The sequence below is a fragment of the Panthera leo genome, chromosome D4, assembly GCF_018350215.1.
Source record: "Panthera leo isolate Ple1 chromosome D4, P.leo_Ple1_pat1.1, whole genome shotgun sequence".
In the NCBI taxonomy this organism is placed as follows: domain Eukaryota; kingdom Metazoa; phylum Chordata; class Mammalia; order Carnivora; family Felidae; genus Panthera; species Panthera leo.
Genome location: NC_056691.1, coordinates 75,033,620 through 75,105,708, shown reverse-complemented (window position 1 = coordinate 75,105,708; position 72,089 = coordinate 75,033,620).

Here is a 72,089-nt window from a genome sequence, read left to right as displayed (position 1 = left end):
AACAATCTAAGTGTATATGGATGGATGAATGGATAAGGAAAATGTGATATATTACATATATAATATAGTATATATATAGTTATATATTTATATAACGTAATAATATAATATCATAAAATACATCATATCTATTATATATAATAGAATATAATTCAGCCATGAGAAAGGATGAAATCTTCCCATTTGTGACCACATGGACAAACCTGAGAAGACATTATGCTCAGTGAAATAAACCAGAGAGAAAAAGACAAATACTGTATGATCTCACTTACATGTGGGATCTAAAAAACAAATACAAAACAGTTGAACTCAAAGAAATAGAGAGGGATGCCTGGCTGGCTCAGTCTGTGGAGCATGCAACTCTTGATCTCAGCGTTGTGAGTTTAAGACCCGCATTGAGTGTTGAACCTACTTAAAATTAAAAAATAAAAATAAAAGAGGGGTGCCTGGGTGGCTCAGTTGGTTGAACATCTGACTCCAGCTCAGGTCATGATTTCACAGTTTGTGAGTTTGAGCCCTGCGTTGGGCTCTGTGCTGACAGCTTGGATCCTGGAGCCTGCTTCGGATTCTGTGTCTCCTTCCCTCTCTGCCCATTCCCTGCTTGTGCTCTGTCTCTGTTTCTCAAAAATAAATAAATAAATGTAAGAAAAAATTTAAAAAAATAAATAAATAAAAGAAATAGTAGATTGGTGGTTGCCAGGGGTGGGAGGTGGGGGAAATGGGGCGATTTTGGTCACAGAGTACACACTTCCAGTTATCAGATGATTAAGTTCTGGGCATCTAATGTACAACATGGTGACTATAGTTAATACTATATTGTATACTTGAAATTAGTTAAGAGAGTAGCTTTACCTGTTCTTACCACACACACACAAAAAGAATAACTATACAAAGTAATAGATGTGTTAGTTAACTTGATTGTTGTAATCATTTAACCATGTATATGTATATCAAATCATCACTCTTTACACTTTAAATATGTAGAGTTTTATTTATAAAATAAATAGTTATAAAATAGTTATACCTCACTAAAGCTGAAATGTGTGTTAGGAAAAAAAAAAGTTACTGTCCTCTTAAGAATTGGCATTGTTACTCACAAATAGAGGTTAAACTGTACTGGATATTTTTTCCTGCATCTATTGAGATTACTTTTATCCTTAAATATGACAATATGATAAAATATCTTAATAGATTTTATAATGTTGAATCAACTTTTCCATCTAGATTACAGTGATAATGGAATAACGCTGGGTTTAGATTATGACTCTATCACACTATATGGTTGAATGTTTACCTACTAATTTTTTAAGTTTATTGTTTTACCTCCCAAATCCCCTTGTATTCCACTAGTAGTACACATACTTCACTTTATGAAGTGTTGGGCTAGATGATCTTCCAAACCAATCTAGAATTCAAGGGTCCAGGGAGTGGTACAGATGAATGCTGAGCTCAAAAATTAGAGGGCTTCCTGGTAGCATTGGGAATTCTTAAGGAAGTCTTGTGTGGGAATAGTAAAGAGGTGAGATTTAGATTTTCTGGGACTTTCTAGCTGAATTCTAGCACATGGGCTGGCATGACACTAACTTAATAACTATTTATATGATGGTTAAGTTTGCCAGGAGGCTTGATCTGAGTTAGGTACACCCGAGGTTCACTCTATAAATGATAGGCTACTAGATACAACCAAGTAATCAGTTTCTACATTCATAGCATTAGTTGGCATCTGATAAGAAACTCAACATGAACTTACCGTGTGCCTGCAGTTACCATCTCACTAGTATCAATGTTGTTTATGAGAATGCAGTCTGGGTTTTATGGTAGAGTCATTAGGACAAGGGCATTTCTCCAAATAGTGGAGTACCTAAAAAGCACACTAAATATATCCTAAACATCCCCAGTGCTTGCTTACCTAATAGACAAAATATGCAGAAATCCAATGGGCCACTCTTTATGTGGACCTATACAGTCTCTTGTGGGTGGGTAGCTGTTTGCATGGCTAGCTTTGCTCAGGAACAGGGGATAGCTTGCTTTTTGCAGTTCGTGTTTATTTTGCAGCAATTGAAGTCCTTCCAAATAGCAGTTAATGAGAATTACAGAGATATTGCGCTGTCTTGAGAAAGTTGTACAATTCCACAGGCTATCTGAGTCAAGATTTCAAGCAAGCAAGTGCACATTACAGTTTTTGAAGGGTACCTACCCCACCTGAGCTCACCCAGGCAGCATCTTTCCACGTCGCGGAGTAAGAGACATACAACGGGAGACCTGGTCTTCTTACAGTCTTGGCTATTAGGTGCAGTAGAAGTTTTTAAAGTGGTTATTTGTTAATCCAAAAAATCTGACCCTTGAAGAATCTGTTTTACTAATCAAAGAAGAGTTGTTCTAGATATTGACTGTTCACTTTTTACAAGTCTCATGTTTCTAGTTTAAGATATTTGAATTAGATTTGCCAGTAATTTACTGTATGGCTTTGGCTACTTATTTATTCACCTGGATCTCAACATACCTATGATAAAACATTATTAAAATGAAATAAAACAAAACTACAAAACAAAATTTGGATTGAGTAATCACCAGAATTACTTCTGTTTAAAAGATGTGTAGTTCTAGAGTGTGACTGACATCCAGCAAGGATTTTATCAGCTGTAACTACCTGAGAGTCTACTCCCAGGAGTGTCTTCTGTAGGTATTGATTCTCAAAGACAATCTGATTCATGCTTAAGACACAAGAGGGACTGGTTGACATGAATAGATACCTTGGGAAATCAGTGAGCAAGGTGAAAATAGGATATTGAGATATTACCCAACTCAGCCATCAATGCAGTTCCAAAGCCTTTACCAATAAGTTACAGAGAGGGAGGGAGGGAAAATATAAGAGACTCTTAAATACTGAGAACAAACTGAGAGTTGATGGGGGGTGAGGGAGAAGGGAAAGTGGGTGATGGGCATTGAGGAAGGCACCTGTTGGGATGAGCACTGGGTGTTGTATGGAAACCAATTTGACAATATATTATATTTAATTTTTAAAAAGTCAAATTTAGAATACTCAAAAAGCCTTTAGTCAAAACAAGGACAGTCTTTATGGCTAAATAAATGGGGTGGCAAGGGCCATTTCAGAGTTGGGAATTTTAGAGAAGCAGAAATCGTGGCTTTTATTTTAGATGGCTGAATACTAACATTTGACTCTATTAGTTACTGGTTTTGTGACACTGGGTGAGTTGCTTAACCAGAGCCAGCTTCTTAAGCATGTGACCTGTGCAGTCACATAAGACCCTACACTTAAAAGGGTCTCATGATTGGCTTAATATTTTGCTGCTGCCATCTTGAAATTCCCAGTAACTTTTGAACAAGGAGCCATGCATTTTTACATTTCACTGGGTCCTGCAATTATTTAACTAGTCTTGAGCTTAACCTTTCTGAAACTTGGCTTTTCTGTCTGTGAAATGACAATAGTAATGCTTGTTCAGAATCACGGTGAGGACTGAGTGAGATAATTATGAAAGTTTCCAACAAGCTCAATGTATGTGTTTGCTAAATAAATGATAAGTCTTGGTCCATTTCTAAACCCAAATCTAACTGTTCTTTAAAAGGAGACACAAGACTCAGTTTTGTTCATTTGTTTTTGTTTTGTTTTTTAATTTTCTCCTTACTTTACATTCACAGACTGGTGCAGTTTTAAAGTGGAAGCATAAAACCATCTTGAATAAAAGCTATTTTTGGCCAGCTTAGAGATATTAAATATAATAAAATTTCTTATGTGTTTATAGTTGGTTCTGGGGCTTCCCATGGATTGATAGTTCTGATAAGGCTTTTGAGAATGTCAACAGTATACTGCATTTCAAACAGTACAGTGTGTCCATATCAACAATTAACATGGAGTTTGACCCCTTACATGTCTTCTCTGGACAAATACGCCCTTAAATGGCCAATATCTTACTTCAGTAGATCTTAAGTTGTGGGGACAATGTGAGTTGTTACTATGGAGAAGTTATGTCATTTATCTCCCTTGAACTCTCCGTTCTGAACACATTATTAGTTTTTAAAGAATATGAATTCTTCAGTTTCAAAAGAGGTCTTCTCCTTTCACCTCTTGCTGAAGAGATTTTGATGAATATCTTTTGTTGTTTGATTTTGTTTCCATTTACACATTTTTTCTGTATTTTAAAAGAATTTGATGTGGTAGTCATAGACTTGCAATTTTACCTAGAATGGAATGGAACAGAGAGTCAAGGGATTTCTAACAAAATAAATAATAAAATTGTAATGATAGCTCACATTTAATGAACTACGTACCGGTAGTCTCAAGAACTTATCACATCTGTTATTTTATCTTCATAACAGCCTTATGAGATATGTATTTCCCCATATGTAAATACAGAAAGTGGGGTTTAACACAATGAAGTAATTTGATGAGTCACATTAGTTGTAACCCTAGACTCAGATCCATGTCTACTGAATTCCAAAACCTGCATATTTAACCTTTATGGTATCCAAAGCAAAAATATCAGATAAGTAAAGAACTTACCATAAGGGAGGAGAAAGTCAGTTGGTATTCATTCATTCATTCATTCATTCAGAGGGAGGCAAACCATAAGAGAGTCTTAAATACAGAGAACAAACTGAAGGTTGATCGTCGGGGGTGGGGCGAAGGGGAAAATGGGAGATGGGCATTGAGGGGGCATTTGTTAGGATGAGAACTGGGTGTTATATGTAAGCGATGAATCACAGGAATCTACCCCCAAAACCAAGAGCACACTGTATGTTAGCCAACTTGACAATAAATTATATTAAAAATAAAATAATTAAAAAAAACAGAAATCCAATATATATTCATTGACCATATGATGAGTCAAACACTACTCTAGGCAATGGGGATATAATGCCTACAACAAATATAAGGGGCTTAAAAAATGAAAGGCAGAGCCATCCAAGTAAATTCATTATTTGAATTGTGCTAAATGGTACAAAGGAGAAGTGTAGGATATTTGGTGAGTGTGTAATAAGAGAATGGATCCCAATCTTGTATGGCCAAAAAAAAAAAAATAAGTCTGCTTGAGGAAGTGATAATATGATAACATATATTATCATTGGATTATATAAATATTGTACATAAGTAAACAGTCCAGAGGAGAAAAGTAACCTGCTTAAGATCACACAAAGTCAATGGAACATTTGGTAACCCTAGTTTGTATTCTACGGTTCTTTCCTATGTAGGGGGCTCTGCACAATCATAATGGATTCCAGTTTCTCTTAGTAGGATCACAGGACTATATGCAGGTGCAAAATATCCTTTTCACTGATGAGAACTCACATCTAGAGAAGCACTCTCTTGAATGTCTGAATCTTCTTTCATAATCTCTGGATACTTCAAAGAATACCGCTACCTTGACCGAAGCACATACACTCACATCTCCTTCCCTAAATGTTCACATGTCTCTGGACATTCCTATCCTGTTTATCATAAAACCAAACAACTTTCAAGATCTAAATATGTGTAACTTCTTTAAAGGTTAAACATGTTTCTTCCTCTTGAGATTTATGTGTGTGTACACTCAGGGTTTCCAAGCCTTGCCATTGCCTCAGGGAATAAGACAGCTTGTTTTGGCTATAGTTTGGGAAGAGCTCAACTGAAATGTTGCTCAGATAAATGACACAACCCCCATCCCTGATGTCATGGCTTTGCTATGGAGCTGGTGCAAAGAAGTCCACTGAGGTTATTGAAAAGGAATAAAGAGTCACTCGTTATCTTGGGTTTTTGAGAATTGAACCTTTATTATATAATCTCATTATTTTAGATAACTTGACTATGACTGTAGTTCAGATCACTTTCAGAAATACACAGTGTCTACCAGGCATGGTGTTTGGTGCTAATAATTTCGGAATGAATAAAACATTACCTGTGATATCCCTCCTTTCTCTCCTTCTCTTGTTATTTGCTTCGCTACTTCATCCTTAATTTTTTTGCTGCTTTTAGTCACTGAAAGACAGTATATAATTTGGAGGAAATATCCCTTAATTACTAGATTTCATGAACTCCAAGAAAGTTCCATTTCAGTTCTAAACTTTTATGAAGATAGTAAGTGGAAAGCTGGGTGCAAAAGGTAATTACAAGATAATATTTTTAAGATCTTGTGACAAAAATAGATTTAAAGTATATTTTAATTGGGTGGTAATTAATTGGATGACTATTGTCTCAATGCCTTTTTTATTTTTTATTTTTATTTATTTATTTATTTTTTTAATTTTTTTTTCAACGTTTTTTATTTATTTTTGGGACAGAGAGAGACAGAGCATGAACGGGGGAGGGGCAGAGAGAGAGGGAGACTCAGAATCGGAAACAGGCTCCAGGCTCCGAGCCATCAGCCCAGAGCCTGACGCGGGGCTCGAACTCACGGACCGCGAGATCGTGACCTGGCTGAAGTCGGACGCTTAACCGACTGCGCCACCCAGGCGCCCCTCAATGCCTTTTTTAATGTCTAGAGTACTTTATAGTGTTGTGATAAAGGTAATAGTAACAAAGCAGTATGAGGGCCTAAAGAAGAGTTCTTGATTCAGGATGGAGCAGAGAGTGTAGGTGAGGATGTCTGAAAGGGAAGTGTTCCTTAAGAAGGCAATGCCTGAACAATCAGAAAGACGACTTTAAAGAGGAATGAAGAAGAGTAACATTCCAGGCAGAGAGAATCCTTTGGATAAATGCATGATGGTGTAAAACAACAGAGTGTTTTTAAGTTTCTCCAAGGCCAACCCTACCATTTTATAGAATTCATAGCCTCTGGAAAGACAAGGTTTGTGTGGAGCACTTGTCTGATGTGTTAGTGTCAGAGCAGGTACCAGAACACCAGCTTCCTGACTCCAAATCACTGGTTTCTATGCCAGTGTGAGATCTTTGTTCTGTATGTTTAGACTACATTCCAAGACCTCACTGTTGGTCAAAGTTCCTATAAACATTCTGGTTATCCCAAGCAAAATTCCTCAGCACAGGTTGCATGAGAGTGAGTCCAAGACCACCCTCTTTGCTAGATGAAAGATTATTGGAGTTTGTTATGAGATGAACAAATTGTGGAATGTCTCTAACTTTCTAACAGGGATGGGTCTTACTTAATGTTACTTTGAAAAATTCTCTCAAGCGACTTTGTTTTGACCCAAGTGGGAATTCGAATGCACCTACTCTCCTCCTCCTCCTCTCTTTCCTTTTCTTTTTTCCTCCTCCACTACCTCATTCTCAAAATTTTGTTTCTCTAGTCACTGAAAGACAATTTATGTTTTGAGGGAATCATATAATTTAATTAGCATATTTCAAGAAGCTCAGGAGAGTTTGAATTCTAACCATTTGAATTCTAACCTTTGAGACCAGGTTAGGAATGCAGAAGATAAGCTGTTTGACCTTGAGCAAACCACTTCTTCTGTTTCCTTCTTCTTATCTGTCCACTGAGAGGGATTGGACTGGCTGGCTTTTCACATTCCTCTCAGCCCTAAAGTTTAACATTTTGTTTTTCTATGTTGCTGGCAGAAATACTGAGTTTCTTGCAACTTGTTTTCAAAAATTGTTTTCCAGGAGTTTGATGAAAAGGAGAGCTAATTTCCCAAGCATGAGCCTGCTAATGGCTTGCACAATCTCCCCCTAGTTCTTTTAGCCAAAAATCATCACTGACTTTTCCTACCTCTTGAAGCTCTTTCCGTTTTTCTAGCATGGCTTCCTATTATGATTCTTGGATGATTTTCCATGTTTCTCCTGTGGCCAAACAAAAATAAAACAAAACCAAAAACAGCATTTCTACAAACTTGTGGAAAGAAGCCATCTGAAACACAACTATTAATGTTTCGGTGATCTAAAACAATTAAATTCTCCAAGAACAGTTTGCCATGTCCCCCCATGCCCTGCCTTTTCTAGCATCTGAGGAAAAGTGTCCCAAGTAAATGCAAGGCTAAGATGTAAGGGTGGAATTAATTTCCTCTTCCGGGATTGCTATAAAATGGGATTTTTTTTTTCTTCTCTCATCTATAAATGTGGAAATAATGTTCTAACAAAGCTAGGTGGAAAAAATGTTGACATCTCTTCATTCCTTAGTTATAAGATCACCAACACCCTTTGGAGAACTGATAACACACATAAATTAGTTCCCTCACACTAAAAGAGAGCCTGGTTTCCCAGTGGAACAGTGAAGAAGGTCTGGGAAAATGCTTACAGAAAGCTGTTATACATGCATGCTATAGTATAGTTGTGACTGGTTTCCTCATCTCATTGCCTTTGAGTTCTTACCTTTTCCTTATGTTCCTATAACATTCTGCTTGGGGTTTCCCAAAGACCTACAATATGCCATGGCTTGTCCAAATTTTTCCGTCTATGAGAGATGCCCCTTTTACCACCTATTCATTCTGGCACACCCTGGAAGAGCTCCTCAGATCACTCTTCCTGAGAATCCTGTCCTAACATCCATGAGTTGGATTCTCATCCTACAATTACACTTCCATCATGACAGTTTTTTTTTTTTATTTTTTAAAAAATTTTTTTTTTTTTCAACGTTTTTTTTTTATTTATTTTTGGGACAGAGAGAGACGGAGCATGAACGGGGGAGGGGCAGAGAGAGAGGGAGACACAGAATCGGAAACAGGCTCCAGGCTCCGAGCCATCAGCCCAGAGCCTGACGCGGGGCTCGAACTCACGGACCGCGAGATCGTGACCTGGCTGAAGTCGGACGCTTAACTGACTGCGCCACCCAGGCGCCCCCATGACAGTTCTTATATTACACTCTAATTGCTTTTAAGCATCTACCATGCCTGGAGGATAGGGTCTCCATTTGATTTACCTCAAAATACTCAGCACATGGGCAGCTAGGTTCTGAAGAGTACTGGATAGCACTGAACTAAGCTAGTGAAGTAAACTCTGATAAATATATCTTCCAAACACAGAGATAAACACACGGTGGGCTTCAAACATGTGTTGAAATGATTAATAAACTAATTTTAAGTAGAAGAAGAGAAAATCCATTGTTTTGTAAGGGTGTGACATTTTTGTTGGGTACTTTAAGAAAATGTTGACTTACTTCCATTCAAGATTGTCAGGGTTTTTATTTCAGAGCCATTTGGAGTCTCTCTAATTAAGGATGGTTTTTTCAATGGATGTAAAGTTTCTGTTATACATGATGATTAAGTTCTAAAGATCTGCTGTTCAACAGCAGTGTGTGTTCTCACCAAGAAACACATACATATACGCAGACACCAGAATACAAGTAAAGTTTTGGAAGTGATGGGTATATTTAGTACCTTGGTTGTGGTGATGGTATCATAGGTGTATGCGTATGTCCAAACCCATAGATATATGCATTAAATGTGTGCATTTGGGGGGATATCAATTATACCTCAGTAAAGCTAATTTAAGATTTCAGGGTAAAGAAGGAAGCATAATTTCCTCTTGATTTTTCCAAGATTTGATTTCCTATACTGAATGGGAGAAAGAGCTCTGGAGCAAGGGTCGGCCACCTGAATTCAAATCCTAGCTCTACCACTTAATACTGTATGCGACTTAACTTCCTCACTAGTAGAAAGGAAATAAATCACCTGAGACTGTTCTGACAACTGAGCAAGGTAACACTTATGAAAATATTTTGTAAATATTAAAGCAATTTACAAATATTAAGTCAAAGTGGCACTCCCCTTTTCCTACTGAGCTGCCTAATCTATTAGTATTTTTCTTAACCAAAGGAAAATTGAAGGATGTGACCAGCAGAGAAGTACCACTTTCCTCTGTCCCTTTCATTCCAAAGCTCTGCCTATGGCTAACTTTTCTTTAGCTTTATTGAGATATAATTGACAAATAAAACTGTATATATTTAAAGTGTACAATGTGATGATTTGACATCCATATATTTTGTGAAACAGTTACTTTACTCAGGTTAATTAACACATTCATCACTGTACAAAGTTAACTTTTTTTTTTAATGTGGTGAGAACACTAACGTCTACACTCCTAACACATTTTTCTATGCCTAAATTTTTAGATGTAAAAGATGGTTATAATGAGCAGTTGGCTCACCATTGCATTGCAAGGCTTTGGCACATTGTTGGGTGTTTTGGAAATTATTAATTAGAATTTGATTTAAACCAATTATTAATTGGGATTCCAAGCATTAACTGTAATTGATAGATTTGCTCTCTAGTTACATGAATTCCATTTATTAATTGCAATAAGCAGATTTGCTTTGTAGTTACCCAGGAACATTTGATCTTGTTTCTTTCTTTGTGACATGGATGAAATACCATCTTACACATCCCTCCCTGTATATTTCCTCATGATTCACAGTTCTCAATACCCTGTATATTGAAAATGGATTGTTAAATTGCAGCTATTTCCCAAATTGTTTATATGCCTGCATGTGTTAGTGTTTTTATGTTAGCATTGAATAGTGGAAGGCAGAGGACCTAAGTATGAGTCCTGGCTCCCTGACTTTCTGGCTGTGTGACAGTAGTGAAGAAGTTTCAACTCCTTAGATGAAAATAATACTTGCGCTGATCCAAATATTGAGGCAAAGGAGAAAAATAATACTCTACAACATCTTCAAGTCAGCCTATTAATCACTTATTGACATATTCTTTCATTAAGCAAATATTTATTAAGGGGTCAAGTCCTATATTGGATATACTGTCATGAGCAAAGCAGATATGGTCCCTGGAATATACTTAAGGCCCACGTTATATCTTGGTCACTGGACAGGGTCCCGGATTAAAAGTAGTGTGTGACTTGATGGGGGGTGGGGGAGAGGGGAAAGTGGGCGATGGGCATTGAGGAGGGCACCTGTTGGGATGAACACTGGGTGTTGTATGGAAACCAATATGACAATAAATTATATTTAATATAAAAAAAACAAAGTAGCCCTTCCAATGGTGGAGCACGATCTGCCTAAATTCTTTCAGTGATGAGTAACGCTATCCTTCATATTTCTCAAGGAACCAGAGTGTTTTAGATAGCCCTTTCATTTTGTGAAATCAGTCTCCTAGGGACTATCTTCATTTTGTGGAAATGTTAGCGCCTGGTGTCCCACAGAACAGTTTCCGCCTGGCCATATACCATGTATCTTTTAATTTTTAGGAAAATTTGAGACAAAGGAAACACGATCCTGGAAGTCAGTCAAGATTCTGACACAAAACAGGTTTGTTTTCAAAAATATCCTGTGATGGTTAATTTTATATGTCAACTTGACTGGACCACAGGAAGTCCAGAAATTTGGTCAAACGTTATTCTGGGTATGTTTGTGAGTGTATGTCTGGATGACATTAACATTTGAATTGGCCCAGTAAAGCACATTGCCCTCTTTAATGTGGATGAGCCTCATCCAATCAGTTGAAAGCCTGAATGGAACCAAAAGGCTGAGTAAGAAGGAACTCCTTGTGCTAACATCATTGAGCTGGGACGTCATTCTTTCTTGCCTGAACATCAGCTCTTCTTGGGTCTCAAGCTTGCTGACTTTCGGACTGAAGCTTGCAACATCTGCTCTCTTGGTTCTCAGACCTTCAGACTCAAACTGAAACTATACCACCTGCTTATCTGCTTCCCTCAATCTCCAGCTTGCCCACCGTAGATCTCGAGTCTTCTTAGCCTCCATAGTTGTGTGACTCAATTCCTTATAATAAATATCTTTGTGTATATAAATATTTTCATATATATATGCAAGACAAGATTGGGAGTGAACCAGTGCCCTGGTATTTATGAGGAGTGTGACAATGCAGCAATGTCCATACTGGGCAGGGGAAGGTCTGTTTGGATAGGAAAGTTATGGGCTTGATATTAGGCTAAGACATCTGGACTGTCTTCTCAGGAGCATGGAAGCCTTTGAAAGGTTTTAATCAAGGAATAGACGTGTCTGCTTTGCATTTAGAGACATCATTCTGGCAATTATGTGGGTTATGGATTGGAGGGGACCAGACCAGAGGCATTGGATATTCTACCTTAAATACACTGATTGATTGGATACATCCTGAACACCGGTTATGTGACTGGCATGTTGCTGAGTGCTAAGGTTAGGCCAAGGACAAAGAATGCGGACACAAGAATAAATCAAATGATTTTCGTATTTCCCATGGATCTCACAGTCCAATGTGGTATCATAATGGTGATGTTTTCAGGAAAGATTTTGATGTTCTTTCCAGGCTTAATTCCAGACTCTATAGCAGTTCTTCAATAACATGTGTGAACTAAGTGATTAAGCAAATGACTGAGTAAATGAACGTGTAGCTACCAGTCACAGTCCAAACTGTTAAGTGAATCAAAATTTTAACTGACAATCTTAAAACCTCGTTCTATTTACAAAGAATTTTCTCATCCTCTACCTTATATAATTCTCACAAAGCACTGCAAAATAAGTGATCTTTTTGATCATACACATATATTACATGAGGTAATTGAGGCTTTAAAGAAGTTCTATTATTTATTCATTACATAGCCAAGAAGTGTAGACTTGAAATCACATCCTCTAATTTCGAATCCGTTTTTATTTTCATTAGTCTCTCTGTAACAGTTAGTAATACACATCCTCAGAAGGTAATTTGTAGAGAGATTCGAGCCCTGTGATAGTCTCCCAAGGAGACACAAAGCAAAAATTAGTAGAAAAATTCACTAGTCAGTGAGATAACCCACATGCAAGTTGCTGAATCACCCTGGCACCAAGTGGGGAGGTAAGTGATGCATCTTGCAGGAGTGTATATGGCTTCTTGACATAGACTCTGTTCATGGATTCCCATGGAGTCATTCACTTGTTCGTTTATGTGTTCCTACATTCAGGATGTCTTCCAGCATATTAAAGCAGGCCAGGTCTGAAAGGATGATCTCACCCTGTCTGGGGAGCTCAGACCCTGGAATGGGATCTGGCAGGGATTTTCTCTCCTGTAAATGTGGGTCAGGAGGCCTGGGAGGCAGCAAATCAGAGGGCTACAGGCCAAATAGCCCCTCCTGGGGGCAGGATGGCTCTTTCTGAGGCAAACATCTGCATCATGTGTCTGTCTGTCCCAAGCCTCCTCTGGCCCAGGGAACTGTGCCTGTCTGTTTTAAATTCTAGAAATAGGAAAATCAGCTCAGATTCCACCTTCCCTGCACTGAACAGAGAAATTTCACATAATATATAAATTCAATCCAATCTCCAAAAAGATCCACTGCTTTCCAATCCAGTTATGTGAGCCCAAAAGTGACATGTTAATAATGAAGGAAATTGGGCTTTCAAGTAAGAGAAAACAGGCTTCAAATCCCATACTAAACTTGCTGTGTGAACTTAACAAATGAATTAGCTTCTCCAAACTTCAGTTTTCCCATTTGAAAGATGGAGAAAATATTAACCTCACAGGATAGCTGGTAATATTAAGTGGAAAAAATTAAAAGGATATTAAGAACAGAGTCATTTGTTGCGTATGAGGCCCTGTCCTACTTAGAATTTCTGACTCATCACAGAAATCCTGTAACTGATGAACCAGAGCCTGAAGGCTGATACATGTCTTTCCTGAAGGTGGAAATACCACATAAGTGGTAGAATCCAGAGTTCAGAGTCAAGCCCAGTGTGTCTGACTCTGCATTCCTGCCTATCAGCTTGATGATATATCATCTCTGTGATCTTCTCTTTTGACATTTGGGTATCCTTCTCCCAGATCCCTTTCTCAACCTTTGCTTTCTTCATCAGTGAAAATAATCAATTTGGCTTATTTACAAATAAAGACACCTAGACTTGTCATCTGAACCCAGTACAGCCTGACACCAGTGTTCTGTGGTCCTTCTACTCATGAGTCACCTAACTCAAGTCCTGTCACATATTCAGTGCACAGTAAGTGTTCATTTTTATTTCTTTACAATTGGCTCCAAAGTAAAAGCACCTCCGTGACTTTCCGTGGGATACCAGTAGCTATGACTTGGTGCAGATGGGAAGACCTTCTCTCCCTGCGATGGAGCACGTGGCTGCAGGTTAAGTGGTATCTGAATGCTCACTGCAGGTTGCATGTGTGTTTCTGGGGGTGGTATTTTCCACCTGCTCTCTCGTCTCCAGGTTTGGTTCACAGCCAGCAGAGGTCTGGGCAGGTACCAATACCAGTCTCTCCTCTCACGCACTATAAACTAAAAGAGAATGGAGACCCAGCCTCCACCCCCACCCACACTTAAGGAAGCAATTAGAGACCTGCTGGAGAAGGTGAACTCTTTGGGTAGTTTCTTCAGCAAAGAGATTGGGATGACACTTCACATCTGTTGTAACTCTGCTGCCAAACCCCGAGAACTGCACTCCCTAATCCTTTATCAACGTCCCTGGCTCTCCAGGGAAGACTTTTTCAGAGTGTGAACAACCGGTCTTCAGCACGTTCTCTTCCCATCTGGTAGACGGGTCTTAACCGATTTTATCATTGTTCCCTGCGTCCAGACTTACAGTGTCATTGGAGAGTGAGACTGAAGAATGAATATGGGTGCCCTAGCAATAGGCAATGGCCTGCCAGGGACTGAGTGTGGAGTCAATTAGAACCAGGCTGCCTGGGGTTGACAGTTCCATCCTATAGGCCTATATGATGCTTCCAATGTCTGGAATGCTATTTATTTCCTTTTCGTTGACTAATTGTATGGATCCATCTGCCTTTTGCATTTAGGGTGTTTGGATGAAATGTAATTACAATCTAATCATTGCTAGGTTAGTTTCCAACATAAGCTGAAGGGCCGTCCCTTACACAGCTGTATGCTGGGAGTTCTGTGTCATTCACTATGTGTCATATGATGGTACTACCTGCCACAAGGTTAAAATGCCAAAATTCAAGATAGCAGAACTGTGATTGTTGCTTATGTGGCCCAAGTCCATTTAAAATTCTACTTTGAAGTGGAAACTGTATAAGAGGTGTGAAACTTTAGGGACAGAAATTTTAGCCTGGGCCAGCAATTTCAGTTTTAGAATCCTCAGGAGGCACTGTGGATAACTCTCTCCCCTTTTTAGAGGGCAAGTGTGTATCAATTTATCTCCCTTGGAAATATTTTGTAATATTCACAGTAAATAAATATGGGAGCTAGTGAAAATATGTATATTATAGAAAGGGTAAAATAACTAATTGCTTTGTAAAATACTGAGTCAGGTGTTTGTAAGCACAATCTAATTTTACTTTCATGATGATGCATGAGAAAGATGTTTCCTCCATCAATGTAGAAACAGTCTCAAGAAAACTAATTTATTTGCTTGATTTACCGCTAGTCTGGAATGTCTCTGAAAACCTATGCTCCTGCCATTTCATAATATTCCGTATCGATGGTGGCTTTTCTCAAGGCCCTGTGCCTTTTCAAGACCCTTGAATTTGTAGCTCCTTTTACAGAACGGTAGGGAGGCAGAGAATTGGGCTGCTTTCCAGATGAATACTCTCAAACAAAGAAGTTGCCAGCCAGTTTGGAAGTAGATATCTCCTTGTATCAAGTGGCCCCACCTCCTGGACAGAATCCAGAAGGCTGGTCCGTTCTCTTCTGTGATGGTTTCCACCCCCTTGATGACTGGGTATGTCCTACCTTGTCAAAAAGACATCTGGGCACAATGAGTGCTAGACGTGCTTGTCTCTAGAGCCTGAAATTAGTAGCCATCCGGTGAACAGCACGCCTCAGTGGCTACTCTGAAAGGAGCTCCAGAGGCAGGGGAAGTGGGGTAGGTCTTCCTGGACTGCAAAGAAGACAATGCATCTCACGTCATCCTGTCACACTGCGCCTCCATGTTAGCCAGCATGCTCGTGTACCCGCTCGCCCTTGGCTTTAGTGGGACCCTGAATGGTAGCCTTCTGAGGTGCTTGGCAGGTCTCTCCCCCTGTGCTTGGTTGCTAGGAAGTTGAATCCTGTCCCTCCACAACCATGTGGTCTCTCTCTCCCTGGATTTTGGAAACAACACTATTAACCTTAAACTGTTTTTGTTTTGTTTTGTTTTGTTTTTGCCTTCCCAAAGATTCATTAGCTTGAGCAGTTTGTTGGATAATGCTTGTAGCCCTGTTCAGAGCCAAATGACTCCAGAGGTTTTATGTGTAGCCCAGATTTTTAATTTGGGTTTTGAAAGCTGTTCTTGTCTGGACCCTGTATACTAGAGGGAAAGTAGAGAGAATTGTAAATATGATTTTCTGTTGGAAGAGACCTACTATAGGCAGACAAGGTGGGGGGGGGGCAGAAGGCAGTACTATGTGTTGTTATGTGACAGAAGAACAGGGTCAGAAGACACCCTTACTCAGGACAGCTGGCATCATGCCTGTTTCTGACTCTAGCAGCGGAACCAGTTTTTGCTGGCATCAGGAGCTCACTGTCTTACTAGGGAGAAGAACAAGATCAAGTTCACATGTGTATTAGCTGTGGAAGCAAAGGGTCAGGAGTATTGTGAGAACTCTCTCTGGGGACCTAGGGACAAAGCAGATTCAGTATCCGTAGTTTACAGGTGAAACAACTAAGGATCTACACCAAGAAACAAACAAACAAAAAAATGGTCTTTAAAAGCTGTGCACTCATATATGAGGATTGAATAAGCCTCTCCCATATTTAACTTATTCATTCACCCAACTTATTAGATACCAGTGCCCCAATACTAATACAGGTAGTGCTGAGATCCAACAGTGAGCAAGACAGATGCATTTCTTAGAGTCCAGTATGGGAAACGGGCAAATAAAAATGAACAAATGAATAGTAATCTCTTATTATAGTAATTATTATGAAGGAACAATAAAAAACAGGGTTTGAGAGAGAATATTGGCGATGAAGGAAATATTCCAGACTGAAGTTTTAATGGAAAGTCTCTTTGAGGTTTAAAAGATGAGAAAAAAAGACCCATGTGAATCTCAGAGCAATAAACATGCCTGAAAGAGGAAACATTTTGTACAAAAGCCCCAAGGGAGAAAGAACTAGGAAAGTTCTAGGATCTTGGCGGAAAAATACCATCTGGCTGGTGTGGTTGGAGTGTGCTGCATCATAAGGCAGTTGGGGGGAAATGAGATAGTGGAACCAGAGGTGTGATCAATCGTGGCCTTGAAGATGATGCATGCTAGTTAGGATTGTATACTAAGGGTTGTAAGTCTTTGGATGTTTACCTTATCTTTGAGTAATATGTACATTCATGTGGCTCACACATTTAGAAATTTAAGAAAGTATACAATGTAAAGATTCTCTTCCATTTCTACCTCATCTGCAATGTTCCTATCCCCCAACTGGCCCTTCGTAGATAACTGTTGTCATTAATTTTTTAGGGATCTTGGGCATAAAGAAAACAGGCACACATGCTTCCTAGGTATGCTTCTAATTTACACACGAAGTAGAATACCCTATACCCTACACCCTATACTGCTGCTTGCTTTTATCAGTTAGCATATCTTGGAAATCTTTCACTATAAGTGTAAAGAGATCTTGATTTTTTTTTGTATAGGTAGAAAGCACTTTATCTTGTAGATATGCCATAATGTGTTTAACCAGTGGTTTGGGGGTTATTTTTAATCACTAACTGTTACAAACAATGCCAAAATTAATAACTGTGGGAGGACATCATTTTGCCATGTACACAGTACATTGGTGGTATAGACTCTTAAAAGAGAAATTTGTGAATCAAGAGGTATATGTTTTTGAGAATATCATGAGAAATGGCAGAATAAGGAGTTGCAAGAATTGATCCTTGTACTGAGTGAACATAAGCTGGTGAAAACTGACAGAAAAAAATTTTTTTCAGAACTTGGAAATTTAATAAAAATCTTACAGCAACCAGGGGTGTGCTTAATGAAGGAAAAGGCTGCTAAGTTTTGGTAAGAAAGTCTTGTGGTACATTTGCTTACCTGTCTACCATCCCCCATCCCCCAACTTGGTGGCAGCCATGGAGGGTGGCCCACATTTCTGGTGCAGCTGCTAATGCTAGGACAATGGGAAACAAGCAATACAGACTTTCTCCCTCCACAAACTGTGTATTTTGACTTATATAGCATTTCTCTGAAGGACCATTTCAGAAGCTTGCCCTTATTTCACCCCCTTGAGTCTTGTTGGCATCTGTTGAAAGCATTAAAGATATATTACCCATGGCTGCCTGGGGCAAGGGATGACATAATGGGGTAAGCTGCAGACCGACCCAAAAGCCTGAGAAAGAGGAAACTGAGAAGGAAGATTCTTGGTGTGTGTAATGATTTGAAAGTCTGCTGTATAGGTCAGGGAATTGAGAGCACAATGTGCACACTTGGGACTGGATACATACTCTGAAATGTCCTGAGAGGACTGTGAGTGTGCATCTCTGGCTGACATTTCGGCTCTCCACAAGCAAAAGGTGAAGGCTGAGGCAGAGTTGTAGGCACACTGGCAAAGCATTGAAGGAATGTTCCAGTTTAGAGCCAGTCTGCAAAGGAAGACCAAAACAGTATTTTTGACTGTTGGCTTTTGGTTCCAATCATTTTAGGAAATCTCTGACCACTAAGGCAATGAAACAGGGACTTTAGAGACCACACATAACAAGGAAAATAGTCTTTACAAAAATAGTTTAGAATAGTCACTAAACAGATGGATGACTGCAGCCCTCACCAGGTAACAACAGCAAACCCTAGGGAGGGGGAGAAAGATTGGATTTCCAGAGTGACCACATTATAATACCCAGAATGTTGAGTTTGTAACAACAACAACAACAACAATTACAAGGTATACAAAGAAACAAGAAACTGTAGCTCCTTTACAGAATTGAAAATAGAAACTGACCAACTCTGGGGGCACCTTGTTGACTCAGTTGGAAGGGGATGTAATTCTTGATCTTGGGGCCATGAGTTTGAGCCCCACATTGGGTGTAGAGATTACTTAAATAAATAAACTTAAAAAAAGAAAAGAAATTGAGCAAAAAAACTCTGAAGAAACCCTCATATTGGACTTGACTATGCTGTGTATTTAGCCATGTAATTATTTTTACCAGCTCTTTCTATGTTTGAGTTACTGTCTAGTGCTTTCTTATTTTTGCCTGAAGAACTCCACTTAGCATTTCTTGTAGGGAGAACCTCTTAGTGAAAGACTCATTCAGCTTTTCTTTATCTGGAAATGGCTTCATTTCTCCTTTCATTTTGAAGGATAGTTTCGTCAGATATAGAATTCCTGGTTAACAGGATTTTCTGTTTTGTTTTATTTTGTTTACTTTCAATGCCTTAACTATCTCTTCTGGTCTCTGCAGCTTCTGCTGAGATATTGTCTGTTAATCATATTGAGGATCCCTTGTACACAATGATTCACTTTTCTCTCTGCTTTCAAGATTCTCTCTTTGTCTTTTGATAGTTTTATTATAATGTGCTTCTCTTTGGATTTACCCTTTTTGGAGTTTGTTGAACTTCTTAAGTGTGTGAATTTGAGAGGTCTTAGGCTCTTATTTCCTCAAATATCTTTCTGTTCCTTTGTCTCCTCTCCTAGAGCTCCCATTTGCATGGTTGTACATTTGATGGTGTCCCACAGGTGTCTCCAAAACTTCAAACATTCTCCAATCTTTACAAATACATTGTGTGGAAGACCCTTCCCTGCAACTGACAAAATGACTAAGATCTGTAGCTAGAATGAGGTGTGCATCAGAGTGCCGCATATGGGGATATAGGAGTGCCACGTGGGAGACTAGTCCCCTAGAAGTTAACAAACTGGGACAAGAGCTCTGGGCCTCAAAAGCTATGGTGCTATCAGGGTGTTCTTCTGAAGTCCTCTGGTACTCTGAACGACGGAGGGCTCTTTCTAATAACTGAGTGACAGCTGTATCAAAAATGCCTGCACCTTGGTGGATGCTCCAAATAAAGTTGTGAATGAATGAGAACCACGTAAAAAGTCTCAATAAAGTAGACAGCAGATGAGTTCAAAAAGGAGGAGGAGTCTCAGGTCTGCTGAAATCTAGTACTAAAATGACTTATTGAAAATGGCCAAGGGGCGCCTGGGTGGCTCAGTCGGTTGAGCGTCCGACTTCAGCTCAGGTCATGATCTCACAGTCTCTGAGTTCGAGCCCCGCGTCAGGCTCTGTGCTGACAGCTCAGAGCCCGGGGCCTGTTTCAGATTCTGTGTCTCCCTCTCTCTCTCTAACCCTCCCCCATTCATGCTCTGTCTCTCTCTGTCTCAGAAATAAATAAACGTTAAAAAAAAAAAAAAAAAGAAAATGGCCGAAGCCCACGCGTAATTTCCAAAGCCCTGGAATAAGCCTGGGGGAGAAGAACTAGACCACTTTAGGTGATTTTGGTCACCCCAGTGCCTTTTCATTATCTTGTCTGTTTCTGTGTGTTCTCCTCTGTCTTCCTTACCACAGTACTGCCTGTCTGTTCACTGACAGCTTAAGTCTCTCTGCCTGTATTCCCAGATGTGCCAGAAAGATGGATACTCTCATTAGCAAACATGAACTGACTGAAGTTACTCTAGGCTAGGCTCCATGCTGGGTACTGAAGATGCAGAAATGACTGGGGTATAGTCCTCACCATGATGAAACTGAATTATAGTGAGAAAAATCTCATAAGGATACACAGAATGTATACAAATTTAAGGCTTCCTTGAGGAATTCGAAAATGTTATTCACTCTTCAAAGCTTTATTGGACACCTAAAGGGGAACAGGCTCTGTTCTAGGACAAGAAATTCACTGAAGGACAAAACAAGCAAAATCCTTGCATTTAGGGAGCTTTCTTGTTTTGTATGTTTTAGGAGGTGAAGGAGCATACACAAATCAAGTAAGTGGGTAAATAAAGCAATGTTAGGTTATGTGAGGATTATGAAGGGGATGTATTATGTGTTTTTTTTTATTTTTATTTTTTTAACGTTTATTTATTTTTGAGAAAGACACAGAGCATGAACAGGGGAGGGGCAGAGAGAGAGGGAGACACAGAATCTGAAACAGGCTCCAGGCTCTGAGCTGTCAGCACAGAGCCCAACGCGGGGCTCAAACTCATGGACTGTGAGATCATGACCCGAGCTGAAGTCGGAGGCTCAACCGACTGAGCCACCCAGGTGCCCCGGATGTATTATGTTTTAATATAGCAAGAGAATAGCATTAGTCTGATGGAAAAAGAGCTACTTAATGTAAGAGGGTTAAGTCAAGTTTCAAATGGAGTCTTAGCAGGAGGTGGCTGTAGATAAGTCCTTATGCTTGTGTTTACAAAATAATTCAGAGCTATCATTTACTGTTTGTAAAACAATATAGTCCCTTTTCCAAACCATGTCAGCTCCATTATTTCCATTTGATCCCCACAGCTAACACATTGTAGTAGTTACATTATGGAACTTTGATTATTTACCTGAGTAATTTGGATTTTTTAAAATAATCATCACTTCCCCTTCTGGAAATGAAAAAGGTCAGTGACTTCTCACCTCACAAAATTGTTTGAGGATTCAAATTAGTAGGATCCAACATACAAGTGCTTACCATTGGAATATAATTTATTTCAATAAGTGAGGGTTTACTCTTAAGCAGAAGAAGGTTACTGAGGGTCAACTGTGTGTTGGAAGTTATGGTAAGTGTTGGACCTTAGTTTCCAGAAATACCCAAATGGATGTAGGATATCCCCATATCAGAAATACTACAAAAGAGATTCCTATGTTGGGTTGAGTCACTAGATTGAAAGTTCTAAGGCAAGTATCCACCTGACTTTTCTCTTACATCATTTTCAGGACCCAAGTTAGATGCCTAACTATGGATATTTATAGTAGATAATCAATCATGATGGATAGAATGAGTGGGTGTGTTCAATAACTTTGAACTTATTTGATGCCTCTGACTTCCCTACCACTATTACTCTAAAATATGATTGCTAGATTCTTCAACATTTTTCTCGAGCCTAACATTTGGCAAAATCAGTGATTCTTCACTTTTGAAATCAGGTAGTACCTATGCTAAGGTTTACTCCGAGGGAAGTGCTCTGGGACACCAACTGCCTCTCAACACACTGAAGTATAGAGAATGTATATGTCTCAATCAAGATACTTCTAGCTTCTGAAGGCCTCTAGAAGATTAGATACTGATTAAAATGTACCCAAAGAGTTTTTAAGAGCTCTTGCCAAGCACGCCTAGGAGCATATGAAAATAATTAATAGAATATATACCAAATCTGACCTACTCTAGGGATTAGGTGTTCTCCAAGAAAGAATTCCAGGATAGTTGGTTTGGGATAGTTTTTGTTCACTTTCTGTAGAGGAGCACTGTTTGTAGTGTTATTTGTTCTGTGAGAGGCAAGGGCTTGCCAAGCAGGACTCAGAGAGGAGAATTATGCACACTTAAAGCACCAAAACTGCAAAATAATCTTCAGTCACCATATATTTCAGTCTCCTGATGCTCACAGCTTTCTTGTATATTTTCTTAACCAAAAAAAAAAAAATTAAGTAGTAGTCTTTGAGCAAAAATAGAATCATTTTCTTACCATAAACTTCACACTGCTTTTCATAAAGTTCACATCAGAATAGCAGGGCCATTCCAAAAATTCAGGTGGCCTTCTGGAAGGACTTGCTGGAGGCTGAATTTATTTATTCCTACTTTTATCATCCCTACAGAAGCAATGTTGTGTGGATAGAGAAGCTCTAGGCATATTTTGCCAGGATCTCTCCCTGGGGCACAATGTCGGGTTTTTTGTTTCTTTGTTTTTTCAAAGTCTTTGTTTACATTGAGAGTGTATTGGATGATTGAAACCAGAACTTGCGATGGCTACTTGCTGTTTGAAGAGGCCAGACACCTGGAAACTGAAGGCTTGGGCTCTTGCCCTGGGCTCACCACTCCCAGCTGTTAGATCCTGGATACAACTCATCTCTCACAGCTGTTGTGCCCCCTTAACCATTAGCATGATACTACCCACCTCACAGAAATAACTGATTAATAATCATGGAAGAGCTTTAATAAAGCTGAAACAAAAGTCAAAGCTACTCATTCTGTTATTTAAGAATTTTGAATTAATGGCTCACACCTAGTTTGTTTAATGCTCAGGATTCAAGATTTTAATCCAATCAGTCTGCATGCCATTGTTCTCTCTCTCTTCCATACTTTGCACATAAATGAGACTCATCCTAATCTTTGAACCTGCTGTTTCTTCTATCCTGAACCTGCCTCTACACAAGCCCTACATGTGCTTTGAATCTTAGTTTAAATCCCAGATTTTCATGACAACTTGGGATTTAAATCTAGAATAGAGAAATAATTTGCCCAGTCTAAACAAGTGATTTAGCCACATGTGTTGTTGCATATACTTGCGATTTTCTTTGAATTTTCTGAATGCAATGGCTCCATATGACATTTTGAAAATTAGAAATCCAGTGGCAATGAAAATCTTTGGAAGTTTACAGATTTTGCTTGTCAGTGACCCTCTGTAAAACAGTTAAACACTGATATTCCTCAAAATACTAACTAATCTTCAATATGGGATGATGTTTTAGGGAATTATATACGAGTTCTTTTGAAAAACATTTTGCTACAGATATCCATCAGTATAATTTCTCTTAATATTTAGGAGTCATTTTTAGTCTATACTTCAAAAGTGAACCCTCAGCCTTGGGATGAGGATGTGTCCCCAAAGAACAACTGAAACACAAAATTCATTTTGCATAAGTATCATAAAATGATGCTATCAGGGATTGTCTCTGCAAGCAACTCAACTAGGGCTGATGTGAGGACAGTGACAACACTCTCCACAAGAGGACAGCCAGTGTAGAGCTGGCTCTCTGGGCCTGGTTAATCCAAATGCAAGGTGACTTGTAGCACTTCAGACATTGCTTTTTGTCCTGATGCCTGGCAAGATTCCAGGTGGAGAAGAAGGGAGTCACTTACTTCTGCATTGTCCTGACCACTACAGAGACTATATCCTGTGTTGATTTTGTCCTAAAAAGAGCCAAAGTCCAAAACTTCTCATTTCAGACTAAAGTCTGCAGAGGGGAAGTGAGGAAGTGACCTGGCTAAGGACCCACCATTTGTTAAAGTAACAGGACTGAAATCTACATTTTTAAAATATCCATTTTAAGACTGGAGATATGAAATGTATTTCTTTTTTCCCCTAAAATGTAATATGAATTATATGTGTTCAAAAATTCCCAGAGGTTTCCTTTTCCTCATCACATTCCTGCCTCCACAAAATCTTAAGTTCTTAATGAGTACCGTCACAACAATGACATCCTACCTCCAGATCACAACTTCCCCCAAAGTTTCTAACTATGTCCATGCCTCTGTTCTTTTGATTTTGTCCTTCTCTTGGCCTGAATGACCCTACTGGACAATATCCTTTAATTATCAGCTCTGTTACCTTACCGAGTTTTTCATAGCTCCTTTAGTTGATTGGGTTATTATCCTTCAATAATGGTTTATATTTTGCTTCTGGCGATAATCCTATTTCTCTTTTCCTTCCCCCTAAAATAGGATCATCCAGAATCTGAGAACGCTGTTTTCTTCATCTTAAAAACTCCTGGCACCAATAAGCATCCTATAAATGTGTGTTTAATTTGAATCTGCCATTGCCCAAAGTCATAGATAAACTAGTAAAAAAAAGAAGTAGAGCCCAGATCTTCTGAGCCCCAGTTCCTGTTCTCTTTCCATTCTAGCTTGAAAGGTGACTTTGACTTTAATTTTGACCTTGAATGAGGACATCTCTCCTGTCCCTCGCTTCACACTGGATACTCCAAGCCAGCAGTGTATGCTGGATGTATAGTAAAGGGTGAAATCATCCTGTGCTCGTCCTGGAATCTTGGGAGGTCTCACATCCGGCAGTCCCAACTATGAAGTCCAGACGCTCCATCTGCGAGTCCGTCTGGTGTTCTGAAATCCGTAAATGTCTTTGTCAGCCCAAACTTCTGCTGGACTAAACATAGTTTCTGCGCCAAGTTGCCCCTGTAATCCCACCCATCAAGTTCTCAGAATAGTCGTGGAGCAATAATGGTTTCACCCACTGCGTCAGCATCTGAGATTTAATCATGCCCAGGTGGCAGGAGCATGCAGAGCAAGATGCAGGGGCAAGAAGAAGACATGAGGACCTGCCCCAAGGTCCGGTCCCTGCAACTCCAATGCCTAAACGTCAGAAACTCTAATCAGTTTCTGCCTTCCCTTCCAGGGGGTCATGAGGTATTGACATGAATCACTTGCATTTTGAAATCCAAAGTTCTGCAGTTTCCAGTGGGAACCGTTTCACTTGCCTGAGAGCAACAGGAGCGTCATAGACCTCATGCTGGAGCTTCCTGGACTTTGCTGGCTGGCTAAAAGACAGGTTTGAAAAGATTTGTGTAGGGTCCTTAGAATTTTCTACCTAGACTGGGGCTTCTTGGCAAACCTGGAGGAAGCTTTTCCACTCTCTAATACCCGGCTCCCCAGAAGGACCTGTGGAGAATACTACTCTGTGGAATAATAATAGGTGTTTTGAAGAGAAAGCTAATACTGCTAAATAAGTTTGGGAAACACTAGATTAAACCAGATAACTCTCTCTGTTGCTACTTTTTAACTGAGGAAAACCTTCATGTTCATAATCTACTTCCTAATTGCCCCAGAAGACAGACTGTGTGGCTCATTTGACCATTGAAACACTTTTTCCACCAACACTGTGGTAGAACTAATGGTAACTGGAATTCATTTAAAAATAAGCAAAACAAAATAAAACAAACAAAAAACCCCTAAAGAGACCAAAAAAGTCTGATCTAGTCCTGCTATTCTTTTCTTTTCATACCAGCCGTGTGTAGCCACCTCTTTTACATTTTCTTCTCTGTTTTACTTCCCTTTAGTTTATTTATTAATTTTATTAGTTTATTTATAGAAACTATCTGCCAGTTTCTTCTTTTAAAAAAAAAAAATCTATTTTTAACATTGCCTCCATGTGTTTGGAGTGGAAAGAGCAAGGGGCTTGAATTTAACCAAATATGATTTTGAGTCTTTGCTCTGAGTCTTAATTGTGTGACCTGGAACAGATCTCTTTATTTTTAGTGCCTTTAACTTACTCCTCTGTAAAATGAAGAAGAGAATATACTCAGCTCCCAGGATTATTTCAAGACTGAGATAGATAGATAGATAGATAGATAGACAGATTGATAGATAATAGATGAAGCACAACAGATGCTTATAAGTATAGGTGAGGCACCATATATTATTGCTATCGTATTGACATCAATATTTGCAATAGAAACAGAACTCAGATGTCTTTGAAACACCTTACCGCATACATGTAATAAGATTTATCAGTGCTACTTTAAGTCACAAGACAGAATCAGAAGGTTTTATACTCTCCACCTGTCCTCCCAAAAAGTTATTCTAATTGTTGTTGATTATTTAATGCCAAATTCCCCATCTGGGGGGCTGTAGTTACAAGTCATGTGGGGGTACTCTTGAACCCCTAAATTTTTTGTGCTGGCCAGAGCCCTGGACTTGTCACTTCTGTCCTCAAGGCAGCCTCTCAGTTAACTTTGTGTTTTGCATAAATATGACACTTATTAACTCAAGGCACCAAGATATAAAGCCATGTTATGAAATGTACTGGTTGTTGTCATGATGTCACAAACACAGTCATGATGGTACAACCAATTCTTGACAAGTGATCAATTTAAATACTTACATTTTATTCACAATCAACCAAGGTTCAAGCCAGGACAGGGACACTGCTTGTTTGGGGTGTGCTATATTAGGGAAGAAGGTTAGAATAGTCGTAAAGACCCTTTGGACAATGAGATAACTGGATTTTGTAAATTGACTCCAACACCTGGCTAACTGCTTGACCCTGAATTTTGCAGTCTCTCCTTGTTCTACTTTATTACTTAGAAACAAAGGCTAGAGCCTCTTCCACTAGCATCAATTTCCCCCTCAGAGGGAGTTGGAGGTCCAGCAGGCAAACTATGAAGAAAGTTAACGTTTCAAGGGCACAGGGAAGTGGCTGAAGGGCTCTCTAGTTCCTGTGACTCTGTTTCAAGGGTTTTAGAACCAGAAAGGTTTAAATTAAAATCCCAACTCTGGGTCTGTCCCTGAGCCCTGGTGATCCATTCACTAAATTGAGACAGTGAAAGGAAGGAGTCTGATGATAAATGCGGAAAAACATTTTACAAATGGTAAAGTGCTGTGAACATGTGAATTGTTGTATTCTACTGGTCTGGATCTGGAGGGCTGGTTTGGGCAAATGGAGACTGAGCCAAAAAGGCAGCATTTCCAACTCAGGCCTTACTTCTGGCCCCCTGCCTTTCCCATTTTCACATTCGCACGTCGGGGCTCAGACTGAGGGGAACGTGCCCTAGAGACTGGTGGTTTCCATTAGAATACAAGCTCTACGTTCCACGGCAGGATTTCCAGCCTCAGCACATGTTGGCCCAGACTCTGCAACCCCCCTGCCCCACTCCCCCACATTGCTATCAGTCCCCCTGGGGACAGCTTCTTGCAACGTGTTGTTTTGTCTGTCCCCTGTTGCTACAGCAATCCAAAAAAGATTTGTGTTTCCAATTCCCTGAAATGGAGACATCTGCATGCAATTTTGAAAATCCTTGTCAGGGTCCTCGTTTACTGTTTTGATCAGCTCTCTCTGACATGTGGGCAGAGTCTCCAGAGAAGTTCAAAGGGAAAAGACCCTCCAGGCAAACAAGTGCTTCCCATAAGGGGAGCCTTCCTATGGATTCCTTTCCCCTGTGGAATAAAAGCATGAGGCAAAACCATGAACGCTCAGAAGCTAACTCCAACCCCCACTCTCCCTGCCCAGGCCATAAGGAATAGGGGTCAAATTAAAAGGCCCAGATTAGAACCCATTTGAAGTTCGTTTTTGTGAAGCAGGTTGTGTCCTGAATTTCCACGTAAACCCATAGAGTCCTAAAATTCTGCCGTCTACACATGCCCTAGTTTGAGAGGTACAGACGTGATGTTTACTACTGGACAACAGAAATCCTGGGTTTTGCTCCTCATTCCAATTAACCATGTCATCTAAAGTGTCAGAATTTCATCTGGGCTTCAGTTCTCTTGTAAGTTGAGTTGGTTGGATGTTCATGGCCTTTTTCAAGTCTAAAATAGGTCAAGATGGGCCATGAGAGGGGCTCCTATATACCTGTTGAGTCTGGGCAGAAATAATTTATCATTTTAATCACTGGACTATCTCTGGGATAAGGTGGGGAAGGAATATTATTTTTAGCTCCACAATGGAGTGGAAGATTCATCTAGATCTGAGAGTCAAATAGACCTAAATTTGAGCCCTGGTATGCCACTTTTGGGGAGTGGGAGCTGGGCTAATTTATGTAAGGCCTCTAGGATATTGGCAGCAACTTCATAGATATCGTGGCAAATAGGTAAAGTAATGTATGCAAAGTATAATGCATGGTACATAGAACAAGCAACATTTATATAATTTCCCATTCCTCTACTTTTTGCAATCTATCAGCTTTCTTCCCTCAAAGCTATTCCAAATCCAAGTATAAACAGTCATTTAAAGCCCTTAATGCATATCTACACACAAGCATATATGCATATTGCATCTGGAAAGTCACCCATAGCATACCCATACTATGACTTCTTAGTTAATTAGTGTTAAAACTTGTGAGAAACAAGGTAGGTTTGTTTTTTAAATGTAATTTAACCTCCCCCCACTGCCACCCCGGGGACCTTATGAAATATATTCAGTTCTTTCTTGAGTACCTGAGCATTCCAAATTCCTGTTTTCTTCTTGGATCTTCAGAAACAGCATTTATAGTATTTTATTACTTTTAATATGTGTAACATATGGATGCTCTTGTCCATCCTCTATGGAATATTCCATATGAATGAGCTCTGGGAGATGTTCTTCCATATCCCTCCACTTCACCCAACTGAGGCAGAGGGCTGTTATGCCTTTCACTGCTGTCAAATATTTTTCCATGAGAAGCCCTTCCCCCTATTCCTAACATGATGCCTCATGTTTATGGCAGTCCAGGTTGGTGGAATTTTTGTTAAGACAGCAGTTCATGGACTGTGGCACCAGATAAGTTTGGGGGCTTTAGTTTAGTTTATAAATACCATTTGCTTGAATGGCTCTGAAGCCTTTTGTTTCTTTTCTCCTTTGCCATATCCCAGATTTGTGAGATTACTAGAGAACAGAGTCCTGGGTGGGTTCATTTTCACCATATTTATGGCTCAAAGCCCATGAGTTTTAAGGGCTACCGTGTTTCCCATTGCTGCTGTGACAAATGACCACAAACTAAGTAGCTTGAAATAACACACATTTATTATACTATAGTTCCAGAGCTCAGAAGTTTAGAATGGGTCTCAGTGGGCTAAAATCAAGATGTCAGCAGGACTGGGTTCCTTTAGGAAGGTCTAGAAGAATCTGTGTCCTTGCCTTTCCCAGCTTCTGGAGGCTGCTGCCCTCCTTGGCTCAAGACATCCTCCTCTATATTTGAAGCTAGCCACATGTGTATTCAAACCTCTTACTTTCTGCTTGTCACCGCAGCTTCTGTCTTCATATCGGGTTCTGTGACTGTGACTCTAGCCTCCTTTGTATAATGGCCCTTGTGATTAAACTGGGCCTGCCAGCATGAACAACCTTCCCATTTTGACCCTTAACTTAATCACATCTGCAAAGTTCTTTTTGCCAATTAGATACCGTAGTCATAGATTTTGAGGATGAGGGCATGGACATCATTAGACAGCCTTTATTCCCCACCAATGCAGTTATGAAGGTAGGATTGTCCTGAGTGATCTCTATTCCAGTGCACTCCCTCTTGTCCACCCAACCAACTTAGCATCCTGGGGACTGACCTTTGGGAGACTTACCTAACTAGACTGGTGTTTCTACTGGGCCAGCCAAGAAGACACTTCTGCCTCTCCAGCCATAACAGTGTGGGTGCCTGACTTCTTTGGCTCAGCCTCCTAAATTTGAATCCTTCCAGTTCTTGTAGAAAACTAAGCAGGTTTTCCCATTGACATCCATACCAGGCATGTCTAGATATGGCATCTAGATATGGTACCTGGCTCTGTGGCTGGCCCAGAGTGGGCAGACAAAAATACTACCTTTTCCCAAACTGGAAAAAAAAAAATGGACAAACACCCCAGAATTGGAGACTTCTTTGCTACTGGTGACTGATCCAGTAAGACACCTATAACTGGGGAGAATAATCCAATAGCTAATCTTTACTAGGTTGTTAGTTTTTTGCCAGTTACTGTCTTGGGTGTGGATACATATTATCCTTTTACTTCTATCCACTCCATGAAGTTTTTACTATCATTAGTCCCCTTTTATATGTAATGAAACAGAGTCTTAAAGAAAAGAGTTGACCAGGTTCAGACAACTAGAAAGATTTGCTTCTAAGATCCTCCAGTACTTCCTAATCTTTCAGAAGATTGACTACATCTGGTCTTTGTCCACATACCTGTTCTTTATGCTCACTCCCTAGGTGATGGCACCAGGTCCAATCACTTTAAAAACTATTTATATATTAAATATTCTTAAACTTAAGTCTCCAGCCTGAATCTCTCCAAGGAACTCCAGACTCATGTCCAACCACTCATTTATCACCTTGATTTCAAGGTCCATTAGACATCCTCAACATATGACCAAAACCATGGGGCACCTGGGTGGTTCAGTCAGTTAAGTGTCCGACTTCAGCTCAAGTCATGATCTCACAGTCTGTGAGTTCGAGCCCCACATCAGGCTCTGTGCTGACAGCTCGGAGCCTGGAGCCTGCTTCCGATTCTGTGTCTCCCTCTCTCTCTGCCCCTCCCCTGCTCATGCTCTGTCTCTTTCTGTCTCAAAAACAAATATAAACATTAAAAAAAGTTGAAAAAAAAAACATATGACCAAAACCAAATGCCATTTCTTATTCTCCCCCATATGCTCCCCACCCCAAGTGGCTTTCATCTTAGAAAAATGTGACCATCATCCAGTGGTCACTTTTTACACCCTTACATACCATCCATCAGCAAATTCTATCCTATCTACTTTTGTAATATCTACAGAAGCTGAGCACTTTTGACCATCTGGGTCTAAACTGGGATGTCCAATAGAGATATAATGTGAGACACACATGTGATTGTAAATTTTCCAGTAGCCACATTAAAAATGTTAAAAAAAAAAAACCCATTCAATAACATATTTTAATAACACTAACACTAATGTTTCATTTGAGCAATTTTTAAAGTTTATTTATTTTTGGGAGAGAGAACAGGGAGAGGCAGAGAAAGCGAGAGAGAGAGAAACAGAGACAGAGACAGAATCCCAAGCAGGCTCCACTCTGTCAGCACAGAGCCCAACATGGGGCTTGGACTCAGGAACTGTGAGATTATGACGTGAGTCAAGACCAAGAGTCAGATGCTTAACCGACTGAGCCACCCAGACACCCCTGAGCAATTATTTGAAGAAAACATTATTATTTCCTCCACATGTGATCAATACAATATAAATATTATTGAGGCATTTTACATTGTTTATTTTCTATGAAGCCTTTGAAGTTTGATGTACACTTTACACTTACAGCGCATGTCAGTTTGAATGAACCCTGTTCCAAGTGCTCAGTAACCATATTTGGCCAGTGGCTTCTGTGTTGAACAGTGCAGATCCAAGATCATAATCCCCCTAGAATTCTGTCACAACCTCCTGACAGTCTTTGGTGCTTCTGCTTGAATTCCCAAGTGTATGATTCACACAGCAGCTTAGTTGATCCCCTTAAAATGTAAATCACATTATGCCACTCTTTTGCACAAAGTATCTCCAAAGGCTTCCCATTACCAATAAAGTAAAATTCCGCAGTCCTTCCATGACTGGTCCCTGGCCACCTCCTTGACAATTTTCACACCCTGCTCTTTCTTACTCTGCTCTAGTTCGCTGGCTTTACCAGGCACAGCTGATGCTCCATCCGTATCCCTTTGAGCCCCTCTGTTGGTTCTCTGTGCTCATCTTCCACCCTTGGAGAGCCATTTCCTTTAAAAGATGACCCTGGAGACCTTTTTTAGAGGGCTGCCTTTGTGTGCCTGGAACTAGCCCTCTTGCCTGTGCAGCCAGAGGCCAGGGGAGTTTACTTTCTCCCTGGCTCCTTGGCGTGTATAGTATAATCTCCACGAAAGATCAAGCTGAGGCTGGGGCTTGGCCTGAATTCTCAAACTTTCCTCCCCTACCTTCCTGACTCCCTTGCAGGTTACTCCTGAGAACACTTCCTTAATGAATCATTTATAAGGAAACCTGAGCAACCCAACCTAAGCTGCTGGCTGCAGACCCTCTGCTACATCAGGGCTGCCTTTGTACTTGCTACTCCTCAGCCTGCACCTCTCTTCTCCCGGAGAGAAACATGGCTCGCTGCTCTCACTTCATCTGGGTCTCCGCTCAAACATTGCTGCCTCTACAGAAGACTTCTCTGGCACACCTGTGTGTTTCTCCCTGTCTCCTCCCGGCTTCCCTTTCACATAACATTCATCACCATCTGTCATATATTATATAAGTGGGGTTTGTTCTTGTTGCTTGGGGTTTGCCTGTTTCTCTCACTAGAATATAAACTTCATGAAAGAAACAACTTTGTTTTGTTCGCATACCAGCCCCAATATTCAGCGGCTTGCGTGCTCACGAACAGTGATAAATATGTATTGAGTTAATAAATGAATGCATGAGTGACTGAACTAGTGGAGACAGGACCACACTGGACAGTATAATTCTAGAGTTCACACCCATGTGTTTAAAAAGCCTAATCTACAAAGAGTGTTCAAACTATTAGGGTACATATGTTCCTCAATCAGCATTTGGTATCACTCATTATCTGTGCCAACTGCGGCACCTCCTGTCTCTGTACCAAGGGAGATGGCCCTATTTCTTTTTTTTTTTTTTTTTTTTAATTTTTTAATATATGAAATTTACTGTCAAATTGGTTTCCATACAACACCCAGTGCTCATCCCAAAAGGTGCCCTCCTCAATACCCATCACCCACCCTGCCCTCCCTCCCACCCTGCCCTCCCTCCCACCCCCCATCAACCCTCAGTTTGTTCTCAGTTTTTAACAGTCTCTTATGCTTTGGCTCTCTCCCACTCTAACCTCTTTTTTTTTTTTTTTTTTTTTCCTTCCCCTCCCCCATGGGTTTCTGTTATGTTTCTCAGGATCCACATAAGAGTGAAACCATATGGTATCTGTCTTTCTCTGTATGGCTTATTTCACTTAGCATCACACTCTCCAGTTCCATCCATGTTGCTACAAAAGGCCATATTTCATTTTTTCTCATTGCCACGTAGTATTCCATTGTGTATATAAACCACAATTTCTTTATCCATTCATCAGTTGACGGACATTTAGGCTCTTTCCATAATTTGGCTATTGTTGAGAGTGCCGCTATAAACATTGGGGTACAGGTGCCCCTATGCATCAGTACTCCTGTATCCCGAGATGGCCCTATTTCTTAGGGCAGTGAGAGAAGAAGCATACATTATTCTCCTGAAACACTACCAGCTCTTAGGAATCTTAGCTTCTTACTTTCCAAGCCCAATTTTGGCTCTAACCAGTAGTGCAAACAACATTAACCAATGTCAGACTGAATCCATGAAAAGTCAGGTTGAATAAATGAAATAAATGTGACATGCCCAGCACAGTTCCTGGCACATAGGATGCTCTTTAGTCCGAGTGGCTATAATTATCATGGCAATTATCTGCACCCTGACATTTTACTTCAAATCTGAGTCTGTAACTCGGTTACATCAATGTGAAAGAATGAGGTCTGGTAGGGAACAGAACGGAGACTCAGGAGGGGGAAGCAGATAAAATATGCAGTGCCACGTTTCTAGGACTTTGCGTGCTAAGCATTGACCCCTGGAACCTGCACAGCAGAGGCGAGAAGTAACAATGAAGGGGAACATATGATTTCCCCGGAGGAAAAGAATTATCATCTCTGTGGCTTTAGGAACAACGCTGCTTAGTAAACTTTGCTGGTAGTTTGCAGCCTGTCTGAAAAGACTAGCACATTCTTCCAGTGCCCCAGCCAATATTGCTTTTGGAATAGAGATTATTGGCAGATGTGAAAAGACAACTAAAATAGCTTAGAAATGAGCTTACTCCTGCACGAATCACCCCAACCTTTTCCTGTTTCAGTACATCAATGCAGGGAGCACGTTCTCTGTCTTTAAATGTCAATGAGCTTAGGAGTCATTTGATTCACCAAGAAAATGCAGTCAAATGATAAATGATGATCGCATTAAAATCATTCATATTAATATCAAAACTGCAAGCAACATAGCAAAATGCCACGACATTCCTGAGAAATGAATATCAACCATGTTCCTGCTCTACCAAGAAACTGTGCTCCTGGGAATGAGTTCCAGAATACGCACTTTCCTTCAGTCCCCTGATGTCACAGTCCTCAGGATGTGGTGCTAGGGCTTGGAGGGAGTGGTGAAATGGGCAGCTCGAGGCTCATGTGTATTGTCTGGTATTGTCCTATTGCTGACGTAACAAATGACTACAAACACAAACAAGTTTTAGTGGCTGATACCAACAAAAATTAATTATCTGACTCTTCTGGATGGCAGAAGTTTCAAATGAGTCTTGCAGAGCTAAAATCTACGTGTCAGCAGGGCTGTGTCCCTTCTGCAGGTTGTAGGGGAGAATCCATTTCCTTGCCTAATCCATCTTCTGGAGGTTACACTCATGTCTTTGCCCTGGCCCCTTCCCCATCATCAAGGTCAGCAGCATCTTAGGATCTCTCTCTCTCTCTCTGGCTCTGTCATCACACTTCCCCTAACTCTGACATTCCCTTTTATAAGGCCCAGCTAGATAATCTAAGATGATCTACTCATCTTAAAGTCTTTAACTTAATCATATGTACAAAGTCCTGTTTTCCCAGTAAGGTAACATATTCACAAGAAATAGGATATTTATTCCCAGGTTCCAGGAAATAGTATGTGGACATCTCTAGGGACCATTCTGCCAACCATACTCCCCACTATAATACCTCCCTTATTTATTCTGTATTTTCTGCTCCTTCTTCTGCAAATTGTGAACTCTCCTACACCACAAAGGAGTTGCCCAAGCACTGTGTTAAGATATTTGACCAAATTTTAACTTGGCTTCCACCTGCACTAGGCTGTGTCCGTAAAAATGATCCCAGCTCTCATGCTGAGCCTTAGCTCAAGAAAAGCAAGACTGCCAAAAATGTAAGATGTACATTGTCCAAACCCTCTGTCAAGCCATTTTCAGTAATTCTGTACTGACCCACCTTTCACTTTCCATTTCCATATATGTCCCTTGTCCCCCCCCTTTTTTTTTTGCCCCTGTCCTTTTTTGATTTTGCTTTTCATGTCTCCATAGTCCTCTTTTCCCTATCTGTTCTCCTTTTTAAAAACCTTAGTTACCTTTGTCTTAGTTGGAGTTAGGCTCGGTCTGTACTGCAGTCTGTCTCCTCTACTACAGTAGTCTGGATAAAATCTGTCCTTCCACCTTCAACAAGTGTCCAGCTCTGTTCCCGCCCCCCTTTGGCACCTCTATCACAGCAAATATCAGAAAGAGATGTAACATAGGCCTTTTGCACTTCTGTGTGATATAGAAGAATCACATAGAAACTGTATTTTCACATAGAAACTTGGGTCTGAGGTTTTGAGCTGCTGAGAAATCAAGCAAGCTTACCAAGGAAGAAGGAGTTTTCAGGGGGATAGAACCACACCACATGACTGATATGCCAGGAAGGGGGATGATGTGTATTGAAGTCTATGGAATATTATCAGAGAAACTTTGTGGAAGAGATGGGTTTGAGTTAACACTAGAAAAATTATCAAAATCTCCTGATGGGGGAGTGAAAACAAAGGAATGGAGGAATGGAAGGGCAAGAGAGCTCTTCATAGTGCATCTGTTATTCTTCAGTATTAAAATTCAAGAGAATCAGGAAGCACATGATAACCTTCTATATGAGGATACCTGAAAAACTCATTTTTTTCAATTGCCATTTTCTTTGCTAGTCAGTCACTTTTAGAACCCACCCTTCCTTATTCTCCATTGTTCTATTGCTCATTCCTTCTTTATTTCATCTTTGCAAGGCTTCCACAAGCGATTGCTTATACTCTCCACCAATATACAGTGTCTAGTGGCCTTGCCACTATAGGGACAGTGGTCCTGTTTTCCATTACCTGTGCTGTCTTCCTCCCAGTGTGAGTGATCAAAGTCCCCAGACACCAATAACCTGTAGTTAAAGGTCCAAAGCAGCTTTGTTTCTACTGTTAATAGTATTTGCTACACCTGGGATTTCAGAGCTAGAACGGATGATGAACTCTTTGCCTGATTTCTTCTGGATATCTATATTTCTGTCAAAATATTCCTTCCATGCTCACAAACAGAGTGGAATGATAAATGTTACAAAAGTAGGCATGACTCCTTCCTTGAAGGCTAATCCGCTTCAATCAGGACTTTATATAGGAGCAAGGCTTACTAACAACCCAAACCCATGGGTAACATGGAATCAACCTTCAGATGAATCCTTTACAGCTTCTTACAGCTTTACAGTCTGGCCACCAACAAAGACCCCAGTCATGCATTGTTAATTTCTTAAAAAGCCAAAGTGTCTTCTCTGAAAATGCTCTCACATCTGAATAACAGCTAGTTATCCACAAAGAAATACATATTGATTAAATTGTTAACACATTAGCTAGCAAAGAACCAAATCTGCACACAAAAAGAGAAATGATAGTATTAATTTCCTTCTCTCCATAGTCTGTAAGGGAATAGTGGTAAAATAAACATAATGCCATACTTTTATAAAAGCACAATGAGAAAACAGGAAGAAAATCACCTAGGTAATCAAGGAAGGTATAACAGAAGAAGTTCGAGTTAAAGCAGTTCTTCATGGTGAAGTGGTATGAGTTTGCTTAGTATGGGATTTTGAGGGGAAGGGCATGATGAGACAAGTGAATAGAATTACAAAAGCCCAGAAAAATAAAAGAGTATGATGTATTGATGAAATGCCAGTAGTTCAGTGCTTTGGACTTTGGGTACAAAGACGCTCTTGGTGAGAAGTAAAATTGGCAAAGGAGAACAGGATAGATCATGAGAAACTGCATACGCTGCATAGGCGATAAGAAGGTACTTAAAAGACTCTTCACTGAGCCACTGTGCTGCTTGTGCTGGGCACAAAGGATGACTGTACCTGGATTTGTAACTGAAATGATGGCCTTGGCAAGCAGTGTGAAGGATGATGAAGAACACAGTGAGACTGAACAGTGAAGCCAAGAGATTGAATTCCAGGCTTGTAAAATAGCCTCAGCAATAGTCTAAACACTGGAAGTGTTCATAGTGAAGAAGAACTGAATATTCAAAAAAAGAAAAACAAATTTAGAAAGTAGAATAGACTGGACATGGAGACCAGTTGATGGTGAGGAATGAAAGAGTGGGGAAAATTTTCGGTTTGAGTTACTGGGAAACATTGGTGTTGTCCACTGAAGGAGAGGCAACAGAAGTAAAGTTTTCTCCAAAGATGTATTCCACCATTGACTTATAGAGTTGGTTGGAAGTAGCTCTTACAACTAGGTATATCTCATAGCCATTGGAAGGCTGTGACTTCTTGCAAAGCTCCCCTGTAGGAAGCAGGCACCTCTTTGATGCCTACAGTACTTAAATGGATGGAAATGCTCAGATTGTCTGGAAAATATTTCATCATGAGAAGTGATCTAAGTGTGAAAGTGTCTATTGGGAACAGCCCCAATTCCCAAACTCCTTGAAGCCTTTTCCTCTCAAGAGGAAAGTGAAATAAGTAGTATTTACTTCTCCCCCGCAGAGTCAGGAATTTTGCAAGAAGAAATGCTGGGAATAGTTAATTCATCTAAGAAAGTGAATCCCAACAAGGACGGCAGTGGGCCATGAATCACTGCTTCTAAAACTGAAAGAAAATTGGAATGGAATCTGGCTGGAGTATAGGCTTCCACTGCCCTGATAATGTGAATCCCCCTGATTGGTGACTCTGAGCCAGACAATGGGAAGAAAAGAGCTCGGCCAATTGAGTGCTGCATTTTTTTCTGACCCTTCTAAGGTATGTGGATTCATTTCAAAGTGAGAAATAACCAAGCCCCAGGGCAAGGTCAAAGCTTAGAGATGATCTCTAAATCTTATTTCATGAAAGAGAAAGTTTGGAATTTAGGAGATATTAAGAGGCTTGCCAAAGATCGAACAGTAATTTGGAGGTAGAATCCAATTGATTCACATGATTGACAAATTTTGAAGGACTTGAATGCAAGACATCTCAAGTAACAATGATAAGTTCAGGTCTGTTCTAGAATACAAAATTATTCAAGAATAGGTGGGGTATAATAAAATTTTCACTTCTTACATCTATTTTTATTATTGAAGACTCTATTCATCAGTTCTTCAATGTGTCTCTCTACAACAAAAACGGGAGCCCTTCAAAGAGCCTACAGTATCCTTGGAACCCACAAAATTACCACCAGCACCACCACCACCACCATCATCATCATCATAATCACTGGTAATGATTATTTCGTGTTTTCTGCATGGCAGGAGCAGCACTAAACATTTTACGTCCACCATCTCATCTAATCATCTAATTCTCACAATTATCCTGTGAAGCTTGTATGATTATTATCTCCATTCTACAAAAGAGAAAATTAAACTTAGAAACAAGTAATGTCCAGTGTCACATAGCAAGGCCTGCATTAAAGGTTGTAAGAGAGAGGACTTTGAGGTCATATTCGCCAAACCTCTGCATACTTTTCAGCCACAGGATATTAATCCAGTTCCTGCTTGAACTCAGTTTGGGATGGGGGTTCGTTGCCACCATATACAATTTATCTTCATTTCAGACATCTGTAACTGTTTTTCTTATAATTAAGCAGAACTCAGGATCCTTGCAACATTTAAGCATTAGTCCTGCTCATTTTCTCTTGATACCCACAGAAGAGTTCAAATGTGTGTTCCATCTGGAAGTTGTTCAGATGTGTGAAGACACAGTCTTTTCTCTCCAATATTTAGTTTCTTTCAGTTATCTTGTATGTGTCCTGACTCCTGGATCTCTTACCATTTCTCTTATTCTCTCTCAGAATTTCTCTTTCAATCATCAGGAATTCCAAAAACTCCAGAGGTAGACCAACAGTCCTGTGTAGAGCAAAATTAATAGCATGACTTTAAATTTTGTATTAATGTTTATTTATTTTTGAGAGAGACAGAGACAGAGACAGAGCATGAGTGGGGGAGGGGCAGAGAGAGAGAGAGAGAGAGAGAGAGGGAGACACAGAATCTGAAACAGGCTCCAGTCTCTCAGCTGTCAGCACCAAGCCCGAAGCAGGGCTCCAACTAGGACCGGTGAGATCATGACCTAGGCCAAAGTCGGATGCTTAACCCACTGAGCCACGTAGGCATTGCGTGACTTTAAAAGAGTCTGCTTAGAAGAGAAAAGGTATTAGGGTTAAATCTTGATTTTGTGTTTTGCTTATGTGAGTTCTTTACCCTCTCTGAACCTCAGTCCTCACCTGTTAAATAGAGATAATGATATTTCACCCATTCTATAATAGGAACAAAATAAAATAATGTATACAAAGAATATCATGTTGCCTAAAACTGCTCCAAACAAATCAAGTCTAAGAAAGAAGAATATCGTATTGTGTTTGGAGGTAATAAAAATTTCAAAAAAAATAATGGTTTAAAATTATTGATAAAGGACTTCACCTGCAGCAAGATAGACTAGACCTAATTTTCTCCTAATAAGTACAACTAAAAATTCTAGACATTATACATAAGACAAACATAACATTCTGAAAGTTGAAGATGAGAAGGCAGGCAAACCAGGGACCTCAGGACTCAAAGGAACAATAGGATGATGAATACGCTGGATTTTCTTTTTGCCTCCTCTATATAAAACTGGAAGATGAAGAAACCAGCAACCTGGAAATGCCAATGGACACAGACCAGACAGCCCCAACAGAAGCTTATTCTCTCAGTCAAGGGACCAGGAAAGGGACAGGAAAGCAAGATGTAAAGATTTTAGGCAATAACAAATCTACAGCCAAACACCACAGAAAAACTATGGCACACCGACACCCACACCAACAAATGCCAAGCAAGGAGCAGCCTAGATTTCCATCCTCATAGTACTGTAACAAAACACCCCCATCTAAGTCTGGGGTGATATCAGAGAAGGCCTTTCATCCCCCACCATCCAATTAAGAGCCATCCTACTTATGTCTCTTGGGACCATGCAGGAAGCCTGAATTTCTCCACCAACTCACCATTCTCCTCCCTACCAGGATAATGCTAGAGGAAGCCTAGTGGCGGGGAGTCAGGATTTTCATCACCCAGCATAGTGAAGGCACCCCCACTGAAGTTACTATGGAAATAGCATAAGGAGCCAAATTTATGCCTAGCAATAATGATGAACCTCTCAAATCTTGGTTATCAACAGAGACCAAGTGGGGAACCTGGACTTTTACCTCCATCTGGCAGTAACAAAGTTGTTACTCCTCTCCCTCCCTGGCCAGAACAGTATCAGATAAATCCAGTTATTATTTAAATAAGACCCAAATTTTACAATGTAATCTCCAGATTTCAATTGAAAATCCTCTTCATACCAAGAACCAAGATGATTTTAACTTGAATGAGAAATGACAATCAATAGATGCCAAAATTGAAGTGACAGAGATGTTAACATTATCTGCCAAAGATTTTAATGCAGCCCTAATAGAAATACAGTAATGGGAAATTAAAAATAGTCTTTAAACAAATGACAAAAGAGAAAGACTTAGAAAAGGAATAGAAGTAAAGAAACAATGATAATCCTAGAACTGAAAAATATAATCCTGAAATGGGAAGATCAGGGGATAGATTCAAAAGCAGAATGGAGAACACAAAGGAAAGAATCAGTAAATGGGAGATAGAACAGTAGAAATTTCCTAGTCTAAACAGCAATCTAAAAGGAAGGAAGGAAGGAAGGAAGGAAGGAAGGAAGGAAGGAAGGAAAGAAGGAAGGTGAATAGAGCCTTACGGACTGATGGCACTGAAAAGAAAAAAAGACAAATTTGTAACTAAAACTGAAGACTCAACACTTCTTTTGCAACAAGTGATTGGTCAAATAGAAAATCAGGAAGCATATAGAAGAATTCACATCATCAAACAATAATATCTAATCAACATTTAGAGAAAACTCCAACCAACAACAGCAGATTAGGTATTATATTCAAGTACCCAAGAAATATATACCAAGATAGACCATCTCCTGGGACAAAAACCAAACCCCAACAAATTTAAAATAATTGAAATCATTCAATTTTCTCTTACCAGGGCGGAATCAAACTAAAAATAAAAAGCAGAAAGAGAACTGGAAAATCTCTAAAGACCTGGAAAATGAATGATACACATCTAAATATTTCATGGGCCAAATAAGGAGGTCTCATGAATATTAAAAAAAATACATTGAACTGAATGAAAATGAAAATATAGTATATCAAAATTTGTGGGACACAGCTACAAAAAGGCTAAAAAGGAAATTTATAACATTAAGTGAATACATTAGAAAAGAGAAAAGGCCAAACTGAACCCAAAGGAAACAGAAAGAAGGGGAAAAAATAAGAACATATCAATGAAGTTGAAAACTTCAAAAATCAAATATATGAATGAAGTTGAAAACAGAAAAATAGTATAGAGATCAATTAAAAATCTTTAAAAAAAAAGTCCAATAAAATTAGCAGGACTTTAGCAAGATTGACAAAGAGAGAGAGAGAGAGAGAGAGAGAGAGAGAAGACAAATTACAAATACCAGAAATGAAATGGGGGATAACACCACAGAACAAGACAGAACAGACATCAAAAAGATAATATAATAAAGGAAGGCTATAAACAACTCTAGACACATAAATTAGTATCCAAATTATTATCCATTGTGAAATAGATAATTTGTGGAGCCTTATAAACATTCAGAAAGTTAAATTTGTGCATGAAAAAATCAGTATCATTAGCAACTAGGGAAATGCAAACTAAAATCACAATGAGGTATCACTACATATCTATCAGAATAGCTTGAGTAAAAATAATGACAATATCAAATGCTGGCTAGGATAAGGAACTAAATTGCTTATGTATCGCTATTGGAAATATAAAATGGCTTAGTTATTCTGGAAAACATTTTGGCAGTTTCCTAAACAAACAAACAAACAAACAACCAAACAAAAAACAAGCCTTAAAACCCTAAGCATTTAACTACCATTTTGCCCACCCATTTCACTCCTGGGCATTTAACCCAAAGATGTGAAGACTTAAATTTATGAGAAAAAGAAAAGAAAAACCCTGCATACTAATGTATATAGCATCTTTATTCATAATAGCCTAAAACTGGAAACAATCCAGATGTCCTACAACAGGTGTATGTGTAAACAAATTGTGGTATGGCCACATAATGGATATCCATCAGCAAAAAAAAGGAACACACTATTAATACATGAAACAATCTGACTACAGTTAAATTATGCTGAGTTTAAAATAGTCAATCTCAAAATATTATATACTGTATTATTCCATTTTGTTATGACAAAATTATAGAAATAGAAAACAGATTAGTTGCCAGGGATTAAGAAGGCAGAGGTGACTTTTTATCTTTGCTGTATCAATGTCAATATCTTAGAGGTGATATTGTCCTATAGTTTTGCAAGATGGTATCGTTGAGAGAAACTAGGTAAAGTGTGCATGTGTCTATTATTTCCTACAATTTCATGTTATAACTGTAATTATCTCAGTATAAAGCAGTTTATTAAAATTTATTGATAAGAATAAATTATATCATAATTCCTTGAAAATTGATTATCTGTGACATGTGTTCGATGTTAATATGAACAGGTGTTTCCCACTATGATCTGGAGGGTATTTGTAGCTATTGTATAGGAGAAGGAATTTGTCATCATATGAATTTGGAAAGTGTTGGCTTATATATACTTCTCTTTTTCAAGAATTTTCAGAACCTTTATTATACTTTTCTGTCTTGTGGATTTTCAAGAGATTGGTAGAATAAACAACATTCTTCCTAATATCTTGATCACTGAGACTTAGCTCCTCTTCCCCTTCTCTCAAAAACACATGCTCAACACATCAGAAAAGCATTTATGAGACTGGTGTTCCATGGAATGCACTTAAAAAATGCCAGTGTCTACAGAATACACTATTTGTTACTCTGACTTAATAACAGAAGTAAGGAAATTTTAAGAAGAAGCAATAACTTATAAGAAGTCATAAAAGCATAAAAGAGTATAGACTTTTAGAGTCAAGACTGAGGACATAGGAATGTGCAGAGAGCTTGCAGGAGGTATGTCTGGAGGGGTGTCAACTGGCCAGATCATGAAGGGACTTGAGTGCCAAGCGAGGGAGTTTTTACTTTGTCCTGGAAGCCATAGAGTCTCTGCCAAGACCCCTAGGCCCATCCTTTTGTTCTACAAACAAGGGCACTGAGACAGAATTGCCTGAATGGCCCATTTAATTATAGCTGTTTAGATTTGACTATACAAATTCTAAAACTGTGAGTAGAACATACAGACTATGATTAGTCTTTGACTTGGGTAATTACAAAGTACATATAGATAAGCTTAAATTCAAAACATCTCTGCATATATTCACAATACTCTGTATATAACCAGTAACTGTGAAGTCATTCTTTCTTAAGTGCCCTTATTTCATTGATGGGGCAACAACCCCAGAATAACAGAAATGAGATAAAACCCAGTCTTCTGTCTCCCAGGACAAATATCTGTATTCTCTATCCTTTTTTTCTGAGAGGGTGTTTTAGCCTGCACTTAAACATAACCCTTCAAGAATGTGACCTTGCACCTGAACTTCTGGGAGAAGGAGCAACCCTGGGATTAATTAAAATCCTAGACACTGATTAAAAGCATCCTAGCACTTCAGGCTCAGTTATGAAAGCTTTTCATCTTGCAACCTCAGTTAGAAAAATTCAGTAAACAGCCCTATTTCCAACCTGTATTTTGAGAACAAAAGAACAGATCCATCAGGAGGGAGGAAGAATGGGGGCTGGCAGTGGGGATTGTTTTTCTGTGGCTTCAGTATTAAATAATCTGGTTTGAATTGTTGTAAAGTACAAAAACAAATGGCATTCAGTCATGGATCTTAACTCACAATATCAGTATGAAAAAATGTTATTTTCCCTTACAACTCAATGGAGCATCGTGTTTGGCAGCTGGGCCCCATTACTGGGGTCCCCACAAGGGAAATGTCAGGTCAGGCATTATTTACAATCCCAAGTTTATTTTCTCGCTAAGGCCTCTGATGGTTCTATCCACATTTCAAGTGACAGGCATCCCATCCAAAATCATTTATGCTCTGTTCTGTCATGTCATGAGCTTTCAAATCTTAACATCTTTAATACCAGAGACTATGAGAAGTTTTCTCAAACAAAATTCTAATTAGATTCCTGAAGATTTCTATTGATTTATGTCCTGGCAAGGAACAAAGTGCATGGGCTAATATTCATTTACCCAATGTTATTATAAATGTTCAAAACACAAATACGAATGATTGCAAATGGGTTCCTGCCATATAACTGGTGCCAGATGATACAAAGTGTATGCCATGGCATTCCTATGTCTGCACACAAGACCATCTGAACATACTAAGTGTGGAAATGTCCACTGCTCTGTTCCTATCCAAGTTTGGCCTCTTTGGATAATGAGCTAGATTGATCAGCTTCCACTAGAAGATTGATCAGCTTCCACCAAGCCTCTGGTACAAGGCTGTGTCTTTATGAGAACGTGAGAATCAGGTTTCCTTGAATGCCACTTCTTTCTCTGAGCTATTTTTAATTCCACATAGCCTGGAAAGGGTCGAGAAAACATGATTATGTAACCAGAAATGCCTCCTACAAGTCCTTACCTTTAGCAATGGCTATCTTTGGGCAGGTTACTCTAACTTCTGTTTTATCTCCTCACATGTAAATGGAGACAAGGATGTCTGTTTTGGTGAGTCATGAAGAATGTGACTATATTTGTAAAATTGGCTTTATAGTGGATGGTCAGTAATATTCAGCCCTTTCCTTCCATCCAAATTACTCTGAATGAAACTCTTACAAAAATTTTTTTGTCTGTAATTCTCCTTATGTTTCTGTTGTTCGTATACATTATTTAGGCAGTACCCCATGAGCTTCTTGAAGACAGGTGGTTCATTGGTAAATGATGCAGTAGATACAAAGGTTGTTCTTCCTTACTTCAACCACATTAGGTCTCATACAATAGAAACTCAACAAATGGCATAAGTAATGGAAGGAATTGGAACCATTCCATCACTTCTATTCTGTGCCTTGAGTTCTAAGATTCCTGGAGATAGGGGCAGTTACTCATCTTTGTACCCTCTATGCCTAGCATAATGGTCTGCATAGTCTTGGGGATCAATAAATGTGTTGCCTTGAATAAAACTTACTTGGTATTTCTTAGCCCCAACCGCTGAATCTGTGCTGGGTGTATAGGAAAGTACTCAGTATAACTCAGCAAATCATTTTATTTAATTCACTACCAGAAGCTCCCTGGGAAACCACAAATCTTATCATCTGAGTAGTGTGCCATTTGAGTTATATGAACACACCACATTTATTTCTCCTATCTTCAAACATACCCAGTTTCTGTTGCTTTATTTTATCGGTTAGAAGACAGACCAAAATACACACTCAGAGTCACAAGTAAAACCTTCCTATGGCCCGCTATGCTCTTCGTGATTGTTCCCCTTACTGCCTCCTCACCCATCTGCTCTGTGTTCTGTCTGTGCTTTACTCTCCTGTGTCTGTGAACTTGTAGAGCAATTTCAGTTGCTTGCAGTTCCTCATGCTCTGTCTGTAGAGAGCCCTGTTCCTCCTGCAAAATATGACATGAGTTGCACTTCTGTGAAATAGTCCCCCAAATTGCTAAGCAGAGTTAGGTTCTCCTCTATTCATCATGTCTCTCACATCACAGGTCACAGCACTTGTCCTGTTGTTTCATAACTTCCTCTTTAGTACAGTGATAAGCCGTCATAGACTCTGGGTCTGGAGTTCTTTCTTGTCCAGCAAGAAAGCGGGATGCAGGATTAAAAATGCGAGAGAGGCTAATGTTTGGGGAAGACAAGAGCCCAGAATAAAGGTCCTTGTTCTGTTTTTATTAGTATCAGAAGGCTTACAAACCAGCACAAAGAGACAGTGAAATCGTGAACATTAACTCATGGGCCTGAGGGAAAGAGGGTTTTGAAGATAGGCGGTGTTAGGGGTTTGGGTTAATACAAACCAAAAAAAAAAAAAAGGTTGTTTATAGCAGACATGAGGCCCCACCTCTGTTTACCTAAACTGGTTTAGGGGACAAGAAAGACAGAGCTTGCTACCTCAGGGTCAACAAGGCACCTTTCTTTTGCTAATTAGCTCTGTTATGGGCAACTTTGCCCTGCTGAGGTCTATAGCCCTATTTAACTATTTACCTAATTTGGTCCTTCCTTCTTGTGACAGAAGCTTTCTGCTATAGTACTAAGTTGGAGTATGTGTGTGTGTGGGGGGGGGGGGGGGGGATGCTTCCGCCCTGAATACATAATCTTGTTTACCTCATCTTGGATGTTTTCATACTGAGATCCCTATTCCTATACCTTTGTCCTGTACTGGGACCTTTGCCCTACTTTACCTATTCTCATTTACTTAATCTTGTATACCCAAATTTGTGTACATCCTATGGCTTTCTAATTCTTTATGCCTTGTTAACCCATCAGTGCAGGCTCAGGGAATTCCTAAGCTTATTCCCCACAGTAAGCTACTTGAGAACTTTAATTCTGGAGCACCAAAGAATTCTTCAATTCTCTGTGCCTGGCGCATAAAAGATGGCTGGTAAGAATTTTCCAGATTCAGTGAGAAAGCATGAGGGAGTAGCCAGGAAGAGGAGGAAAGAGAAATTGGCTCAGTAAAGAAAAGAACATGTAAATGAGGGGATGTATTTTAAAACTAATTTCCTAAATGCCTTGTGTGATACATAGTTTCCTCAGTGATTTGAAATAATGAAATAAACATATACCATTTACAAATAGATAAACTCCTTGGTTAAGGGAGAAAAAAATCTTTACCTACTAGCAAATTTCACCTTTTGAAATAAAAACTTACTTTCTAGAAAAGATTTTTAGCCTACTTGTAAATAGTTTAATCATGGCAAGGTGGAAATAAGAAAGCTAACAAACAAAACAATGCTATGTAAAAAGTGTCTATCAGACCAAAAAAAACAAAACAAAACAAAAAACAAAAAGAACACTTATGTCTGCAGTTTATTTTTACTTCTGTACATGTTTCAAGAAACTTTCAAAACCACCGAAGGAGAACTCAAATCTCAATTAGTCCACATATTCTGGTTGCGATTTCCAAGTTTCTAGTTCTAGTAATTTGTCAATGATCTGGAGATAATAAACACGCATACATACACACACAACCACTCATGAGTCATCCTCAGCTAGAGCACAGTAGCCATGGGGATAACACTTTTTTCCTGTCTTTGACATTTTAGTTCTTGACTTTAGAAATCTGACTGCAGTTGGATTAACTTTATTTTCCACCACTTCATGCAAGAAACATGTCTCTCCTGAGTTTGAGTAAGTCTGATTGTGCTTACTCTTGTGTTCATTCGGGGAATTCTCGCATTCCTTGGCAGAGACGGGGAAGGAGAAGTGTCCTACCTGAGATAAGAGTTGGGGGGCAGGGTGGGAGATGGGTCAGCCAGCAGCACTACTTCTTCATGAGTGAATTAAGGTACATTAAGGTAGAAAGAGCTGAATGGGAGATTTTAGAGATGTTGTAGACAGCATTTTCCGGTGAAAAAATGGAAGGGCGGTCATTTCATTGGGCATTGTATCTTTAGCGCCTAAATTCCTCCACATGCCAATTGCTCAAAAAACATTTGTTGGAAAAAATAAGTGATGGGTGATACTGCCTCACCAGGTAGAGGTTAATATATGCAAATGGAAGGAACTTCAAGAAAAAGAAATCTTTGCACAATGGTGGGAGCTATCCTTTTATTTTTCCACCAAAACATGCTTTTGAAGAGTACAAAAGTGAACTGTATCTCTTCTTCCATAACATGAAACAACCCTAGAATTGCTGAGGAGGACTTAGTCCAAAGGTCATTGCCCTCCTTGCCTTCCCTTCCTCTGCTTGTAAACATCATCATCCCTGCACCAGCCACACCAAACAGCTCTGAGACCTTAGGCAAATTCCTTCAAACCACAGAATCTTACTTCTCTTTTTGTAGGTGGGGAGGTAGGCCTTTTTCTGTCTTTGTACCGTTTATTTCCTCCTGTCCTTTCTGATTGTGAGACTTTTTTTAAGTTAATGACACACCAGGGTTATGCTTATGGGAGGTTATTAATATAGCACTAGAGAGTTTCATTTATATTGTCGGTAAGCCAGTCTAAAGAAAAGAATTGAGGACCTAGGCTAAACCTGAATGAGAAGCCTGAAAACAGATGTTGTTGATAAAATGTTTTGGGGATGCTGAAGGAAAAAGAAAGGGGAAGAAGAAGAAAGAGGAAAGACAAAGAAGGTGAGATTTACCAATGCCCAACTCAGGATGATCTACAGAGAATAAATAACTATAGTACCTACACTTGCTTGTGAATGACCATCCATAGGACTGGACTCTTTCTGATACTGAGCAATGCAGACATTTCAAGGAGGCATAGAGGTATGCAAAATGGAAAATAAAAAGGTACAAGCTTGCTATAAAAGAAATTACTAATGTTTACCATATCTGATTTTCTTCTTTCTGAGAATGCAGGAAGATTTTTCAGATTCTCTTACAGTTAGGCTGTCATGTGATTAATATTGGCCAATGGGCTGAGATATTTACTCTGTCATTTACAAACTTGGGATTAAATTAAATTAATTTAATTTCCTAGGCTTCAGATTTTTCATCTGTAAGATGTGGTGGCAAGAGGTGTGGAGGAAGGGACAAAAAAATTGCCTTGATTGGATCAGTGTAATAATAAAAATTAAATTGCATGTGCCTAAAAAATTCTGGGCCCTCTGTATAGATCAAAGTACTAACAGTGAGTAGTATCCAATTAACATTAAAATTTTTCTGATTACTATAAATCAGTGTGAAGGATGAAAATAAATAACTAGTAAGTATATTGTTTTTGTATTATCCTATGGAAAACAAAGAGGAGAAAAAAGTGAGAACCAAAGTCAATAGAAGGTTCTGGTTATGATCCACGTTACAAGAAGTTTAAGAAGGAGGGTTGCTGTCTTTCCATTGATGTTTCATTGGCCAAGTCCAATGTTGACATTTCCTAGTTAAGAATATACTCTGAAGATTGAATTATATTTAGGCAATTAAAAGCAGTCTAGCTGAGTGATGTGAATAAAGATTGTCCTTTAGGGCCAAGATGTAGCTGTCATCAATCATAAACAGACATGAACCCAGGATGGAGTGGATCTTTGCAGAAAATATTTATGTCGGTTACTATGCACTTGGGTTTTGTGGGATATGTCTATTTTTCCAACAGTTAATGACATGTGGTATTTAAAGTGCTCAGGTTAGCTCTTGAATGTTTTCGCTCTCCCCTTTTTTTCTTCCCTTTCATATTCTCTCTCTCTCTCACCCTTCCTTTCTTCCTTCCTTCCTTCCTTCTTTATAATGACTGGCTCCCATATATTTTGCCTAACTATCCCCAATTTTGGATACGTGGTATATCTTATACTCTTATATTCCCTCCTTATCCTCATCTCAATCCTGGATTTGCACTAAAAGAGAGAGAGAGAGAGAGAGAGAGAGAATATGAAAGAAACTTTATAAAGGGTCAGGATGATCCCTAACATCATCTGCTTAGTTGTTTGTTTTTACTATTCCTGGTTGGTATTCAGCTCTAGCCCTGGATTCCAGAGCAACTTTTTAAAAACTTTGTCTTCAACTGATATCTTAGAAACAGTGAATAAAAAACTTTGGGAAGACTTCAGAGTTATTTTTATAGATGTGGAATCTAACTCATTTTATGTGATCCAGGGCTACTGGACTGACAGAGCCAAGACTCATCCAAGTCCCAGGATTCCAGTGACCCCGTTCCTAATCATAATTAGCCATACCTACTTCTTTCACAGGGTAAAACATGTTTTAAAATGCAGGCATAGAGGAATTTAAGAAGCACCGTTTTCTTGATCCACCTCTCCAAGTAAGGTCATGTGGGTTAGCTCAATGACATCATCATTCTTCAACTTAATACCTTTTCCAGTCGAAAATGAAACTCCCTTGGGATTTTTCAGTCCTTTATGTCTTGGCATGATTTAATTTTTATCGTCTCAGGAGAATATCCCCGATGGGGAAAGAGCAGACAAACACTAATCAGGGAGGTAAGAGAAAGTAATAAATACTGAGTCTTTGAGAAGAAATACCAAGAGTAAACTTTCTCTATCACCTTTTGCCTAGAGCCAGCCAAGCACATTTATAGCCATATTCATATATGCTTTTATGTATTTATCAAAATTTTTTTTTTCTCCTGAGTGAAAATCACTATCTTAGGTACTGAGGGTAAAGCAGAGTTTAGTAGGGGCACCTGGCTGGCTGAGTCAGTGGAGCATGCAAGTCTTGGTTTGATATTGGCATTGGAAGTTCAAGCCCCATGTTGGGCTGTAGAGATTACTTAAAAATAAAATCTTTAAAAACAAAACAAAACAAAACTGAGTTTAGTAGGGAATAGTTACAGACATCTGGGACCTTACAGCTAAATAGGTGGTCTTTCTCATGTCATTTAACTAACATACTGTTTAAACAGAACAAAATACTTACAATAAAGGTATCCACTCAACACTCTGATGGAGGAGAGAGATTGATTTTAATGCAGAAATGGTGAAAATGGGACAAGGTTCCTTGAAGATACTAATTTTACACTGGACCTTTTAGAGTTAGCAGCAAGGGAAACAATTTTGCATCTGAGGGAATGTCATACCTAAACATCCAATCAGCATCTTACAAATATTCTGTGCACTCTTTGTTAAGCCCAAGGATATAGCAAAGAGGACATCGTCTCTGACACAAGGAGTTTTCTGACTCCTAAAAGCCTTTGGAGAAAACATTAATTTATACAAAGTGGCTCAAAGTGAACAAAACACTCTGAGTTGGCTTATTTAGCTCTAGGCAAATGGCCCATTCATTCTTGGATTGTATTTGTATTTTTTATTTTTTTCAATAAAGCTAAAGGAGGCAGCCTGCAGGGAGCAGTCTTTCTCCTTCAGTATCTGGGTTTTTTTTTGTTTTGTTTTTTTTTTCCTGTTTTTTCTTCGTATACTCTTTGTACTCAATGCTTGGGCCACAAAGGTGACCTCGCCTTTCTACTCTATGGTTGGGCCACAGAATTGACCTCCCCTCTCTAATGTGAGTTTCCTAGTCCTTCTTCTGTCAAAGACTATCCACCAGAGTTTTGATGGCTTAATACTGTTGGGAAAAACTGTTTCCTGGAGCCCCACATCATGTGCTATCAGTGAGATATTATTTAGGTACTATTCCTGAATACCAGATCCCTGTTACATGGTTTTACAGCTTGGCCCCTTGGAATAGCCTGTGTCTTAATGCTTGTGACACCAGAGAAGTCACCATACCTCTCTTTGAACTTCAGTTTTGCCACCTGTAAAGTGGAGATAACCTGATATACTTCAACGCAAAGGTAGTTGCTTCTTTCCTGTGTGTGTTGGGGAGGGGGTGTTGTGGAGGAAAGGTAGCTGCTCTGAAGATTAGAAAATCTCAGATCTACCCCTGGCTGCATCCCTATTTTGTGTTGGGAAAAGTATGTTATGCTTTGTAATGTCCCAGTCTATTTAAGGGGAAATTCATGAAGATTAAATGTAAAACTGATCAACAATATAATCAACTAACTCAATTTGGTAAGGAAGGGAGAGTAGAAATAGGCCAATTGATTGCTTGACTAAATGATTATGTGACTAAGTTGACCAGACAAATCACAACCATCAGTCTAGCAGCCAAGGGTGTGTGCATGTATCAAAACAGTCTCAGAAGACTTGGGAACATCTGCTCATTTGGAGCCTTGTAGAAAAAATATAGTTCACTAAATGTTTTGATATATTCTAATCCTAACTGAAACTCTTAGGGGGAAAAAACGATATAATAAAATCATGGCCGTTATTAAGCCTAACAGAGTTGATAAAATTGTGTCTGCATATTTATTTAAAAATGATGATGTCCCTTCCATGGTCCAAATACCAACCTACTCGTGTGTGTTTCCTTTTTTCTTTCTTTCTTTCTTTCTTTCTTTTCTTTCTTTCTTTCTTTCTTTCTTTCTTTCTATCTCTCCTCCTCCTCCTCCTCCTCCTCCTCCTCCTCCTCCTCCTCCTCCTTCTTCGCCTTCGTCTTCGTCTTCGTCTTCGTCTTTGTCTTCGTCTTCGTCTTCTTCTGTATATGAGAGGAAAGGGACCATGATCCTAATAAAGAGATAATGAAGAAGAAGCAAAATGAGAAGCAGGAGTAAGATAACCAATAACAGGACTTTGTATTATTTTAGACTGGGAATTGCACATTTTATGGGCACAATCTCTAATTCTCAGCACCATGATGGGATATATTCATGTACTCATTTTTAAAAGGAAAGAATAAAACTCAAGTGAAATACATATTATATTATTTAGGACTCCTTTAGCTACAGGTAACAAAATTGTAACAATAATAGCAGCAAAATGCTACCAGTTAAAACAAAGAAATAAGGAGGTGAACTTTGTTATAAGCATAGAAATAAATGTGTTTCATGGAACCTAAGGACAGAGGCCCCATCCAACCTCATAGATGTCCAAGAAGCCTTCTCTTCCTTTCTCCTCCATGTAAGGTGTCTTATCTCATGCTCCTTACTTTGTTTCCTCTCTCCCCACCTCCTTCTTCCAGACAAACTGTTGGGTTTTTCATATCCTGGAAATGAATTCATCTCTTTTTCTTTGGTAACTTTCTAAATCCCCACAAAGGTACTCTGAGTACTCTGATGACTCAGCTTACGTTACATCTTCACCTTTGATTCCATTATCAGTGATCTCTTGACTAAAGTTCACAGCTGTTGGGACCCTTAGTGTGTGGGTAGAGAAGAGAAGCAGGGGTGAACCCACAGCCTAAGACATACTTACTACAAGTAATTTGACTCTGGTTACAAAGCAAATTCACTGCAGAACAAGGATTTGAGCTCAGAAGTCCAAGATACCTTTACCACACAAAGATGCCATCACACTTTGTAGTTTGAAGAAAGACCATAAAAGTTTGTCAATACCTAATAGGTATTTAGACTTTTTCAATTTAGAGAGACTCAAGCTAAATCAAACATAGACTAGGTACTCACTGAGATCACAGTTATTGGGTTCCTGGTTAATTAATAATAATTATTATAATAATAAAAATGATAATATTAATACTGATAATCTATTTATACAGTCCTTACTATGTATCCTAAATTCTTTATGTGCATTAATTCAGTCCAGCCTCTCAAACAAACAAACAAAAGATCAGTATTATCATATGATCTCCATTTTACAGATGAGAAAACTGAGACACAGTGAGGAGAGTAGAAGCTATCAGGCATTTTCATCTCACTGGATCTTTTATTGGAAGTTCTACAACACTTGATAAATGAATTGTAAATAAGACAAAATAAAATATGATGCACTAAGTTCGGTTGCACAGAGAAAGGCTTTAACAATTGCCCTGTCGGGGCGCCTGGGTGGCTCAGTTGGTTGAGCATCCGACTTCAGCTCAGGTCACAATCTCTCAGTTCACAAGTTCGAGCACCACCTCGGTCTCTGTGCTGACAGCTCAGAGCCTGGAGCCTGCTTCAGATTTTGTCTCTTCTCTCTCTGCCCTTCCGCAGCTCTTGTTCTGTCTCTCTATCTCTCAAAAATAAATAAAAACATTTAAAAAAAATTTAAAAATTGCTTGTATATAGTGCTTAAGATTCACTATGTGCTTATTAAAAAAAAATAAAAGTCATACCAAAAATCTCAGGAAAAACAGAAAGAATACCTACTCCCATTCTCTGACAAAATTACTAAAAACTGAAGTCATTGCCCCCACATTTGTGGAATCTTAAGCCTATAGCTTAAGTATTCCTTCACATTTCTGGAGGCTTGAGATCACAGTGTCAGCTGTCTCTATGAAGGCTCTAAATGAGGATCTTTCATTGCCTCTTTCAGCTCCTGGTGGCTCCAGGCATTTCTTGGCTTGTGGCCACATGTTTCCCCTCCATCAAGGGAGGTAGTACCCACTCTGGTAATTTAGGATGATCTTATCTCACAGTCTTTAACTTAATTACATCCACAAAGAGCTTTTTTCAAACAAAGTCATATTTGCAGGTTTGGGGACATGGAAAAATGTTGTTGGAGGCCCCCATTCAACTCACTGCAAATAATTAGAGAAGTTTTTTCAGGTTTTTAAAAACTGTTTCTTTATTTTGAGTGAGAGAGAGAGCACACATGAGTGGGGAAGGGGTGGAGAGAGAATCTCAAACAGACTCTGTGCTGTCAGCACAGAGCCCAACACAGGCTCAATCACAGGAATTGGGAGATCATGACCTGAGCTGACATCAAGAGTCAGATGCTCAACTGACTGAGCCACCCAGGTGCTGCTTTTTCAGGTTTTTATAAGAAATTTAGTAGTATTTAAGATACAATCCTAAATAGTTTGACTTACAATGGGGCTGATTGTCTTGTGCTTCACAGTGAATGTCCTGGGGCTATTATCAAATATAAGACTCTGACCCACAGAGATAAGTGATTTTGAGCTCGAGAGACTTGCTTATGACTTTAACAGAGCAGGAATAGAATTGACTTGTAAACTTCCACTTTCCCTCTCTAAAATAAAATACTAACTTTCTTAACTACAACTTTGAATTGGCAGAACACTCATTTAAACTTAATTAAGATCGTATGTTTTAGTTTTCCCTCTTTTGACAGGCTTTCAAATGTCATTCAGATGTTAACTTGGCAACAAGGGGAAAATAAAACTGTGGAGAAAATGAGTAAAAAGATTTTTAAAATGAACAGTGAAATAAATTTTAAGGATAAAGGTAGATTTGTATATTACTTTTAATATTGGAACATACATCCTCACTTCTTTTTTACATTTATTTTAGCTCATACACTGTTGAGTATCAGAAACCTTAAAATCTCAAGACATTTTCATCCATTTCAAACTTGCAATAGCTTGAGTCCTCAGATCGGACTGTGGTTGGGGGAATGTAATAATGCCTTTGAGAAATGAATGACCTGAAGATTTAACTGAATATGTTTGCCATAGACTGAAGGTTTGTCTTCCCTTAATTCATATTTTTAAATCCCAGCTCCCAGTGTAATGCTGTTAGGAGGTGGGGCCTTCTGGAGCTGATTATGTTATGAGGGTGCAGCTTTCCTGAATGGGATTAGTGCCCTTATACAAGAAAGCCCAGAGAGATCCTTCCCCCTTTCCATCATGTGCCGACAGGAAGATGAGGCCATCTATGAATCAGGAAGTGGGCCCTCACTATATGGAATCCACCAGCACATTGATCTTGGACTTCCCAGACTCCAGAAATGGAAGAAATAAATTTCTGTTGATTGTAAATCACCCAATCTGTGGTAATTTGTTATGCAGCCTGAATGGACTAAAACATCTATGCATATCAGGTTGGAATGGTTGGTTACCCAGCAAGGAGAGCTTGGCAAGATTCCAGGGCATTGTTTCTTGTCCGAGGAAAACAGCATTTCCTGGAGTGTGGCCTATAAAACAGCTGCATAATATTCTGTTTCTTAATTCTTCATTCAGTGCACACATACTCATCCTGCATTTTAAGGTCTCTGAAACTAGGCTACCTGTCACACAATGTCAGGTGATGTTTGTTAGCCACGAGGCCTTGCCTACACGAACTAAGTTGTGCATGGAGAAGGCCCTTTCGTCTGACAACCACTTCAGTCAAGTTATTTGCATTCCTGTACCTCCTGAGGCTAAATTTAACTCTGGTCCTCAATTTTTGCTTATAAGAGATTACACTTCAATGTTGCATTGAAATGAAACATTTTTATGAAAGCAGAAGATTGACAGTCACAAGAAAACTAATCCAATTTAAGGTAGTAGACACTGCCAAATCTCTTGAAGTAGGTCGTAAAATGTTGAAAGCTAGAAGGAGTTGATGTGATTTATATAGGCATTGAACTGTTAGCTGTCAAAAGCTTCCAGCTGAATTTCAAGAGAAACAGATTAACTTCTAGAGATACATACTTAAATTAAGTATATAATAGGAAATGCAGATAAAACTCTAACTAAGAGTCTTTCATATAATATAGAATTATAATGTCAATTCTGAAGACCCTGAAGAAATAATATGATGAATACAATTTATGAAAAACATGTCAATGTGAGTTATACTGAGTACCTTAGGATGATGGAAATCTTCCTTTTAGGATCTCTGAAGGTATCTATCTTAGGTTATTAAAAGTTCTTAAACATACTATAATAGAGAAATCTACCTAGCTTTGCTTTTACCATTATTTCCAAACATATGAAGAAAGTAGAACTCCCCCTACCCCCACCCCCCACTGCCAACACACACACACACACACACACACACACACACACACACACACACACCTACTACTGTTTGTCAGTGCTGCATACTAGTGAATATACCACTGAGGTATGTTACCCTAGGGAATAGATTATCATGATAATTTATCCATTCATCACTTTTGTAAATGGTAAAGTTACAGATATAATCAAAAGGATTAAACACTGAAATTCAGAAAACCTTACTACTATTTTTTCATTAACTTGCTTTATGACCATGAACAGGTCCCTTCCCCATCTCTGAAATGATTTCCCCATCTCTTCAGTAAATACATGGTACAGAATAATCCACAGTCCCTCTTATTACCCTGCCTTTCAATGCCTGCAATGAGGTCTGTTTGATGGGGGAGAGAATATCAGCTTTGGCTAAACAGACACTTCTCTCATTTGTAAATATTCTTGCAAAACATAAAACCACAACTTATTTTGTGGTTTTCAAGAATAATACATTAATTTGCTTGATACTTAACTCTTTTTTAATGTTTATTTATTTTGAGACAGAGAGAGAGAGCAGGGGAGGGACAGAGAGTGAGGGAGAGAGAAAATCCCAAGCAGAGCCTGATGTGGGGCTCAATCCCACAGACCCACAAGATCATGACATGAGCCGAAATCAAGAGTCAGACGCTCAACCAACTGAGTCACCGAGGCACCCCAGTGCTTAACTCTTGTAGGTCAGTCACCCTTCTAGTGCCACATTCGGGGAGTTCTGTAGTAGCCATCACAAGGAGAGCCGTGCAGCCAAATGTACCACTAGGTGTTCACGTATCAAGTTCCTTTCATGTGCTGACCTGATTGCATGGAGTAGAGTCATCTGAGGCCACAAGAGAGACTCTTGAACTCTTGGCTGCGTATTCCACTTTGGTGATGGTGGTGTTGATGCTGGTGGTTCTCCTCCTTCTTTGCTGTCATCCTTATCACTATGCTGTCTCATTTCTAATCTACTTTCTATATTACTTCCTGAAGATTTGACTCTTGCATGCTCCTGCTAAGCACTTCAGACACTTCTCATCCATTCAGAGATGAAGTCCAATCTTCTTGTGTGGTGTATAGTTTATCAGACCATTTATATGTTGGGCATGGAGCCTACACACACACACACACACACACACACACACACATTTAAATAAAAATATTTACCAGACCGCCTATACCTTTATAGTTTATTAGACCGTTTTCCTTCTCTATCATCATCGCTTGCCATTTCCCACCAACCACTGTATATTCCATTACCGCATGACCTTTGTTCAGTTCCTTAAATGTGTCATGCTCTTTTTTTTTATCTCTGTGTCTATATATGCTGTCCCTTTATCCAAAGATGTTGTCTTCACCACCCCCACCTCCCTCCTTCCACTGCCTCCACTTGGCTACTGTTTTTTTTTTAACTTTTTTTAAACATTCATTTATTTTTGAGAGACACAAAGAGACAGAATGCGAGTGGGGGAGGGGCAGAGAGAGAGGGAGACACAGAATCCGAAACAGGCTCCAGGCTCTGAGCTGTCAGCGCAGACCCTGATGCGGGGCTCCAACCCATGGACTATGAGATCATGATCTGAGTTGAAGTTGGACGCTTAACTGACTGAGCCAACCAGGCACCCCATGGTTACAGTTTTAATGGGTAATGCCTGATCATCAATACTGAATTAAGTAGTCCTCCTGTCAGCTCCAACAGCACCTCCTGCAAACCCTGGTACAGCACTGTCAGGACTCTGTTGTAATTGCCCTCTTCCTGGTGTATCTCCCACTAAATTTCAAACTCTGGGACTGCTTTTCGGGTGGATCATTTCAGATATAAGGGTCCTGTGGAGCTTCAGAGCTCTATCCAGCAGTCTGACCAAGTCTGAAGTCTACTGTCCTAAGCAGAGATCTGAGAATATGAAGGATGCATTCTGTTCAGTGTCATTGTGGGTGACATGACCTTTTCAACACCACCAATTTAAAGTAAAAGCAAAACAAATGTCCCAACAATGTACTAGATACATAAAGCATGAAACAACTGTGACAAATGTCTTACTTTGGAAATGATCCCCAGTTGCCTAAGGAATGGCTTAAACTCTGGAGTACTCTTAGGAGATCTAAAAATTTCTCTTCATTGTTCTAGCTTTCCTCTTACTCACATGTTGACTGACTACATATTTGCCCAGCCTGGGGCGTGATTTTCTTTCTATCTCCTACCTTCTTTTGAAGCTGTGCATAAAGCTAACTTCCTGGCAATGTGATACTGTAACCATTAGGCAGTATGTGTGAAGGCCGCTGGATCTAGAAAGCAGGTCTTTTTTGTAACTGCAACTTATTAATTAACTAATATAAAAATGATGATAAAAAAATCAAGAATTTTTAAAGAGTCCAATGTGATTTCAGCACCTTGAATGCATTACATAAGTTAATCCTCTCAACAATCATGCAAGTAGGTCTTATTTCCTCCATTTCAAAGATGAAGAGACAGAGGCTTCCAGTGGCTTAATGGCTTGTCCAAAGTCACGGAGCTGTTAAGTGTCAGAGCTCATGTTAGAAGTCACATCTCTCTAATTCCAAAGCCTGCATTCTTTTCACTCCATGAATATGCTTCTCAGTTTTTCACTACAGGATATCCAGTACTTACAGAATCAAGAAAATAAAAATGGTGCATTTGGGAACACTTGCTTTTGGAACAAAAGCATGGAGTAAAAGATCCTCTCTCAACGCTGCCCCTGTTCACTGTGCCCTGAAGTGAGGGACTGCTCAGCCAATGTCGCCACATAGGATACATCTGTGGCAGGTGGGGTCACTGTGGCTCAGTGTCCTCTCTTCTGAGGATAACTCCTTGAATAACCTTCCTATCTCCACTCAGACAACTTCACTGTCACATTGTAGAAGCTGACAGAGCACTGTAGCTGGTGTTGGGCAGACCAGAGTTTCAGTCCTGACTTGGCCACTTACCACACAAGTGAATTGGGTGACAAATTACTGCATCTCATGAGGAGGGGATGGGGCTCCCACAAGGTTGGAGAGGGACCCACATGAGTGACATCATGCCTCTGAGAGAACCTTGGGAACAGTAAAAGTGATGAATGTATATAAGGCAGTATTATTATACCCTCCAAACCAGTAATCAATAAAAACTTCAGACATATTGTCATCTAAGTTTGTGAGCACAAGAAGAGAGATACAGTCCCATTGTTCCTCTGTTTGCCTCTCCTTGACCTCAGGGCCTTAAACAGAAGAGCAACTCTTTGATGGTTATTCCTTGAGACCTTCTTGGTCTTTGGTGGTGATCATAGCCCTACCCGTTCCCACCCCAAGCTGTAAGGAAGTGGCTTCTAATGCTCTGAAAATATTCACTGTCTGAAATCCTCATCTGCACTTTGAATCCCCTGGCTTACTGTGTTTTTGGGTTTTTTTCTGACATATGCATAATAATGTTAACAGTGAACATTTATTAAGTGTCTAATTTGTGCCGGGCAGATTGTACTTTATGTACACTATCCAATGTAATTTTTACAGCTATCTCACATCTTATTGTATAACTATTATCATTTTTGCATGTGAGAGCACTCAGAGAAGGCAGTCCCTTTGTTTGGATCATGAGGACTCCCCAACAAACAAGGTTCTGAACTCAGGACTCCCAGGGACCAGAGCCCTTACACAGCCTCTATATTATGCCAGTGACTTTGCTAAATTCTGACTGTCGAGTCCGAGAACATGGCTTGACCATGTTTGTTTTCTCCAAGGGACCAGAAACCTGCATGGAACAGTTGTTATATTGATACTCTCAAATTCCTCATCTGAAAAAGACAGTAAGGGTCCCTACTTCATGAAGCTGTGTGAGGATAAAATGATACCATATATAAAATGTGTAGCAAAGTGTCTCCTATAGGTAAACATTCAATAAGGGAGTAGCTACTATGATGTATGGTCTGAATGTCATTTTGCTATTCCCCTCCCTCCCTTGCTGCGTAATGTCCTCAAGCACAGTGTCAATACTAATGTGTCCTTTGTTTTTGGCTCCCATAGAAACCTATACCAGATCTGTAACACACAAAAAATGTGAATGGACAGGATGTAAGATCCTGGGATCCGACTCACAGGGCAGTTTGGGGATCAGAACCGATGACCAGATGGGAACAGTTTCTCATAGGCAGACAACACTCTACAGTTTAGAGATAAGCAATACAGAAGAATGTTGGTGACATGGACTATGGAGTCACTCTGAATTAAATAACAAAAGCTGGTACTTCTTTTTTTTTTTTAAACGTTTATTTATTTTTGAGACAGAGACAGAGCATGAACAGGGGAGGGGGCAGAGAGAGAGGGAGACACAGAATCTGAAACAGGCTCCAGGCTCTGAGCGGTCAGCACAGAGCCCGACACGGGGCTCGAACTCATGGACTGTGAGATCATGACCTGAGCCGAAGTCGGACGCTTAACCGACCGAGCCACCCAGGCGCCCCCAAAAGCTGGTACTTCTATTGATTCAATAAATACCCATTAAGTGCTCCCTATGTGCCAAGCACTGGGAAACAAGTTTCACACTCACTAGCTTTGTGAGCTCATGCAAGTCAATAAATTCCCTATGCCTCAATTTACTCATCTGTAAAATGTACATAATACAACCTATCTCAGAGTGTTGTTGGCTTTATAGGAAACAATATACGACAGTTCTGAGAACAGAGCCCAGTGACAGCAGTTCTAACTTTTCGGCCTCTGTGTGTGAACACTCCACCTCACGTGATTCTCACAACAATCCTGAGTGTTATTTGTTATTGCTGTGATCCCCATTTGGAAGGTGAGGGAATCAAAGAAATTCAGTTATACTCCTCACCTATTCTTGTGGGTAGAACAAGGCAGCTAAATGGCAAGTGTGGGTGAAACAGTCCTTCCTGAGGGAGACCTAAGGACAACTGAACTGTGTAGGTTGCTCAGTGGCTGCGGAGGAGAATATTATCCCAGCTGTGCCTACATCTTCCCACCAGTGAGTCCTAGAGCACTAGACATGGCCACGTGAATCTGCTGGGCCTCCAAGAACTGAATGGAGGCAGGACACCTGCCAGCCTTGGCCTCATCTCTAGGAAAGTTCTGCCACCCCTTGCTGCCAGCTCAGACAGTTGTCATATTATTCATGCATGTGGTATCATACCCAAGAAGTCGTTGGCTCCCCAGGGGCTGGCATGGATAAGGAAGTGTTGGAAGCCCAAAAATCCAGACCAACAGTGGAAAAGTCTGGCATGATTTTGGAGACCTGCTGGGCTCATCAGTGTGTCAATTCTGGGCAAACCAAGAATGGTCTCCTAAGGCTGGCATCCTAGGGGCCAGTCTGTCAGCCACGCCGTGGAAGCCAAGCAGCATGTTAGACACTGTGGGGAACAGGAAGGGAGGTGTCTTAGTCTGCTCAGGCTGCCATGACAGAACACTGGGTGGCTTAAGCAACAGAAATTTATGGAGGCTGGAAGCCTGAGATTAAGGTGCCAGAATGGTCTCTTTCTGCTGAGAGATCTCTTCCTAACTTGCAAATGGCTGCCTTCATGCTGCCTTAACGCATGGCAGCAAGAGACAGTGTGGCAAGCTCTCTGGTGTATCTTCTTATAGGAGCACAAATCCAATCATCAGGGCCCTGCCCTCTTGACCTCATCTAAACTTAATTACCTCCCAAAGGTCCCATCTCCAAATAGCACCACATTGAGTGTTAGGGCTTCAACATATGAATTTGAGAGAGGATAAATCAGTCCATAACAGAAGGTAAGCATTTGATTGCATTTGGAGTCTGGTCACTTCTGGCTAATGTATTTAAGAGGATCAGTGCCAAACTAGGAAATGCAGAACAGATAAACCATAATAGGAAAGGATCTTAAAATCACATTATATAGGGAAAAAAGGAAGGAAGGAAGGACAGAAGGAAGGAAGGAAGGAAGGAAGGAAGGAAAAGAAAGAGAGAAAGGAGTCGTAAAGGAACGTCTGGGGGGCCCGTACTAGTGTAATAGAAAACATTTACAAAAGCACATGTTGCTACGGTGCCGAAAGAAAGACACTAGAACCCTGATTGCAAAATTACTAATGTGATGGTTAAATTTAAGATGGTATCTATAAACATTTAGTATTTTTGCTTTAATTTTAGGATACACGTTATATGGTTAGAGTGTCAATTACAAATGGTATGGATGATCATTGCAAAAGATTAATGCACTAATTGAGTAATTAGCAAATTACAATTCAACACTCTGGTGAGCCCTTTCAGTAATATTCAAATGACTTGAGCAGAACTTTTCATTCAGTCTGCACTCATAGGTGAACAATCATATAATGCTACTATTCAGTATTGACCTTTTGTGGAAAATAAATCAAACCCCAAGTGAACCCTGATATCAAGGTACTTTACTCATTTGGTTGGGGTTAAGGACCTACTTGAGTAGCTGAGGAAAGTCATAAACCCTTTGCTCAGAAAAATGCATTCATGGATAAATCTTGACATATAGTTTCATAAAGTTAAGAATCTAAGATCTAAACTGTATCATAGTTAGTACTCAGTGGTTATATGCCAAGTGACTTAATGAGTGGTGGAATGAATAAATATTGAAACCTATTTTATCACCCTTTTAGTGTAGTTGGATACTTCTCCCTTCTGAGACAGAGGCTTTTCCCAGACATTTCCAGGCACACTTTGTGACATTAGCTGGGCTCTGTTTGGTTCTGCTGGATTTAGCTTCTAGCTGTAGGTCTGGGTCAGGTCTGCTCTCCCTGTCTCATTCTGAGCCCAGCCTAATGGGGCAGTGGACACCCAGGCCATGTGTTCATAGTGATGACAGAAGCAGAAGGTGGCATGCCCTGGCATGTTGATGACAAGCCAACAGCCTGAAGTTGTGGAGGAGAGCATATGCTTCAGCTGCCGTGAAGCCATAGCAGGGTTGTGGGAGGTTAATACTGATCCAGGAGAATGAAGAATTGAGACCGATAATACAATCGGCCAAACTCTCTCCCTTCCATTTACTTCACACAACTTTACAGAGCTAGGTTTGGAAGGACAAGCTAAAAGGGGATAAAGAAAAGATTTCAGACAAAGGAAACAAAGATGAAAGATTAAGAATAAACAGATGGATAAACAAAGGGAGAAAGAGAATGAGAGTGGGAATCTGAAGGAACACACTGGGGGGATGTTTTTGATAAATAGTATCAATGCTTGAGGCTTTATTTTTGTTTGTTTGTTGTCTGAAAATGTCTTGAAGTTTTGAGACTTGGATAGAAAGGAAGCCAGAAAGGATAGAAAGAAGCCAGAAAACCAGAATTTAGCCCCAGTTCTAATATGCTGAGTACTTACTTAGTCAAAGTTCATCCCTATTCAGTTTGTTTCTCCATTTGTAAAGGTTACTGATTCCCCCAGGTGAAGTCAAAAGGCCCTTATAGCTCTGGGAATGATTATTCTGGGTCCACCTGGAACAGAAGGAGCTATGCTGGAGTTCCCCTTTAGAACTTGGAGAGAAGGAATGAGAAAGAAATTAACTGGTGATGCATCTACCAGCATAGCACTGGGGACAACCGATAAATCGGATTACACGTTCCAAAAGAGAGGACAGCCAGTCTGGGAAATCCACACTGGAATGTTCCCTCCACGTTGGCCTTGGAAATCCCTGAGGGTAGAGCATTCTTACCTCCAAAACTGAAGGGGCAGGGGGAGGGCAAGCCTGTATCTGATGCCAAATACATGAAGGCCCTTCCAGTTCGTTGATGGAATCCACAGCTTGAAAAGAAAGCAACTTGTTTTTGCAAGCATTTCTAGGGAGCCAGTTCTTCTGTTTCCATTCACACCCAATAACCCCAGGTCAGCAGAATATGGAACGGACGACCTTGGCCAAGGCTTCCAATAGCCATGGCTAACGAGGCTCTAGGGAAAAGGCCTTCAAAGAGTCTACAGATATTACTTACTGTGTCTGCCAGTGAGACTTTTGACCAAAACAAAGCAGGACTGCTAAGGCGGGCCAGGCAGTAGGAAGTGCGAAAATGCTGTGCTAATGGCCACTCACTATGGACATTTCTACAAGCTGCTTTTTGGCGGTCTGACCTGGTTTAGCCAAGGGGCTGTGCCAGGGAGAGCCACTTCCATCTAACTTCTCTGAAGAGTAGAGAAGCCAGGGAATTTGACAACCTGCTTGTCATCACCCAGCAAAAGGTGTCTCTGAGAAAGAACTGAGTTCGAGCTCTGAATCAGCTCCCCACCACCACTGACTCCTGTGTGATCTTGTACAGGTTATTCTACCTCTTTGGGTCTTAGTTTTCTCACTATTAAAAGTAGGAACTTGGCTTAACCCTAACGCTTTGGAAACACAGAAAAACAAGCTTTGCTTTAAGCAACCAATATGTGGCAGAAATGTTTATTTATTTTTTTAAGTTTATTTTTTATTTATTTTGAGAGATAGAGATAGAGAGAGAGCAAGAGTGGGAGGGGCAGAGAAAAAGGGAGGCAGAATCCCAAGCAGGTTCTGCGCTGTCAGTGCAGAGCCCCATGCGGGGCTCAGACTCAGGAATGATGAAATCAAGACCTGAGCCAAACTCAAGTCAGATGCTCTACCAACTGAGCCACCCAGGTGCCCCTGAAATTTTTACTTTAGATTGCTCTGTGTGTGTGTGTGTGTGTGTGTGTGTGTGTGTGTGCACAGCAACTTTATAATGGAGTTTAAAAACCAAGGCTATGAGACAGGATTTCCTAGGGTCAGTTCAGTTGAGTAAACATGGTTTAGACATATTGCTAAGTTCAGGAGATAGAGGAATGAATAAGGCTCAATTTCCTTCTCTTGAGGACTTCCTAATTGGTGGCAAAGCAGACCTGTTGAAAGATAATCTCAGCACAATGTGGTGGAAGCAACAAAGGACCTCATACAGCTGCCTGGGAGAGACAGAAATAAGGCAGAGGCAGAAGTAGACCTTCTTCCAGTAAGTGGTGGGAAGGAAGATTGAAAGAATGCTTGCCAGTAGGAAGAAAAAAGAAAAAAATCCTTGCATTGTCTCCTTTGATTGTGGATCTGGTCATTTTACTTTATTTATTTATTTATTTATTTATTTATTTATTTATTTATTTATTTAAAAATTTTTTTTTAACATTTATTCACTTTTGAGAGACAGAGACAGAGTGCGAGCAGAGGAGGGGCAGAGAGAGAGGGAGACACAGAATCTGAAGCAGGATCCAGGCTCCGAGCTGTCAGCACAGAGCCCGATGGCAGGGCTCGAACTCATGAAGGGCGAGATCACGACCTGAGTTGAAGTCAGACACTCAACCAACTGAGCCACCCAGGCACCCCTAGATCTGGTCATTTAAAAAAGAAAGTAAGAAGTGGTTGGAAGAAAGATAAAGGAAGGCTTTCCAAGACAAAAGGCAAAGCATAAGGCATGGGAATGTAAAGGAGGTGGCATAATCTGAGATGGTAACTGGAAACCATCTGTGTAACTCAACATTGTTGGAGGATAAAGTAGAAGAAAATGGCACAGTGGGTAATCTGGGATCAAGCAAATATGTTCTAAAAGTAAATCCATCCTTTTTTTTTGTTTGAAAATACCTTATGAAATACTTTGATATACAAAATGTTGTAAAGAATAAAATAACACCAGTATACCTGCCATTTCCTCTGAGAAATAAGACATGGCCGACGTAATTACAGAGCCTTGCATTCCCCACCTGGAGCATACCCATGGAGACTGAATTTATCTCAAGGCTGGCCTCACAGTAATTGAATTCTCAGGAATAGGGTAAAAGTTGGAATTGTGTTTGATTAATTTATATTGTGAAATCTGACTGTCACATGGACTGGAATATGACCATCCCTGAAGTCAGTACATTCCTTCCTAGTACCAAGCTAAAGGGTACACCACATCTTAGTCAAAAGCCAATTTATCAGTTAACAGTGAGAAATTCCAGGCAGTCTGACCAGTTTATTCTTCCCTACTGGCTAATTCCTTATGAAATGTTAAATTGTAGACATATGTTTTTTGGTAAAACTGAAGTCAGATGAATCAAGTCAAGTGGTGCAAAGTTAAGGTAGCCTGGTTCATATCTTCTTCCATTCTCCCTTGCCCCCTTGCACCTTCTTCCCTTCCCTTCCCTTCTCGTCCCTTCACTTCCCTTCTCCCTTTCCTTCCTTCCTTCCTTCCTTCCTTCCTTCCTTCCTTCCTTCTTCCTGTGGTTGCAAGATAAAATACAGAGTACCTAATTAAATCTGAATTTCAGGTAAACAACAAATGAAATTTGAATATAAGTATGTACCAAATACTGCATGAGATATACTTACATGAAAAAAAAGTATTCATCGTTCAATCTGAGATTCAAATAAAACTGGGCATTCTATATTTTTATTTGCTAAATCCTGTAATCCTATAATCCTTCCTTCCCTTGACAGATATTCAGAATCAATGATGTATTAGTGAATGGGACATTTTTTTATACTTTCTAGCTACCAGTACCTTTTACATTTTTGGAAATTTCTGGCTTTCTGAATCCTGTCTCATAAAGGTAGAATGGAATGAATTCAATTCCCCAGGTCATCTGGTTCTACCAATGAGATTCACATTTACTAAACTTTGATGGGCAAGTCAGCAACTATGGAAGGAAGTACCACTCAAAATCCTTTTTGTCTACTGTGTGATCTCAGAGGCACCCAGTTTTTGGTAGTGGGATTATTTTCAAGATCAAGTCTGGTGGTTTTCTTTATGGAAAAGAGGACAGCAGTAGGAACAGAGGTATGCTTCTCATCCCAGTTCTGTGCCATGGTTTGGAGCGTTTTTTTCTGGAACTTCAGGCCTGAGCATGATTTTCTAGCACCATTCCTGTTCCTGCTTAATCTCCAGACTTGGTTTCTGTTGCTTCCATAAGACTCCTGTTTATACTAATTGTTCTACAACTAATGAGCATCACACAGGCCTTGACTACATGAAACTTATAAATTTGGGGAGGAGGCAGACATTAAATAAATACACAATTACAAATTATGGTAAGTTGTAATTATCTCTGAAGAAAAACTACATCTATAAAAGTGTTAATACGGGGAACTCACTTCAATATCAGTCAATTCTACGGCAGCCCCCAGTAGATGATGCAGAATGAATATGATATTTCTTCTGAGGACAGTAGGAAGGCATTGAAAGGTGTCAGATAAGAGTGTTGCCTGATCTCATTTTTAAAAATCTATTTTATTTTTTGAAAATGCTTATTTATGTATTTTTTTAATTTTTTTTTTAACGTTTATTTATTTTTGAGACAGAGAGAGGGACAGAGCATAAACAGGGGAGGGGCAGAGAGAGAGGGAGACACAGAATCTGAAACAGGCTCCAGGCTCTGAGCTGTCAGCACAGAGCCCGACGTGGGGCTCAAACTCATAGACCATGAGATCATGACCTGAGCCGAAGTCGGACGCTTAACCAACCAAGCCACCCAGGCGCCCCAACTTACTTATTTTTGAGAGAGAGAGACAGAGAAAGTGAGGAAGCAGGGGAAGGGCAGAGAGAAGGAGACAAAATCTGAAGCAGGCTCCGTGCTGTCAGCATAGAGCCCCTACACAAGGCTTGAACTCAGAAATTGTGAGATCATGACCTGAGCTGAAGTCAGAAGCTTAACTGACTGAGCCACCCAGGTGCCCCTCATTTTTTTTTCCCTCAATTCACTTGGTGTATATAATGGATTTTCATTGGGCCCAATGGAAGTAGTTCCCACCCCCAGTTCACACCACCACCACCTGAGTGTGGTCTGTTCTTAGTGATTCAATCACCTACAAAGAGTATCGAAAAGGGAAAAATAGTAACTTTACCAGGAAGAAACCTAGAAAACCATTTCCTTAACCAAACTATCCAGGTTAATGTTACCAGCTGCTCTAGATTAAATGTTTGTATTGTCCTGAAATTCATATGTCCTCAATGTGGTGGTATTTGGAGGCAGGGTCTTTGAGAGGCAATTAGGTTATAAGGGTGGAGCCCACATGAATAGAATTCATGACTTTATAAAAGAGACCCCAGAGAGCTCCCTTACCGTGGGAGGAGGTAGCTGTCTATGAACCAGAACGTGGGGCCTAATCATATATTGAATTTATTTACCAGCACCTTGATCTTGGGCTTTCAGTCTTTGTAACTGTGAGAAGTAAATTTCTGTTGTTTATCAGCCATTTAATCTCTGGTATTCTGTTATGGAAGCCCAGACTAAGCAGCGATAGGCTATGCAATAAGTACCTCTTGATATGTGTGTGTGATAAACGGGGAACTTCACTTCTGTGGAATTTTTACACTAAATTCATAACCTTAGTTGAATCATGAAGCTATACATCAAAGAAACTCAAATTGAGGGACGTTCTACAAAATACCTGACCTCAGGTACTCCTCAGAATGGTCAAGACATGAAAAGTAAGGAAAGACTTAAGACACTTTGTCCGCAGAGAAGACTAAGGAGACATAATAGCACAATGTGCTATCCTGGATTGGATTCTGGAACAGAAGGAAAGACGTTAGTGTAAAAATCATTCAAATCTGAACAAAGTCTGCAGTTTAGATAATAGTAGGTGCACCAATGTTAGTTTCTTAGTTTTGACAAATGGTGCCATTAGGGGACACTAGGTAAAGAATCTACAGGAACTCTCTTAATCTTGCAACAGTTATGTAAATGTAACACTATTCCAAAGTAAAGTGTTTATTTTTTAAAAGAAGCAAGAAAACTCATTAACTGGTAACTGCACACCCTTGTCTGAGCAACGGAATGGACTTTGGAGAGGGCATTGAGAGGTAGAATTAAAAGTTCCAGTGTGTCCTTCTCGCATTAGGGGAAAGGTGTTGGAAGGGTAGCGGGGAGCAAGGCCTAGAAACAAAAGCCTCACACTGGTCAAGGCTTTACAGTTAGTCACTGTCCCAGCAATACACACCAGATGTGTGCATGTCCCAAGCCCTGACAGATTTCCAATCCTCTAATTTCCATGGAGAATAAAATCTTTTTTTTTTTCCCCTCCGAGTCCCAGAAGCCCTCTCCCTAAGCTTCTTGTTTAGCTGATTTATAAATGTTTGGTTTTTCATTTGCATCAAATAAATCGTTGCCAACGGTGAGCTGGTGATTCAGTCTGGGTGGGAAGCTCTCTGTTATCCTAGGGCCATGTGCTTGCTAATTTGTCTTGCTGAGCTTATGGCTTTAGCAATCCCTTTATTTATCCTGTAGTTGACTACAGTAGTCCCTCTTCAATTGTTAAAAGTCTGGGTGGAACTGAAGAGCAGGTTTTGTTTCTCAGCTCAATGTGGTTTTGATGGGTAACCATGGAAGGAGACTAGGGGGCAGGAAGAGGTGTGCATGGGCAGGGGTGGGGAGCGCTAGGAAGGGCTGGGGAACTATATTTGGCAAATTTCCCTCAAGCCCAAGGTTACTGCCTTTTGGGAGTTTGCAGGTTATTATGATGTTTGAGCCATAGAATCCTGCATGGTTACTGGATATAAAAATATGGGGCCTGACGGCCAGGAACAGTGACATGTTTGTGAGTACAATCTAAGAACTAAAGGTAGAGTAGAGTGGTGGACCTGTGTTTTTGCCTCCTTGTTCCTCCCTTCCTTATCCCTATTCTATGAGGTTTGGGTGTGACCGACCCCAGTCCTGTATACTCTACCTCTGGAATACTTGGATACTTTTAATTCCTGTGAAACAGTCTTTCTCAGGGATTGAGGAAACATTATACAGTATTTACTTTTTGTTAATGTTTATTTATTTTTGAGGGAGAGAGAAAGAAAGCACGAGAGAGCGAGGGGCAGAGAGAGAGGAAGACAGAGTATCGGAAGCAGGCTCTGTGCTGACAGCAGAGAGCCCAATGCAGGGCTTGAACCCATGAACTGTGAGATCACAACCTGAGCTGAAGTTGGACACTTAACGGACTGAGCCACCCAGGCATCCCTGGACAGTATTTTTTTTTAACCAGCTACTGGAGGCGTGTTATAAGAAATAAAGGAAAAGGAAGCACCTGAAAATAAAGAATGGTTGAATTGAAACACAGTTTGATAGGTTGTGCAAAATACACAGATAATAGTGCATTTTGTAGAAAAAAAATTCTAAATTATTATTACAGTTACATTGTATTTTAATAACAAAATTGATACATATTTATTATAGTATAGGATGGTGAAGCTAGGAGAATATGTTTGTAGAGGCAGAAAACTACTTAAATCTCAGCTCCACGATTCCTTATGCAAATAATGAGCCTCTCTGAGCTTCAAATTGCACATCTATAAAGTGGGATTATTGTGACAGCAACATTGTGATTAGGAAAAGAATGTAAAATTGCACTGAATCAATGTGAGTTATGTAATGCCCGAGGTCGCGAACCCCCTTTAAGAGACCACCAGAGTCGTAAGTCAAAGCCAAGCGGCATGGGTCATTTATTGCAGGTTCAAACCTGGACCTCTGCGCACTCGTCGCCAGTGACGCTGAGAGGCCCCGATCAGGGTTGGTACAGCGTTTTTATAGACAGAGACGAATAGCATAGGGGAGGTTTCAGGTTATGAGGGGCTTGATTGGTTAATTTTAAAGTAAAGACATTTGTTGTTCTCTGATTGGGCGTCCTTTGTCTGTCCTTTGGCGGGCGTCCTTTGTCTGTCCTTTGGCGGGAAGGCTTTGTCCGTTACTTGTGGCGGGAGAAAAAGGGGGAAGGGGAAGAATGTGTTAAGCAAGCAAGATTACAGAAGCGAGAAAATGCTGGTTAGTAAGTATTTTCATAATCTTAGGGTATAGCAAACTAAGTCTAGAAAAATTTAACGGTGCTCACATTGAACAATAGGCAAGACATACAAAATTTTAAATTCATTTTCTACATTCCCCCCTTTTCCTTGTGCCTGAAGAGCCAATCTTGGATCTTCAGTTTTCTATTTGTAATGTCTCGAGCGGTTGGTACTGAGTTCGTAAGACCATTAATTGTACAGCATTGAATCTATCTTGGACAAAATAATTTTGTTTATGATGCAGGGGCCTAATGTGAGAGCGAGAAGTAGGATGGCCAGAGGCCCGAGTAAAGCGGAGAGCAGGGTAGTTAACCATGGGGACGCACTGAACCAGGATTCAAACCACCCTGCCTCCTGTTCTCTTTCTCTTTTTCGTTTGGCTAGCCCTTCTCGGATCTTGGCCATAGAATCCCTTACTATTCCTGTGTGGTCAGCATAGAAGCAACACTCTTCTCCTAGTGCTGCACAGAGACCACCTTGCTGTAGGAACAGCAGGTCTAATCCTCTCCTGTTTTGTAAAACTACTTCCGAGAGGGAGGTTAGGGACTTTTCAAGCGAAGTGATGGCAGTCTCTATTCTTTCTATATCTTTGTCAACCGCTTCTCTAAATATACTAAATCCCTTGTTTTGTATAGTTAAGGCCGAGATCCCTGTCCCTGTTCCGATGGCCCTGAGTCCGAATATGGTGGCTAGAGTTAGAGCCCCTGCAGTAATGAGTGCTCTCTTAGTTACTCTTTTTGGTGCTATCCACATCTGGTCTATATACTCAGTTGTGTGGTATATGATTTTTGGGAACACAATTACCATTACACAGAATTCTGACTGATTGAACATATCCTTATAGAGGCAAGGGGTTAACCCCGCATGAGAACAAAGCCACCATGAGTTATTTGGTGGAATAATCCAGTTTTCTGAAGTATTGAATACGTTCCTGTTACTTATGCATAAGTGGCTATATTTTGTTGGCACTGTTCCTATACATGTTCCATTTCCCGTAAGCACCAGTAGTGTGAGGCCGGGT